The sequence below is a fragment of the Lactuca saligna genome, chromosome 3, assembly GCF_052625555.1.
Source record: "Lactuca saligna cultivar CGN05327 chromosome 3, ASM5262555v1, whole genome shotgun sequence".
NCBI lineage: Eukaryota > Viridiplantae > Streptophyta > Magnoliopsida > Asterales > Asteraceae > Lactuca > Lactuca saligna.
Genome location: NC_136419.1, coordinates 137,959,662 through 138,031,750, shown reverse-complemented (window position 1 = coordinate 138,031,750; position 72,089 = coordinate 137,959,662). Strand labels below are relative to the sequence as shown.

At 40.2% G+C, this 72,089-nt stretch overlaps 2 protein-coding genes across 2 annotated transcripts; both read left to right on the top strand.

Moving 5' to 3' along the window:
* Nucleotides 1-17,990: 17,990 nt before the first annotated feature.
* On the top strand, nucleotides 17,991-65,184 carry LOC145036011 (uncharacterized). Its single transcript, XM_078984501.1, has 6 exons — nucleotides 17,991-17,997; nucleotides 18,076-18,176; nucleotides 18,907-19,285; nucleotides 64,014-64,185; nucleotides 64,512-64,598; nucleotides 64,692-65,184. Exons 1-6 carry the CDS (start codon nucleotides 17,991-17,993, stop codon nucleotides 65,182-65,184), a joined length of 1,239 nt encoding a protein of 412 aa, XP_078840627.1.
* Nucleotides 65,185-65,353: 169 nt separating this feature from the next.
* Nucleotides 65,354-66,873, top strand: LOC145036009 (uncharacterized). The gene is made up of 5 exons (XM_078984500.1): nucleotides 65,354-65,391; nucleotides 65,470-65,512; nucleotides 65,727-65,880; nucleotides 65,954-66,116; nucleotides 66,225-66,873. Exons 1-5 carry the CDS (start codon nucleotides 65,354-65,356, stop codon nucleotides 66,871-66,873), a joined length of 1,047 nt encoding a protein of 348 aa, XP_078840626.1.
* The last annotated feature ends 5,216 nt before the right edge of the window (nucleotides 66,874-72,089 follow it).

Sequence of the window (72,089 nt, the reverse complement as noted above, 5' to 3'; positions counted from 1 at the left end):
TCATATTTACATTAAACAAAAACCTAGTGAATCTTTGAATTACTTTTTTTCACTATATCTCATAATTATCTCTGGTACTTTTCTATTTCTCATAGCACAAGCAAAATGACACATAACAGTGACAGTGAAATCGTCATTGATAAGTTGGCTGACATAGATGCCTCCAAAGAATCATGGAATATTCGTGTTCAAGTTGTTATGATTTGGAAACAAACATAAAAAAAAAAAACAACACAAACATGGTCAATAGCTTGGACATGATTTTGATGGACCAAGAGGTAAGATTAAAATAATATGAAAAAAAACTTATGTTTTATTTTTGTTTCATAGAATAATATTCTTTATCACCTACAGGGCACTAGAATACATGCAACAATAAAAAAAAAATTCATAAATGCATTTCAAGCCCCTCCTGGAAGAAGGAGTTGTAAGGAAAATCACTAACTTTGATATGACCAGAAACGAAGAAGATTACATGTTGGTTGCTCACAAGCATAAGATAAATTTATACAAAACAACCACAATTTATGTATCAACTCCTTTTGTTGATAGGATCGATCCTTTTAATTTTGTGAGTTTTCATGATCTGACAGCCAGAAATTTTAACACTCGTGTTGCATTTTGTGAGTTTTTTTCCCCTTTTTGCATTTATTTTATATATATATATATACATATACATATATATATATATATATATATAACAAATTTATATTATAATAATTGATTCAAATTTAGTTTTTGTATATTTTATTGGTCAAGTTGTATTTACTGAACCCATGAGAGTGATTAAGGAGAATGCAAGGGAAATAAGGCTAATGAGTATTGTTGCACAAGATCTGAGGTATTTTCTTTATTTTTCATTAATTTATCATGTTTAATATTTTATTCAAATAACCCAAACAATCAATTATAGTGGTAGGAGAATGTAAGCTGCTTTGTGGGATGGTTTTGCATTGAAGTTGAACAGCTACATATCTGAACATCAAAATGAAAATGCTCCTGTGATCATCCTCCTATATATGGCAAAGCTCAAGACTTAGGGTTGTATTATTTTTTGATGTCTATGCTCATTACATTAATATTTTATTTATAATATGAAATAATCTATTACTCCAATTGCTATTTATAGCCTTATGGGTCAGCCACAAGTCAGTAACTGTTTATTTGGGTTGAGATTGCATATTAATGATGATATGCATCATATTTCAGAATTTAAAAAGGCGTATGTATTTGATGACTATGATATAATTATTTATTGTTTTATTTTTACTTATTCTTAATCAATTATTATTATTATTATTATTATTATTATTATTATTATTATTATTGATCTTCTTCATTTTTCCTTCTTATATGTAGGATTGCTGATATCGATTTGAATGTTGAGTCTTCCATTAATACTACACAACTTAACATAGAAACAGTTGTGGCCAAGCCTTAATATTATTCATATTTACCAATCAGGAAATTGGTTTGTCTATCATTGATATTATAATCAGTTTCGATTTGGAAGAAGGATGATATTCTTTTTATTGTCGTGACTGTTCAATAAAGGTAACTAAAAATGGTGATGATAGTGATGGTGAACCATTTAATTGTAATGGTTGCGGATGAGTTTCTGATGTATTCGGTAAGTAAGTTCATAATTTTACATTTGTAAACTTCTTGTCTCATGAATCTTTATTACAATGTTTCAATTTTTATTTTATTGTCCATTAACGTGTCATACAATAATATTTAGGGCAAGGGTTTTAATAGTTGTTCAAGATGAAACTAGGTTTGCTTCTTTTGTTTTGTTTGACCATCATGTCAAAGATCTTATTCACCGCGGTAATCATTGGTTGATGGAAAATATATCAAAGGTAGCGTTATATTATACTATTCTATTAATTTGTACACACGACAAGTTAACTGTATATTGTTATTACATTTTATTTTAACCAGGATTTATTAACTACTCACATGTTTTATTATAATATTCTTTAGGATCAATGACGCCAAAAGATCCCCGATGAGTTCATGAATATGATGCTTAATAGGAAGTTTATTTTTAAAGTTCAAATTTAAAAGTTTAATCTCTAGAACAATTATCATGCCTACATTATTCATAAGATGACTAATGATGAACTTGTAGTTGGTGCAGTTTTCAAACATTCACCTGCATACGAAGAAAACAATATTCATTCTGATGGTACTCCTATCAACAAGTCTATTAAGGTAAAATTAAATTCATATAATTTAGCATTTTAACATTGTTAATTAACATTTATTCTTGATGCGGTGACAATATTAATGTTGTTAATTAACATTGCTTTATTAATTTGATACAAGAAAATAGTATTTTTGTTGAAGGCGGCAATATTAATGTTATTGATCTTGATACGGTGACACCAACAACTACTTAACTGAAACACCTTATTGAGATTGTTACCACCACTGAATCGTTTGAATGGTCTTCCGCAAAAGATGGTGTTTCTCTTTATACCTTTAAGATTCCAAAAATGGAAAAACACGAATAAATTTAGCGGTTATGATTATTTGACATTTATCATTGACGATTTTTCTTTGAGTTTTTATTATTTGCTTAAGGATTTCTTTGACAAGTACGTTGTTTTCATTTTGAAGATTATGTTTGTTTTCATTTAATTATAACACAATAGTAGTCGTGTTAATTGAGACAAGTTCATAATTATGTTGAATTCTTTTTATGAATTTGAACTTTTACATCTTTTGATAAATTTTCGACTCAACTTATGTTACAAACTATGTTGACCAAGTCTATTATTGTCAATTTGTTTTAAGTTTAAATAACAAACTATGTTGACAAATTCTATTATTGTCAATTTGTTTTAAGTTTAAAGGTAATCTCCTTAATCTTTGGCTTAAACCACTGAGTTTGTTATTCCATGAACAAGATTTTATAACAATAATTTTTTTTATTGTTCCTAACAAACTATGTTGACATGCAATTCTATAAAAAAACAAAAATAACTGTCACAACTAGAAATTTTATGTCTTGTAATCACTATACTCAAGTAAATGTTGAAATCAAAAACTCAAAAGCATGTATGATGCTTACTCAATGGAAAACTAAACCCCAATTCATTACATCAAGCAATTGGCAAACCCTAGAAGTTCTTGTTAAGTCCATTTTGGACTAGAACTTCCTTATTGGATCCAAATGGACCAATAAGCTTCCAATTGGACTATCATGGGTTTAGAACCCTAATTGGGCTCTAATTGGACCCACATTCATTTATTTCAATATTATGGGCCATATTGGGCCTAAAATGAAATAAATTGAAAGCTTTGATCCATGATTAACCCAATCTAGCTTATTAAAACATAAAAATCACAATTTTATTTTATAAGGCCAATAAATACCTAAGACTAACTCTAATATTGGGCTTAGGAGCAAAAAGCCCAAATTTTTCCTTCCTCCTTCCATGTTCTCGGCCCAAAGCAAGCCCAAGAGAAGGGTTTGACTTTCTCATGCCACATCACTTTTATCTTTTGGACTTCCATGCAAGAGACTCATGTCTCCATGCAAACCTCACCTCAAACATCATTTCTTCTTCCTCTCTCTCTCACTCTCGGCCGAGCAACACCCACACACACACACATCTCTCACAAACACTCTCTAGATCACTCAAGGCTTCTTTCTTCTTCTCCATCCAAAATCTCGAGATTTAGGGAGCATCCAAGGAAGTTCTTCCACAAAAATCATCATCTAAGGTAAGGTTTTGCTTGGATCTATGACTTGTATTCCTTGTTTTATCAAAATCCCTTCCTAATCCATGCAAAAATCATGATCTTACACTCTAGAAAACTCCATAAACTCGAAAACTTCATCAAGGAGTGCAAAGGCCAAAAATCACTTCATTTCTTCCATTATTTCTTCAAAAACCGAATCAACACCCAAGGTGAGTTTCATACCCCCTTATTTTCAGTTTTCATAAGTTTTTGTGGGGGAGAATACAAGCAAAGGTGTAGATCCATCATTATGTGTATGTTGTGGTTGATTTCTATGCTTATATGTATGTTTTGTATGATTTTGATGCTAGATCTAGTTATGAAATGCTAAAAACCGAGATATGTATTTTATTATAGCATAAAATATACTACTACATGCAAAGTATACTAAGAAAAATAGCCAAATGGCTTGCCAACACTTAATTTGGGCTAAAAACTCATTTTTTTGACATAAAATGTTGAAAATACAAAGTTGAAGGGCCTAAAATGAATTATTTCGAAATCTGATGGGTGAGATGAGTCAAAACAGTTTCCATAATGTATTTTCTGAAAATATACTATTTGGAGGGTTAAAAACATAAATTCCAAGCTTAATGGGCTAAAGAAGACATTTTCGGCCCAATGAGGCCCAATATGCGAAATTTTCTGTTTTAGAGGGCCAAAACTGCATTTTTCTGTAAAACAGTGGACTATAAGTGATCCAAGTCCTTTTCAAAGGTTTAGAATGCTTTTTAAAGTTAAAGGGGACTAAAGTTGCAAAAAAATTTCAATTTGGGCCAAAATTGTCAAACTTGCGAAAAGATGGGTTATAACCGAGAAAACTGAAATTTCAAGGACTTAAACTGTCTTCAATGAAAAATATGTTGAAAAATATTAATTTCAATAATTTTTGGTATTAAAATGTCAAGAAAATCGATTTAAGGACCAAACCGGAAAGTTTTAAATAAAGGATTGAAAAAGTAAATTTTTACAAATAATGAGGGGCTGAAAACAGAAAAATTCTCAAGACTAGTTCAATACATGCAATTTGATCAAATGATGGTACCACGACTATCGACGAAATACAATACATTACAACACCAAAAGTCGTTGTCAAACGAATTGGTTCGGTCTCGAACCAATAAAAATCCGAAACTACTAACACGACGACACTATGACATTACGACATTACGATTCATAACTAATAACGATTGGGAAGTCACTATACATGCGAGTGTGCACAGACGTCTACGCACCACCTTTGGGCCCCAAAAGTGTAAAATCTTGTTTGTTGAGCCTAGCTAGCCCAATGACCTGATCTTAAGGCCCAAAGACCTCTCTCTCTTACGAAGTGTTGGGTTTTACCGATCCGACATAACGTAAAAGGACTTTCAATGGCAAACATGCTGCTGGTCCCCAAGGGTCCTTCAGTACTGCTAGTAAAGTCGGGAACTCACGATTGCGGGATTGGGCTTCAGGCCCTTCGCAATTGCAATAGTCTTGAACGACGCGGGGAAATACCGAGGGTTTCGCACCTTCTCTCCTTCCCTCCGGTCGTGGGACTACACAAGTCCGGGAGGATTGAGTTGTGTGAATAATTATGAGTGACGCCTAAGGGATCGCTTGTAAGGTTGTCGATGGGACGTTTTCATTAACGCACGTCACAACACTTCACCACCCACTGTACTCGCAATGCCTCCGGAGCTCAACGATTACCTCTAACGCAACGAAACAACAGTATACAAACTAAGTAAAGCAAAGTGATAGGAAAATGTCGGGTTTTCCTAGGGTTTTCAACAAGTACAATTATGAATTACCGGTAGAATTTCACAACTCTTACGCTTACATCTATAGAATTCAAACAAGCATACTCATGGATCTTCGCATATTTTTACACTATTCTATTTTTAGAAAATATCAGATTTTCTGATGGTTTTCAAACAATACATTGGATTTCAAACACTACTTATGAACTCACCAACATTTCATATGTTGACGGTTTTCAAAATACTTGTATTATCAGGTAACAGATAAGGTGAAGGATGATTTGTACTCTATGACGTTTTGCTGTGGTTTAAGTAGTATCAAACAGTTTTTTTTTTTGAGAATGTAATGTTTTGAACAATGTAATGAATGTAAACGCTACCAGTTGTATCATTCCAAATGTTGGTGATGTATAATGTTATGTTTCATGTATATGCATTGTGATGGTATTCAATGAGTCACGATAGCCCTCGGACGTTTCCGCCGTCTGGTTCGGGGGTGTGACAGGTTGGTATCAGAGCTTTGTTTATAGTGAACTAGCATATCTAGCCACACATGGATATGCAACTATAAACCAAAAAGAGGGACTAACATAACTCTGAACAAAACAAGTAAATAAAACAACCTTGTTTGCACTAGGAATAGGAGCCTAACGCCGAACCAAACAAAAATAATACTAGTGTCTCGGTTAATTCAGGACTGTTCTTAGTGGTACCAAGGAGTGGATGTAGCCTGATCAACTACACTCTCTCCAAAGTATAACTAACGCACATTCTGATGAGATCGGGATTTCTAGGGAACCTAAAACTATACCCCTACCACCGAAAAGAGAACACCTGTTTAGCTTGTGCAATAGCGGTAGAGTCATAGGAAAGTGATAGCTTATTCGTATACTTTCTCCCAGTCTTCATGGAAGGAGAGCATCAGGGCATTCAGTTTCACCAAGCCTTAGGAGCACACGGGATACTCGAAGACGAACCAGAGGGGAATCAGGAGGGAGTCCACGGCGTTGAACCTGACGAATACATGGATACTGACTACGAGTTCGAGGAGACCGACGATGACATGGGGGAGGATCAGGCCCCGGATATAGATCACGTCGCATCTCCTGTAACGAAGTGCCACAGGATCACCACGTCCCACCAGTGAATCCCGCGAGGGAAAATCGCTCCCCAGAAGCCGAGATTGCCGACTTGCGGCAACAACTGTTCTCCATGGAAGCACGTGCCGTGCAAGCAGAGCTGGAGAGGGATGATGTCATTGTAGACATGACTGAGATGGCTCAGCTGTTGGCTCAGCACTTCGGCATATGATTTCACCGTTATAGTAGGACGCAGCTCATCGCGGTTAGGGATAGACTTATCATAGTAGGTCGTTAGGAAATATGCTATGTACTCCGACTCTATGTTTAAGTGACTACACTACTCATAGAGTCGTTATGCTGTCGAACTAGTATCACTCATGTATGCTCCTACGAGCAAATTTTCATGCATCAAATGCGGATAATATTAATAAATTTTTACGTGTTTTATTACGATATTGCAAATTGCTATGTGTTGAGAAATTATTATTGATTGGTAAATGGTAGTAGTATTTAAGTTCGTACCATGCACCTAGTCAGTAGGATCACGACCTCACCGAAACAACATACCCTCAACATCTTTCCGTATTGTGACAGAAAGATGCCTCCCCGACCTGCTCGCGGAAACCCAGGACCAACCCCACCTGAAGTTGACTCAGCCGCTTTCCAGGCAGCTATATCTGCAGCAGTCACTGCAGCGATTGCGCAAATTCAACAAAGGAACAATGGAGGAGTCAATGGGCAAGGAGCCGGAAATTCAAACAATGGAATGAATCAAGGACCCACCAAGACATGTACCTACAAGGACTTCACAAATGCCAAACCACGAACTTTTAATGGCACTGGAGGGGTGATCACTCTTAAGCGATGGATCGAAAAGGTGGAGTCAGCATTCGAGATATGCGACTGCCCTGAGCACATGAAGGTGAAGTTCGCAGCCTGCACTTTTGTGGATCAAGCACTCACCTGGTGGAACGGACATGTAGAATCCATGACACTCCCTGTAGCCAACTCTATGCCGTGGACAGAGATGAAAGAAATGTTAATGGCAGAGTACTGCCCACGAGGCGAAATACAGAAGATGGAACAAGAGCTATGGAACCTCACTGTGCAGAACGCGAATATCGATGCCTACATATCGAGATTTAGCGAACTATCTCTGCTGTGCCCGGGTATGATCGCCTCGGAAGGAAAGAAGATTGAGCGATTCATCTGGGGACTCACATCACCAGTTCAAGGGAATGTGATAGCTGCAAACCCCGAAACATTTGACAGTGCAAAGAGATTGGCAAAAAGGTTGTACGACCATAACAACAAAAAGGGAGAGAAGCCAGTGGAGGCTGAGAAGACGAAGGAAGGAGATGGCAAGAGGGGAAAGAACAATAAGAGGAAGGGGCGCCAGGGCCCCGACACCTCCAAGAAGCAGCAGACAGTGGCGGTTAATGCTGTTACCACATCGGTTCCAGCCGCACCACATGCTCCAACCTCAGCCACTTCAAATGCTTCCAAACCTTATTCCGGTAATCTTCCCAAATGCAACAAGTGCGGTTTCCATCACTATGGAGAATGCAAGGATTTTCAGTGCACCAGTTGAAACCGAAGGGGTCACACCGCAAAGTACTGCAAGGCTTACCCTCCCCATAACCAAAATCAGGGAATCAACAACAACAACCCTCACAACAACAACAACGCCCATGCCAGCGGCAATAGCGCAGGGCCTAGCTACACCTGCTTCGGATGCGGGAAGACTGGACACATCCGCCGAGACTGTCCCAACAACAACAATTTAAGAAATGGAGGAACAGGAAGGATGTTGACCATGGGTCAGAGTGAGGCTATTCAAGACCTCTCTGTTGTTACCGGTACGTTTCTCTTAAACCACGCATATGCATGCATCTTATTTGACACCGGAGCGGAGCGAAGTTTCGTAAGCAATAAGTTTAAGCACTTATTAAAACAACTTCCCCAAAAGCTAAATGAAGCCTATACGGTGGAAATGGCCAATGGGAAAAACCGAATCCACTGGGGAAATCTACACCGGATGTACCCTAACTCTTAATCAACACGTTTTTCGAATAGACCTAATGCCAGTGTCAATTAGGAGCTTCGATGTGATCATCGGCATGGCTGGTTAAGCCCCCACCATGCCGAAATTATGTGTCATGAGAAGGCCGTCCGTCTTCGCCTTCCAAATCACAAAACCCTAGTAATTTACGGAGACAAATCTAGCATGAACCTTCGCCTCGTTTCGTGTGTCAAGGCACAAAAATATCTACGAAGGAACAATCTGGCGTTCCTGGCTCACGTGGTGGACAAAACCAAGGAGGAGATTAACGTTCGAGACATTCCCGTAGTATGTGAATTTCCGAACGTGTTTCCTGAAGATCTCCTGGGAGTACCCCCAGAGAGACAGGTTGAATTTCGAATCGACCTTATTCCAGGAGCAATCCCTCTTGCTAAATCACCCTACCGGTTGGCTCCTGCCGAGATGCAGGAATTATCCAGCCAACTCAGCGAACTTTTGGATAAGGGATTTATTCGACCTAGTTACTCGCCATGGGGAGCTCCGGTGCTCTTTGTCAAAAAGAAAGACGGATCTTTTAGAATGTGTATCGATTACAGAGAGTTAAACAAACTCACAATCAAGAACCGCTACCCACTCCCACGAATCGATGACCTATTTGACCAGCTCCAAGGGGCTAGTTGTTTTTCTAAAATAGATTTACGGTCCAGATACCACCAACTCAAAGTCCGGGAAGAGGATATCCCAAAAACCGCTTTCCGAACTCGCTACGGACATTATGAATTTGTCGTAATGCCCTTCGGTCTAACGAATGCCCCTACCGCATTTATGGACCTAATGAATCGAATCTGCCGACCGTTCCTCGACAACTTTGTCATTGTTTTTATCGATGACATCCTCGTCTATTCTAGAAGCAAGGAAGAGCATGGCCAACATCTCCGACAAGTCTTAGAAACTCTACGATCAGAAAAAACTTTACGCCAAACTCTCCAAGTGTGAGTTCTGGCTGCGGAGCGTGAACTTCCTAGGTCATGTAGTCAGCCAAGATGGAATCCATGTGGATCCCTCTAAGGTCAAAGCTGTATAAGGATGGGCAATCCCGACAACGCCCACGGAAATTTGTCAATTCTTGGGATTAGCAGGCTACTATAGGAGGTTCATTCAAAACTTCTCTAAGATCGCCAAGCCACTTACCTCGCTTACGCAAAAGGGCGTACCATTCAAATGGACAGACAAACAAGAGATCGCGTTTCGAACCTTGAAACAAGCTCTCTGTAGCGCACCTGTACTATCTCTGCCTGAAGGAACGGAAGACTTTGTAGTCTACTGCGACGCGTCAAATCAGGGTTTAGGTTGCGTTCTCATGCAACGTGGGAGAGTGATAGCCTATGCATCCCGCCAGCTAAAGACGCATGAAGTAAACTACACGACCCATGACCTAGAGTTGGGAGCTGTAGTCTTTGCCCTAAAAATTTGGAGGCATTACCTTTACGGTACAAAGTGCACCATCTTCACGGATCACAAGAGTCTCCAACACATCTTAAACCAAAAGGAGTTAAACATGAGGCAACGAAGATGGGTTGAGTTGCTAAACGATTATGAGTGTGAGATTAAGTACCACCCAGGCAAGGCCAACGTGGTAGCTGATGCATTAAGTCGGAAGGAGTACTCTAATCGTTGTACGAAAACTCTCTCGATAACCATTCAATCACACCTGGCCACTCAAATTGCAGTAGCCCAGTCAGAGGCCATGAAGACGGAAAATAGAGCAAGCGAAGTATTGCGCGGAATGGAAAAGAACCTGGAGGCAAAGGAGAATGGAGTATACTATTTCATGAACCGTATTTGGGTCCCTAAATTTGGAGGGTTTAGAGATGTTGTCATGAAGGAAGCCCACAAGACGCGATACTCCATTCATCCCGGTTCTGATAAGATGTATTTGGATATTAAACAACACTATTGGTGGCCTAACATGAAGGCGGAAATCGCGACCTACGTCAGTAAGTGCCTTACGTGCGCCAAAGTAAAAGTGGAATACCAAAAACCCTCAGGATTATTACAGCAACCGGCAATCCCTGAGTGGAAATGGGAGGGGATTTTTATGGATTTCGTGACCAAGCTACCCAAAACTTCGGATGGATTAGACACCATATGGGTAATAATCGACCGACTAACAAAATCTGCCCATTTCCTGCCAATTAAAGAATCGTACAAGATGGAGAGATTGACGCGTTTATACATTCGAGAGATCGTGAGACTCCACGGAATACCAACATCTATCATCTCGGATAGGGACAGTAGGTTCACGTCCCGATTTTGGCAATCACTCCATAAGGCGATGGGAACAAACCTCGATATGAGCACCGCTTATCATCCACAAACGGATGGTCAAAGCGAGCGAACCATCCAAACGCTCGAAGATATGCTCCGCGCATGCGTGATAGACTTTGGAAAGTCTTGGGATACCCACCTACCCTTAATCGAGTTCTCATACAACAATAGTTACCATTCGAGCATCAAGGTGGCTCCTTTCGAAGCACTGTACGGGCGTAAATGTAGATCACCATTATGTTGGGCTGAAGTGGGTGACACCCAGCTGGCAAGAACGCATGCGTCGGACAAAACACTAACGGGACCGGAGATCATCCGTGAAACCACGGAAAAGATCGTTCAAATCAGAGCTCGATTGCAAGCATCGCGTGACCGACAAAAGAGCTACGCTGACAAACGGCGAAAGCCCTTAGAATTTCAGGTCGGTGACCGAGTACTGTTAAAAGTCTCGCCGTGGAAAGGGGTTATACGTTTCGGAAAACGGGGAAAGCTGAACCCGCGATACATTGGACCTTTCGAAATCGTCGCTCGGATTGGTCCAGTAGCATACAGACGGCAACTACCCGCAGAGCTAAACGGTGTACACCCCGTGTTTCACGTCTCTAATCTGAAGAACTGTCTCTCAGATGAAACACTCGTCATTCCCCTTGATGAAATCAAAATCAATGAGAATCTCCTGTTCGTTGAAGAACCAATCGAAATCATGGACAGGGAGGTGAAGCGTACTAAGCAGAGTCGCATCCCGATCGTGAAAGTACGGTGGAACGCAAAGCGTGGGCCAGAATTCACTTGGGAACGCGAAGACCAAATGAAGCAAAAGTACCCTCACCTATTCTAGCTTTCTCAAATCTAGCTTTCAAACAGAATTTCGGGACGAAATTCCCTCTAACGGGGGGATGATGTCACAACTAGAAATTTTATTTCTTGTAATCACTATACTCAAGTAAATGTTGAAATCAAAAACTCAAAAGCATGTATGATGCTTACTCAATGGAAAACTAAACCCCAATTCACTACATCAAGCAATTGGAAAACCCTAGAAGTTCTTGTTAAGTCCATTTTGGACTAGAACTTCCTTATTGGATCCAAATGGACCAATAAGCTTCCAATTGGACTATCATGGGTTTAGAACCCTAATTGGGCTCTAATTGGACCCACATTCATTTATTTCAATATTATGGGCCATATTGGGCCTAGAATGAAATAAATTGAAAGCTTTGATCCATGATTAACCCAATCTAGCTTATTAAAACATAAAAATCACAATTTTATTTTATAAGGCCAATAAATACCTAAGACTAACTCTAATATTGGGCTTAGGAGCAAAAAGCCCAAATTTTTCCTTCCTCTTTCCATGTTCTCGGCCCAAAGCAAGCCCAAGAGAAGGGTTTAACTTTCTCATGCCACATCACTTTTATCTTTTGGACTTCCATGCAAGAGACCCATGTCTCCATGCAAACCTCACCTCAAAAATCATTTCTTCTTCCTCTCTCTCTCTCACTCTCGGCCGAGCAACACCCACACACACACACATCTCTCACAAACACTCTCTAGATCACTCAAGGCTTCTTTCTTCTTCTCCATCCAAAATCTCGAGATTTAGGGAGAATCCAAGGAAGTTCTTCCACAAAAATCATCATCTAAGGTAAGGTTTTGCTTGGATCTATGACTTGTATTCCTTGTTTTATCAAAATCCCTTCCTAATCCATGCAAAAATCGTGATCTTGCACTCTAGAAAACTCCATAAACTCGAAAACTTCATCAAGGAGTGCAAAGGCCAAAAATCACTTCATTTCTTCCATTCTTTCTTCAAAAACCGAATCAACACCCAAGGTGAGTTTCATACCCCCTTATTTTCAGTTTTCATAAGTTTTTGTGGGGGAGAATACAAGCAAAGGTGTAGATCCATCATTATGTGTATGTTGTGGTTGATTTCTATGCTTATATGTATGTTTTGTATGATTTTGATGCTAGATCTAGTTATGAAATGCTAAAAACCGAGATATGTATTTTATTATAGCATAAAATATACTACTACATGCAAAGTATACTAAGAAAAATAGCCAAATGGCTTGATAACACTTAATTTGGGCTAAAAACTCATTTTTTTGACATAAAATGTTGAAAATACAAAGTTGAAGGGCCTAAAATGAATTATTTCGAAATCTGATGGGTGAGATGAGTCAAAACAGTTTCCATAATGTATTTTCTGAAAATATACTATTTGGAGGGTTAAAAACATAAATTCCAAGCTTAATGGGCTAAAGAAGACATTTTCGGCCCAATGAGGCCCAATATACGAAATTTTCTGTTTTGGAGGGCCAAAACTGCATTTTTCTGTAAAACAGTGGACTATAAGTGATCCAAGTCCTTTTCAAAGGTTTAGAATGCTTTTTAAAGTTAAAGGGGACTAAAGTTGCAAAAAAATTTCAATTTGGGCCAAAATTGTCAAACTTGCGAAAAGATGGGTTATAACCGAGAAAACTGAAATTTCAAGGACTTAAACTGTCTTCAATGAAAAATATGTTGAAAAATATTAATTTCAATAATTTTTGGTATTAAAATGTCAAGAAAATCGATTTAAGGACCAAACCGGAAAGTTTTAAATAAAGGATTGAAAAAGTAAATTTTTACAAATAATGAGGGGCTGAAAACAGAAAAATTCTCAAGACTAGTTCAATACATGCAATTTGATCAAATGATGGTACCACGACTATCGACGAAATATAATACATTACAACACCAAAAGTCGTTGTCAAACGAATTGGTTCGATCTCGAACCAATAAAAATCCGAAACTACTAACACGACGACACTATGACATTACGACATTACGATTCATAACTAATAACGATTGGGAAGTCACTATACATGCGAGTGTGCACAGACGTCTACGCACCACCTTTGGGCCCAAAAAGTGTAAAATCTTGTTTGTTGAGCCTAGCTAGCCCAATGACCTGATCTTAAGGCCCGAAGACCTCTCTCTCTTACGAAGTGTTGGGTTTTACCGATCCGACATAACATAAAAGGACTTTCAATGGCAAAATGCTGCTGGTCCCCAAGGGTCCTTCAGTGCTGCTAGTAAAGTCGGGAACTCACGATTGCGGGATTGGGCTTCAGGCCCTTCGCAATTGCAATAGTCTTGAACGACGCAGGGAAATACCGAGGGTTTCGCACCTTCTCTCCTTCCCTCCGGTCGTGGGACTACACAAGTCCGGGAGGATTGAGTTGTGTGAATAATTACGAGTGACGCCTAAGGGATCGCTTGTAAGGTTGTCGATGGGACGTTTTCATTAACGCACGTCACAACACTTCACCACCCACTGTACTCGCAATGCCTCCGGAGCTCAACGATTACCTCTAACGCAACGAAACAACAGTATACAAACTAAGTAAAGCAAAGTGATAGGAAAACGTCGGGTTTTCCTAGGGTTTTCAACAAGTACAATTATGAATTACCGGTCGAATTTCACAACTCTTACGCTTACATCTATAGAATTCAAACAAGCATACTCATGGATCTTCGCATATTTTTACACTATTCTATTTTTAGAAAATATCAGATTTTCTGATGGTTTTCAAACAATACATTGGATTTCAAACACTACTTATGAACTCACCAACATTTCATATGTTGACGGTTTTCAAAATACTTGTATTATCAGGTAACAGATAAGGTGAAGGATGATTTGTACTCTATGACGTTTTGCTGTGGTTTAAGTAGTATCAAACAGTTATTTTTTTTTTGAGAATGTAATGTTTTGAACAATGTAATGAATGTAAACGCTACCAGTTGTATCATTCCAAATGTTGTTGATGTATAATGTTACGTTTCATGTATATGCATTGTGATGGTATTCAATGAGTCACGATAGCCCTCGGACGTTTCCGCCGTCTGGTTCGGGGGTGTGACAATAACATACCTACAATCACAAACAAATAATTGAATAAAGTACATTACATTTCCCAATGAAATGTGTCTTTAATAAGAAAATGAAAATACAATGTCTTAATTTGTACACTTTTCAAAGTAAAATGCTTACATAATAAACAATATGAAGTAGGGGCTGTTTGGTATTAAATGTAAAGTCATGAAGCCGCTTTGGTAAATAATATATTCTTGGGCACAATATGTAGTAAAGGATGTTTGGTATTAAAATGTAAAGTGATGGAGCCGATTTTGTAAATAATATATTCTTGGGTTGTTATAAAAATTATTCATGGAGCCAATTTTTTAAATAATATATTCTTGGGTTGTTAAAATTATCTTTTTTTTTTCCAAACTAACCATCAATATTATCCTAATTTTAAATTTTAAAAAATAATCCTAAAATATTCTACATTATCTATCCTAACTACATTTTGAAATTCAACATTTAAGGGATAAGATAAAAATGATTTTTATCATATCTCTCAAAACCAACTTGGATTCAATACATATATATGAAATATTCCGCCGGAATTCATTTTTATTTTTCCTTCCACGCTCCTACAAAAAGTGGGTTTTTATTGTGTTTTATCTATGTTTTTACATCTTCGTTTATATTGATATTCACGATACTAAATCAATACTTCTTCCTTTCTACAACATTCTATAGCGGTAAACAATTGTTAGCTTGGTTAATCAAAGGCAAAAATGTAAGAATTTCATTGTTTATACTTATTTTTTGTGATTTATAGTTTTTAATTATGTTTATTTTATTTGCATTCAAAAGTGTAATTGTGTTCATTTAAATAAATTTTTGTCAACAAAACGCATATAAAAAACTAACAGAAAACAAATATATAAAAGTTAATTATAAACCAAAAATACAAAAATAATGCAAGTCCACATACTTAAACAAATTCCGTTATTCATACTTGAAATTTTTTTTGTAAACTATCTATATTTGTTAACCAATTTTAATTCGTTATTTTCTTCACCAATATCCTTTAATTCCATTCTTTGTATAATCATTTTTTATGGTATCTTATGATATCCATTATGCATTTAATATTCTCTCCAACTTTATGTACTTCATCTTATATTTTACAGTATACAACATATATGAATACCAACAATGGAAGAACAAAATCAAAAACATCGTCATACCCACCACTGTCGAACATCACAAACGGTAATATTTTAATTTAATAATATCATTAGATGTTCAATACATATAACTTATTGATTTTCTTTTTATGTAACATATATTCCCGTTAAATTTCATATTTAATGTCTAATATATTTTCATTTCATCCACCTTTATCATACTTATTTTTTTCTGACGAAAATAATTTCTACACCCCCACTAATTGTTGAGGTATTCGAAAATGCACGGAATTACATTCAAACTCATCATCCCATAAAGTCCTACAACTGAATTTGCAACCTACACCAATTTCATCAAGGTCGTCACTTTCACAAATAACCAATCAGGGTAAATTATTAATAATTACTTTTATATCATTCTCGCAGTCCCAGTCAAAACCATATAAAACTATTAATTTTTCCAAATTTAATAATTGTTATGATACTAATAAACCGTTATAAACGGTTCGTATACGTAACCAACTTCAAATGTCCAAACAAACAAAAATGCAACAACTTTCAAGGATGTAAGGATGCATCACAACTCTGGTAATAGTTATCATATTGTTATATTACTACTTATTATATTTTTTGTATTTAATTAATTATAAATATAATTTCGATATATGTATTTTAATATAATTTAAACATATTTATATTTTCATTGTCATTTACAATCTCAATTTTTTTTCCAGAAAATCATATATTCATAACGCCTTTTTCTCAAGTTACTCGGGAAGTTACTCTATCACCTTCAACATCATCCTCTCATAACCGTATACGGCAAAATGTGCAACATTTATTAATTACCTCAAGGTCGCCACTGTCACATATCACTGGTCCGGGTAAGTTTTTCATAATATTTTTTTTATTATGTTTACCTAAAAAATTTAGATAATATAAAAACTTTAATACATTCAATATTTACTAACATAAAAAACTACCAAGGAACAGTTGTAAACAGTTTAAGTACTTGCCAATTTCAAATCACCAAACAATTCAAAATGCAACAACTTTCAAGGCAGGCAAGACCTATCTGAACTAGGTCAAATATTTCAAATTATTTCATTATTAATTAATACATAGTATTTTTTATTTTATTATATAATTACATTCGCTATATTTCACTTTATTCTTTTTTTTTTCACGTTTAAAAGTTACTTCAAAATTTTTACCAACACAATCATTGATCTTATCTAATCATTATTTTTTCAAAAAGGTGTGTTACATTTCAAGAAAATAACACAACAAAAACAACAAGAGGGAAACGAAAATAGTTCAATACAAAAGATATTCCTTTTTTTTTATTTGAATGAAGATTTTGTGGAGAATTCAAGCAATACTACTATTCGTTCTCGACCTTCGTGCGGTTATACTGATAAGGTTGATTACCAATGTATGTTATCATCTATTTTGTTAATATGTCCACTTATACATTTTTGCACTTAATTTTATAAATATTCATCGTCTTATTAATAATTTAAATTATGTTTATTTTGCAGCACCAAGAAAAAAGAAACAAACATTTGTGTCTTATAATTCAGTTGGTCAAAATGATGTAAGGATTGACACCCAGACTAAATGTCTTGGCATAAGAAAAGGTACCGTTTCTTTATATTTAAAATTTAAAATTTTGGTTATCCAATGAAAATTATCATTTCAATATGTTATCACCCTTTTCATATTACACTTATAGTATATATTATTTGATTAGTTTTTTTGTTTCTTTATAGATTATTTGGATATGGTGATGCGCTATACGTTTGCTCTGTATGTAAAGTTAGGGTTTGGAAGGGAGAAGCAATAAGAGGAAATAAAAATTTAAGGAAAACCTCTTATTCCATATATTGTTACAATGGAAAAGTAGAATTACCAAACTTGATTCACCCACCTCAGTTATTGCTTGATTTATATAGCAGAGTTACTGAAAAAAGTCAGAACTTTATAAAAAATATTCGTAGATACAATATAATGTTTGCATTTACATCAATGGCTGGTAAGACTGACCATGTCATTAACTCTAGAGGTGGTCCTTATGTTTATCGAATGCATCGATAAAATTATCATATTGCAGGCAGCTTACTACCAAAGGAAGGCAAATTACCGAATTTTTGCCAATTGTATATATACGATACAGATCACGAGGTTGACAACAGATTCAATGTATACGCATATGTAAATACATTCTATCCTATAATAGCATTAAATACATATAAACACACACATACACACACACACACACACATATATATATATATATATATATATGTTTAGAATTTTTATTATGTCTCATAATATTTATATCCATGATTTTGTTTTCCTATTAATGTATTTCAAAAAAGAAAAGGTCAACATCTCATAATTTAATGGGAAATCCTTTTTCACTGGAGTTCTTGACTTTTCATGAGCTAATGAGTTTATTGGATTTTATAAATCCGTTAATTAAGAAACTTAGAATAACCGTGATCAATTTGGACCGAATCTAACAGAGCGTATTAGGCTTAAATTAATTGGGACAAGATAAAAGGACGGTAGACAGTATAATCTTCCTATCACAAGTGAGGTTGTTGCACTTATTGTAGGTGACATTGACGGTTCCGATTCATGAGATATTGTTTTGGAAACTCAAAGTCGTCAACTTCAACACATTAATGAGTTGTATCCGCAATATCTTTCACTTCAATATCCTTTATTGTTCCCTTATGCCGAAGATGGATTTCGATTGGATATATTACATCATGGTGTTGAAGAACCGAACTCCAAAGGACGAATAACACTGACAATGCGAGAATTTTTTGCCTATCGTATACAATAGAGAACTAATGAAATATCTTTGATATTATGTTCCAAAAAACTCTTCCAACAATTTTTGGTTAATTCGTATACAATGGTTGAAAATGACCAGCTAAATTATATTCGGTTTAACCAACCAACACTACGTGTCGCTCCTTATGAAGACTTGGCCGAGGCTGCTCAAGAAGGAACTGAAGATGCTTTTGCGATGGGAAACCGTATTATTATTTCATCTTCTTTTACAGGTGGCATCCATTACATGCAACATAATTATTTAAACGCAAGGACTTTGGTTAAGTGGTTTGGTTATCCTGATCTTTTTTTAACCGCTACATGTAATCCTAAATGGCCAGAGGTAATTAAATTCGTTGAATCTGAAAATCTTAAACCCGAAGACAGACCCGATATTTTGACAAGAATATTCAAAATAAAACTTGATTCACTAATCACTAGAGTCAAGGAAGAAATTTTTTTGGGTGAAGTCGATGGAGGTATAAATCTAAAATCTCATTATTCATTTTATTTTATTTATATTTTATAATATCATGCGTTAATTGTAACGCCCGGGTTCTCAGGTACATTAATTTATACTATATTTTGAGTTGTGTTGAGTGACTCGACGAGTTGGTGCATAGACTCAACAAGTCAGTTCGCAAATGGGTGACGTGGAAAATGATTAGACTCGACGAGTCAGGGGAGTGCACTCGTCGAGTCAGAGCTGACGAAAGAAACCCTAATTTCTCGGGTTTGGGACCTATTTAAGGACCCGTATAGCCACCATTTGCGGCTACCAGACCCTTGAGAGAAACCCTAAGAGTGCTTAAGTGTTTGTGAGAGGAAGGAAGCCATTATTTGATCTTTGTGGGTTGGTTTTGCAAGAAGAAGGTGGTTCCATCTTAGAGGAGACCAAGGAGGTTGCATATCTGTGGATCTCAAGCAAAGAACATCATCCGTGAGGTAGCATATCGATCCTTTTCTATTTTTTGAAGAATCCATGGATTTAGGTTTTTCTATACCCTTTTTGAGATGATTTGTTGGATATATGGTCCCTTATCATGTTTAGACTTCGGATTTGGACCCATAGTGGTCCAGAGAGCTTTATCCATCTTGCTTTATGATGAGTTATGGAAGAAATGGACTTAGGATGTTGCATTTGGGGCTAATTCATCAAATAGAGTTGTTTAGACATTGCATGCGTATCAAGATTGAACCTTTACGTATTTAATGAGCTTAGGAAGGTCAGATCTATGGATTAGAGGAACAGATCTGACCTCAGAAGGTCTTTTGAGTTTGAGCATTGAATGAAATCGCCGAGTCCATGAGCAGACTCGACGAGTCGGACCGGGTTGTCCCGTGACTCACACAGTTGATGGCTCGCCGAGTTGGGAGAGTGACTCAGTGAGTTAGAGGGGGATTTAGGGGACTTGAGTTCACGTCTAAACTCACCGAGTCAGCGCTTGACTCGACGAGTTGGGTCAAAGGGTTGCCATTGACCAACGTTGACCAGAGTTGACTTGTGTCACAACTAGAAATTTTTGTGCCTTGTAACTACAACACTTATGTCAAATTGTGAATCAAATACATAAGAGCATGTATGATGCATACTCTATGACAACAAAATTTCAACACAAACACCCCATGCAAGCATTTCAAGTAGTCAACAAGTAATTGGAAACCCTAGGAGTTCTTGTTTAAGTCCATTTTGGACTAGGACTTCCTTATTGGACCCAATGGACAAATAATCTTCCAATTTGACTATCTTGGGTTTAGAACTCTTAAATGGGCTCTAATTGGACCCACTTCCATGTATTTCAATATTTTAGGCCATATTGGGCCTAGAATGAAGTAAATTAATTATATGAACCATTTTGGGCCATGATTAACCTAATTTAGCCCTAATAGGTCATAAGATTCACATTTATGATTATTTGGACCAAATATCACTTAACATAACTATAATATAGGCTTAGGGGCAAAAAGCCCAAAAATCTTCTCTTTCCCTCTCCATTCTTGGCCCAAGCCCGCAAAGAGGAAGAGTTGACTTTGTGTGTTTGCCACCTCACAATTGCCTAAAGGATTTCCATGCATTTCCCATACTTCCATGCAAGCACTCTCTTCTTCTCCCTCTCTCTCTTGCTCTCGGCCGAATCCAAGCACACACACACACACATTTCACTCACAATTCTCTCAAGAATCTCTCTCATTTCTCCTCCATATTTTCGAGATCTAAGAAGTGTTCAAGGGACTTCTTCCATAAAAATCATCATCTAAGGTAAGATATTGCTTAGATCCATAAGCTAGCTACTTCATTTCATTCAAAAATCACCTCTTAATTCATTCAAACCTATGATCTAGCACCTAAGAAGCATCCAAGTTCGAGATCTTCCAAGAAAGGTTGCTAGGATCGAATTCTTCTCATCTTTTCCTTCCAAAAACCGAAACTACACCCAAGGTGAGCTTCATACCCCCTCTTTTTCGATTTTTATGAGTTTTTATAGGGGAGAATACAAGCAAATGTGTGGATCTATGAGTAAATGTATGCCTTGTGTGATTTTTATGCTTGTATGTATGATTTTATGTGTTTTGTGATGAATATGTTAGCCAAAAAGTACCTAAAAACCGAGATCTACAACATGAGGAATGAAATAAACATAACTTACACCATTTTTCACTAATCAAGTCAAGAAAAATAATTTATTTGGTTAGGATGAACATTTTTGGACATAAAACCCATTTTTGGACTCAAATTGTCAAAAATACAAAAACTAAGGGCCCAAAACGATAAATGAAAATTTCTGGAGGTTGAAAATGGTCCAAACAGTTCTAATATAATTTTTCTGAATATCAACACTTTTGAGGGGCTTAAAATGTAAATTTTGAACATAATGGGCTAAAAATGGGCTTTTCGGCCCAATAATCCCCAAATTGCGAGATTTTGAAATAGAGGAGCTGAAAATGCACGTTTCTGTAAAACAGGGGATTACAAGTGTATTAAAACTATTTTAAAGGTCAAAAATGCTTTTCAAATTCAAAAAGGATCAAAAATGCAAAAAATTTCCATTTTGGGCCCAAACTGTAAAGATTGCGAAAAATGGGGGTTCCAACCGAGAAAACTTCATTTTTGAAGGACTTAAGTTGTTTATTAAGTAATGCTGGGCTGAAAATGTTTTTTCAATAAGCTTTGATACTAAAGTGTCAAGAAAAATGGTTTAAGGACTACAGTGGAAATTCTTTTATATAAAAGATTAAAAGTGTAGATTTTATCCAAGAAGGGTCATAAAAAGGTAAACTCTTACTTATAAACAAATAAATCCCATAAGATAAAATACGAGCACTACGACTACCGGCGAAACGTAATAACAAATACACCTTCAACACCAATATCGTTACTAAACGATTTGATTCGGTCTCGGATCAATTACAAAACAAAAATCAATAAACGTTAGTACTTCAGTAAACACACGAAATTTACGAGAAGTCAATATTCAATCTTTGGGCTTGAAAGTTTCAAATCGTGCTTGTTGGGCCTAGCTAGCCCAATAACATGATCTTTAGGTCCGAAGGGAACGCGCTTACACGTTATTGGGCCTTCTATGACCTAATTCCATGTAAAAGGACTTTCAATAGCTTTATTGTGCTATTGGGCCCAAGGGTGCATTGGTACTGCTAGCAAACTCGAGAAGTCAAATGCGAGTCAGGCCAAGTGCCTTTCACATTCACGATAGCCTTGAACGAGTTATGGAAATAACGGGGGCTTCATACCCTCCTTTCTCCTCAGTTGTGGGGCTATGAGAAGTCAGGGTGGTTGGATTAAGTGAGTAGTACGGACGACGCCCAAGGGATCGTCTGTATTTGGTAGTTATAAACTAGTCATTTTCATTAATGCGTGATTATAACGACTCACAACCCATAATTAATCCAATGTCACCTGGGTAATCATAAACAATCGTCATATCGGTATAACAATAAATAAGACATGTAATTCTATGTATTGGGAAAACATTGGGTTTTCCCGGGAAGTCAACACTCTATCCTATGAAATGTATACAAGGTTTAACAATTATACATGATTACAAAAAAAATCAACAAGCATACTACGGATCTCCACACTTTTTCTTATATACTATACTTGTTTAAGAAAATATCGGATTTTCTGGGTTTTCAAACTTCACAAAAATCATTATTTTTCAAACATGACTTATGAACTCACCAACATTTCATATGTTGATGTTTTCCAAAATACTTGTATTCTCAGGTAACATGTAAATCGAAGAATATGTATCCAGTGATGTCATGGTGTTTTGTTTAAATTAGTATCGAACGATTTAAGTTATGGAAATGTAATGTTCAAAACAATGTACTGAATGTAAACAATATCGGTTGTAATATTTCAATGCATGGTGATGAATGATGTTTCTATTCATGTATAATCATTGTGATGGTATTCAACTGAGTCATAATAGCCCTCAAACGTTTCTGCTGTCTGGTTCGGGGGTGTGACAACTTGTGTTGACTCAAGGGCTTTAGTCAAACTAAGTTAGGAAAGTATTAATTAGATATGTATTTATGATATAGGAAGAAGCTAGGTTGGAGAATTGAGCGCGATTGATTATCCACACTTGAACACCACTTGTAGCCTTCCCAATGAGCTCTTCTTCTCCTTTGCTACCTTGAAATGGGACCACCAAGCTTAGAATACTCCCAAATGGCCTAAGAACGAATACACACTCTCTTTAGGGTTTCTTTCTGAGGGATGGTGGCTGAGGAGTCGAGCCACACATTCCTTTCATATCCATCTGAAATAATTAGGGTTTTTTGGTCTGGACCGGTTACGCCCAGCGTACCCGAGGGTGAATGCGTTCAACTGAAGCGCGCGAGTACGCGCAGCGTACTCCTTGTACGCCCAACGTACTCGCCTAACATGCAAACCCTAAATGGCAACAAATCAAAGATGAAGGGCTAAATAGAAGGGTACCTGGATTTCGCGCTGTTACAAAATGGCCAATGGGAAAACCGAATCCACTGGGGAAATCTACATCGGATGTACCCTAACTCTAAATCAACACTTCTTTTGAATAGACTTGATGCCTGTTTCCATTAGGAGTTTCGATGTGATTATTGGCATGGACTGGTTAAGCCCCCACCATGCTGAAATTATGTGTCACGAGAAGTCCGTTCGCCTTCACCATCCCAATCACGAAACCCTATTTATTTACGGAGACAAACCTAGAACGAACCTTCGCCTCATCTCGTGCGTCCAGGCACAGAAGCATCTACGAAAGAAAATTTTGACGTTCTTGGCTCACATAGTGGATAAAACCAAGGGAGAGGTTAACATTCAAGACATTCTAGTAGCACGTGAATTCCCAGACGTATTTCCTGAGGATCTCCCTGGAGTACCCCCAGAGAGACAAGTGGAGTTCTGAATTGACCTCGTTCCAGGAGCAACCTCTCTCGCTAAATCGCCTTACCGGCTAGCTACTATTGAAATGCAGGAATTGTCCAACCAACTCAGCGAACTCATGGGCAAGGGATTCATCTGACCCAGCTACTCACCATGGGGAGCACCGGTCCTCTTTGTCAAAAAGAAGGACGGATCTTTTAGAATGTTCATCGATTACTGAGAGTTAAATAAACTCACTGTCAAGAATCGCTATCCACTCCCTCGAATCGACGATCTGTTTGACCAGCTCCAAGGGGCTAGTTACTTCTCTAAGATAGATCTACGGTCCGGGTACCATCAGCTCAAGGTCCGGGAAAAGGATATTCCCAAAACCGCTTTCCGAACTCGTTACGGACCTTATGAATTTATCGTAATGCCCTTCGGTCTAACAAATTCCCCTGCCGCATTTATGAACCTGATGAACCGAATCTGTCGACCATTCCTCGACAACTTTGTTATCGTCTTCATTGACGACATTCTAGTCTATTCCCGAAGTGAAGAAGAGCATGGCCAACATCTCCGGAAAATCCTGGAAACCCTGCGAACGGAAAAGCTATACACAAAACTCTCGAAGTGTAAGTTCTGGATCCATAGCGTGAACTTCCTAGGTCATGTTGTTAGTCGGGAATGAATTCATGTGGATCCTTCTAAGGTCAAAGCCATCGAAGGATGGGCAGTCCCGACGATACCCATAGAAATTCGCCAATTCTTAGGCCTAGCAGGAAACTATAGGAGGTTCATTCAAAACTTCTCTAAGATCGCCAAGCCACTTACATCGCTTACAAAAAAGGGCGTACCATTCAAATGGACGGACAAACAAGAAATTGCATTCTGAACCCTGAAGCAAGCCCTCTGTAGTGCCCCGGTACTATCTCTACCAGAGGGAACGGAAGATTTCGTGGTCTACTGTGACGCGTTAAATCAGGGTTTAGGTTGCGTTCTCACGCAGCGTGGAAGAGTGATAGCTTACGCATCCCGCCAAATAAAGGCACACAAAGTGAATTATACAACCTACAATCTGGAATTGGGAGTAGTGGTCTTTGCTCTGAAGATTTGGAGGCATTACCTTTATGGTACGAAGTGCACCATCTTCACGGACCACAAAAGTCTCCAGCACATCTTGAATCAGAAAGAGCTGAATATGAGGTAACGAAGATGGGTTGAACTATTAAACAATTACGAGTGTGAAATCAAATACTACCCAGGCAAGGCCAATGTGGTAGCTGATGCCTTGAGTCGGAAGGATTAATCTAATCGTCGTGTGAAAACTCTCTCAATAACCATCAAATCTCACCTAACCACTCAGATCGGGGTAGCCCAGTCAGATGCCATGAAAACGGAAAACAGAGCAAGTGAAGCATTACGTGGAATGGAGAAGAATCTAGAGGTAAAGGAGAACAGAGTATACTATTTCATGAACCGTATTTGGGTCCCTAAACTCGGAGGATTTAGGGAGGTAGTCATGAATGAAGATCACATGACGCGATACTCCATCCATCCATGTTCGGACAAGATGTACTTAGATATTAAACAACAATATTGGTGGCCTAACATGAAGGCAGAAATTGCCACCTATGTCAGAAAATGTCTCACTTGCGCCAAAGTAAAGGTGGAGTACCAGAAGCCCTCGGGGTTATTACAACAACCGGTGATCCCCGAGTGGAAATGGGAAGGGATTTCCATGGACTTTCTGACCAAGCTACCCAAGACGTCGGATGGATTAGACACTATATGGGTAATAGTTGACCGACTGACGAAATCCGCCCATTTCCTGCCAATAAAAGAATCCTACAAGATGGAGAGACTGACACGATTATGCATTCGAGAAATCGTGAGACTTCACGGAGTACCGGTGTCTATCATCTCAGATAGAGATAGTAGATTCACTTCATGTTTTTGGCAATCACTTCAGAAAGCACTTGGAACCCATCTCGACATGAGCACCGCTTATCACCCACAAACGGATGGTCAAAGCGAGCGAACCATCCAGACACTCGAAGACATGCTTCGCGCATGTGTGATAGACTTTGGGAAGTCTTGGGATACCCACTTACCCTTAGTTGAATTCTCGTATAATAACAGTTATCATTCGAGCATCAAAGTCGCTCCTTTCGAAGCACTATATGGACGTAAGTGTAGATCACCGTTGTGTTGGGCTAAGGTGGGCGACACCCGGCTAGAAAAGAAACTGACATCGGACAAGGCGTTAACGGGGCTGGAGATCATTCGTGAAACCACAGAAAAGATAGTTCAAATCAGAGCTTGACTACAAGCATCACACGACCGACAAAAGAGCTACGTTGATAAACGGTGAAAGCCCTTAGATTTTCAGGTCGGGGATCGAGTACTGTTAAAAGTTTCTCCCTGGAAAGGGGACATCCGTTTCAGAAAATGGGGAAAACTAAACCCACGATACATTGGACCTTTCGAGATCGTTGCCCGAATAGGTCCAGTGGCGTACAAACTGCAACTACCCGCTGAGCTCAGCAGTGTACACCCCGTGTTCCATGTTTCCAATCTAAAGAAGTAACTGTCGGATGAAACTCTCGTCATTCCCCTTGACGAGATTGAAGTCAATGAGAATCTCCTGTTCGTTGAGGAACCAGTCGAAATCATGGACACGGAGGTGAAGCGTACTAAACAAAGTCGCATCCTGATCGTGAAAGTACGGTGGAACGCGAAGCATGGATCAAAATTCACGTGGAAGCACAAAGACCAAATGAAGCAAAAGTACCCTTACCTGTTCTAGCATTCTCAAATCTAGCTTTCAAAAGAATTTCGGGACGAAATTCCCTCTAACGAGGGGATGATGTCACAACTAGAAATTTTTATGCCTTGTAACTACAACACTTAAGTCAAATTGTGAATAAAAGACATAAGAGCATGTATGATGCATACTCTATGAAAACAAAATTTCAAACAAACACGCCATGCAAGCATTTCAAGTAGTCAACAAGCAATTGGAAACCCTAGGAGTTCTTGTTTAAGTCCATTTTGGACTAGGACTTCCTTATTGGGCCCAATAGACCAATAATCTTTCAATTTGACTATCTTGGGTTTAGAACTATTAAATGGGCTCTAATTGGACCCACTTCCATGTATTTCAATATTTTGGGCCATATTGGGCCTAGAATGAAATAAATTAATTATATGAACCATTTTGGGCCATGATTAACCTAATTTATCCCTAATAGGTCATAAGACTCACATTTATGATTATTTGGACCAAACATCACTTAACATAATTATAATATAGGCTTAGGGGCAAAAAGCCCAAAAATCTTCTCTTTCCCTCTCCATTCTTGGCCCAAGCCCACAAAGAGGAAGAGTTGACTTTGTGTGTGTGCCACCTCACAATTGCCTAAAGGATTTCCATGCATTTCCCATACTTCCATACAAGCACTCTCTTCTTCTCCCTCTCTCTCTTGCTCTCAGCCGAATCCAAGCACACATACACACATTTCACTCACAATTCTCTCAAGAAACTCTCTCATTTCTCCTCCATATTTTCGAGATCTAAGAAGTGTTCAAGGGACTTCTTCCATAAAAATCATCATCTAAGGTAAGATATTGCTTAGATCCATAAGCTAGCTATTTCATTTCATTCAAAAATCACCTCTTAATTCATTCAAACTTATGATCTAGCACCTAAGAAGCATCCAAGTTCGAGATCTTCCAAGAAAGGTTGCTAGGATCGAATTCTTCTCATCTTTCCTTCCAAAAACCGAAACCACACCCAAGGTGAGCTTTATACCCCCTCTTTTTTGGTTTTTATGAGTTTTTATAGGGGAAAATACAAGCAAATGTGTAGATCTATGAGTAAATGTATGCCTTGTGTGATTTTTATGCTTGTGTGTATGATTTTATGTGTTTTGTGATGAATATGTTAGCCAAAAAGTACCTAAAAACCAAGATCTACAACATGAGGAATGAAATAAACATAACTTATACCATTTTCACTAATCAAGTCAAGAAAAATAATTTATTTGGTTAGGATGAATATTTTTGGACATAAAACAAATTTTTGGGCTCAAATTGTCAAAAATACAAAAACTAAGGGCCCAAAACGACAAATGAAAATTTTTGGAGGTTGAAAATGGTCCAAACAGTTTCTAGTATAATTTTTCTGAATATCAACACTTTTAAGGGGCTTAAAATGTAATTTTTGAACATAATGGGCTAAAAATGGGCTTTTCGGCCCTATAAGCCCCAAATTGCGAGATTTTTGAAATAGAGGGGCTGAAAATGCAAGTTTCTGTAAATCAGGGGATTACAAGTGTATTAAAACTATTTTAAAGGTCAGAAATGCTTTTCAAATTCAAAGGGGATCAAAAATGCAAAAAATTTCCATTTTGGGCCAAAACTGTAAATATTGCGAAAAATGGGGGTTCCAACCAAGAAAACTTCTTTTTTGAAGGACTTAAGCTGTTTGTTAAGTAAATATGGGCTGAAAATGTCTTTTCAATAAGTTTTGATACTAAAGTGTCAAGAAAAATGGTTTAAGGACTAAAGTGGAAATTCTTTTATATAGGATTAAAAGTGTAAATTTTATCCAAGAAGGGTCATAAAAAGGTAAACTCTTACTTATAAACAAATAAATCCCATAAGATGAAATACGAGCACTACGACTACCGGCAAAACGTAATAACAAATACACCTTCAACACCAATATCGTTACCAAACGATTTGATTCGGTCTCGGATCAATTACAAAACAAAAATCAATAAACGTTAGTACTTCAATAAACACACGAAATTTACAAGAAGTCAATATTCAATCTTTGGGCTTGAAAGTTTCAAATCGTGCTTGTTGGGCCTAGCTAGCCCAATAACATGATCTTTAGGTCCGAAGGGAACGCGCTTACACGTTATTGGGCCTTCTATGACCTAATTCCATGTAAAAGGACTTTCAATAGCTTTATTGTGCTATTGGGCCCAAGGGTGCATTGGTACTGCTAGCAAACTCGAGAAGTCAAATGCGAGTCTGGCCAAGTGCCTTTCACATTCACGATAGCCTTGAACGAGTTATGGAAATAACGGGGGCTTCGTACCCTCCTTTCTCCTCAGTTGTAGGGCTATGAGAAGTCAGGGTGGTTGGATTAAGTGAGTAGTACGGACGACGCCCAAGGGATCGTCTGTATTTGGTAGTTATAAACTAGTCATTTTCATTAATGCGTGATTATAACGACTCACAACCCATATAATCCAATGTCACCTGGGTAATCATAAACAATCGTCGTATCGGTATAACAATAAATAAGACATGTAATTCTATGTATTGGGAAAACATCGAGTTTTCCCGGGAAGTCAACACTCTTACCTATGAAATGTATACAAGGTTTAACAATTATACACGATTAGAAAAAAAATCGACAAGCATACTACGGATCTCCACACTTTTTCTTATATACTATACTTGTTTAAGAAAATATCGGATTTTCTGGGTTTTCAAACTTCACAAAAATCATTATTGTTCAAACATGACTTATGAACTCACCAACATTTCATATGTTGACGTTTTCCAAAATACTTGTATTCTCAGGTAACATGTAAATCGAAGAATATGTATCCAGTGATGTCATGGTGTTTTGTTTATATTAGTATCGAACAATTTAAGTTATGGAAATGTAATGTTCATAACAATGTACTGAATGTACACAATATCTGTTGTAATATTTCAATGCATGGTGATGAATGATGTTATGATTCATGTATAATCATTGTGATGGTATTCAATTGAGTCACAATAGCCCTCGGACGTTTCCACCGTCTGGTTCGGGGGTGTGACAGGTTGGTATCAGAGCTCTGTTTATAGTGAACTAGCATATCTAACCACACATTGATATGCAACTATAAACCAAAAAGAGGGACTAACACAACTATGAACAAAACAAGTAAAACACAACAATAAAAACATCCTTTCTTGTATTAGGAAAAAGAACGTAATACCGAACCAAACAAGATAATGCTAGTATCTTGGTTAAGCCAGAACTGTTCTAGTCATATCAAGGGGTGGATGCAGCCTGATCAACTACATTCCCTCCAAGGTATAACTATCACATGTTCTGAGGAGATCGTGACAGCTAGGGAACCTAAGAACATACCTCTTTATCACCAAAAAGAGAACATCTGTTTAGTCTGTACAATAGTTGTAGCATCCTAGGGATAATGTTAGCATATTTACACACTCTCGCAGACAACATGGCTGGTTTCCATCACCCCGGAGATCCTTACTTCCTTAACCAAGGAAATAATGGATGGTTAGACGAAGAGCCTGAAGAAGAGCCTGAGGAAGATCCCAAGGATGAATCCGACGAGGAACCCGAGGCAGGAGTCGAGGGCGAGCCTGCCGAACCAGAAGAAGAACATGAGGAGGAAGAAGATGAAGGAAGCTTTGAGGAGTAACCCGACGACAGTGAAGGGGGTGATTCGGATGCAGAGTCCGAAGTCATCAACCCCTTTACCTGATTAGGGTGCTTGCTTACCGGGGTGGGCCCCACTGGTCCTACACCCCCTGGGGTATTGATCTTTGGAGGTGGAGCAGACAACAGGGATAGCGACCCCCGTACGGCATGTCACGCGAGTTCTTTGACCCGAGGGACGGAGGGCCGGCTGATCGAGCCCTTCCGGTTATGGTGAGACGGTTACGGAACACTGGAGACCTCGCTCAGAGAACCGCCGACCAGGTACGCCAGCTGTGGACTAGGGTCGAGCATGCAGAGCAGGAGACACGGGATGTTCTTCGAGAGTTCCATATGAGGCAGGTGAGGTGGGAGTCACGACTCCAGGACGCAGAACAACAGGTGGCTCATCTTCAGGGAGCATCCACTTCCTCAGCACCACCCCCGGGCACATCTCATCGCGACTAGAGATAGACTTATCTTACTAGGTCATTAGGATCTATGTTATGTACCCCGACTCTATGTTTAAGTTACTACACTACTCATAGAGCCGTTATGATGTCGAACTAGTACTGCTTATGTATGCTCTTTCGAGCAAAAATTTCATGTATCAAAGTGCGAATAATAGTAATGAAAGATTTTATATGTTTTATTATGACGTTATAATTTGCTATGTGTTATGTATCCATGATTGTATGCTAAATTGTAGAAGTACTTAAGTTGTGCCACACACTTAGTCTATAGGATCATAACCTCACAAAAACCACATACACTCAACATCTTTCCGTTCTATGACAGAAAGATGCCTCCACGACCCACTCGCGGAGACTCGGGACCAACCCCACCCGAAGTTGACTCAGCTGCATTCCATGCAGCTGTATCTGCTGCGGTCACCGCAACAATGGCACAAATTCACCAAGGGAACAATGGAAGAGTCAACGGACAAGGGGCTAGGAGTTCGAACAACGGGATGAATCAAGGACCCACCAAAACATGTTCTTACAAAGACTTCACCAACTCCAAACCACTAACCTTTAACGACACTGGAGGAGTAATCACCCTGAAATGATGGATCGAGAAGGTGGAATCGATGTTCGAGATATGCAACTGCCCTGAAGAGATGAAGGTGAAGTTTGCTGCATGCAATTTTGTTGACCAAGCACTCACTTGGTGGAACGAACACGTGGAAGCCATGACACTACCCATAGCCAATTCCATGCCATGGGCAGAAATGAAAGAAATGTTGATGGCCGAATACTATCCTCGTGGTGAAATTCAGAAAATGGAACAAGAGCTATGGAATCTCACTGTCCGGAACGCCGACATAGATGCCTACATATCAAGGTTTAGCGAACTGTCTCTATTATGTCCTGGCATGATCACCTCAGAAGGAAAGAAAATCGAACGATTCATCTGGGGACTAACCTCCCCGATCCAAGGAAATGTGATAGGTTCAAATCCTGAAACTTTCGACAGTGCCAAGAGATTGGCCAAGAAGCTATATGACCACAACAACAAGAAGGGTGAGAAGCCAGTGGAGATTGAAGTTAAGAAGGAAAATGATAGCAAGAAGGGGAGAACAACAAGAGAAAGGGCCGTCAAGGCTCTGAATCGTCCAAGAAGCAGCAAACAGTGGCAGTTAATGCTGCGACCACTCAAGTTCCATCCACACCACATGCTCCAGCCTCAGGTGCTCCAAGTGCTCCTAGACCTTATTCCGGTAATCTTCCCAAGTGCAACAACTGCAGTTTACATCACAATGGAGAATGCAAGGAAATGCAGTGCACCAGTTGCAATCAGAAGGGGCACACGACAAGGTATTGCAGGACTTACGCTCCTTAGAATAGACAACAGGGAAGCAACAACAACAACCGCAACAACAACAACACCAACATCGGCGGCAACAATGCAGGACCTAGCCACACTTGCTATGGATGTGGAAGGACTGGGAATTTCCGTTGAAACTGCTCAAACAACAACAATCCAGGAAATGGAGGAACCGGAAAAGTGCTGACCATGGGTCAGGGGGAGGCTATTCAGTATCCCGCTGTTGTTACCGGTACGTTTCCCCTAAACTACATTTATGCCTGCATCCTATTTGACACCGGAGCGGAGTGAAGTTTTGTGAGCAATAAGTTTAAACATTTGTTAAAACAACAGCCCCAGAAGCTCAATGAAACCTTTACGGTGGAAATGTGTAACAACGTAATTTTTAAAACAAAATTTTCATTTTTGCAAACGTCAAAACCATCGTTTAATATTCCAAATTCAAACATGAACAATGTTATCATAACAAAATACATCCCATGATCATAAAAACAGTTCCTCCGTCAGTGTGTACAATCACGCCGGCGCCTTCCCACGATCCTCGCTAGTACCTGAAACACATAACACAACAACTGTAAGCATAAATGCTTAGTGAGTTCCCCAAAATACTACTTACGCACATACGCCTTTCCAGGCCCTGACCTTCCGGTCCATGTGTCTCAGGGGACTTCCGTCCCGACTCGGTAAACCTTCCGGTCCTACCTACGTCAACCTTACGGTCCACATCACAACGCCTTCCAGCACATAACATAATGCCTTCCGGCCCATATCAAGCATATCATACATAACACATATAAACGATTAACTTATCATATACAATGCATATAACTCATAACATATCCGACCTTCCGGTCACACAATAAAAACCCTTCGGGGTACAGTATAGTGAGAAAACTCACATCGTGGAAAGTCTAGAATCTCGCGTACTCGCTATCTCCAAATCCCAACGATGACTCTACCTCGCCTAATCATAAAAATATCATTTTAATAATTATAGACTTCCACAACTAGACTTTACCCCTTATCACCATTCCTTCGAGGGTAAAAGACCATTTTACCCTTCCTTGACTCAAAGTCTTCATGTTGACCAAAACCCTAAAAGTCAACAAAAGTCAACCTTTTGAGTACGCGGGGCGTACCGCTTGATGTACGCGGGGCGTACATCGCCAACCCATGGATCGGGGCCTCCATCCAGTACGTTGCGCGTACTGGGAGTTACACCCAGCGTAACCATCAGACTTTAGCATACATCATTTCTGGTCTTAATCGGTTAAGCCATTACTCCAACTTCGAGATCCGGCTTTATTTATGCATCTATACCCATAAAGTCGAATCCTTTAAGCCTTGGCATGGCTGTAAAGGCTCCAACACTCCTTAACATCATTCTATTCCAACTCAAGGATCTAGATCTCATGCATGGTGCAACATTCACGTATAAGATTACATTTTTATGAGTCTACAAATCAAATAGACCAGAAGTATGATGGATATAAGCTTATGGAGACCATTTGCTCAAAAAGTCTCCCCTTTGGGACTAAAACCCTAGAAAATGGTACTTGAAGCATTTTACAAGAACTATATGTCAAGATCCGAACTTTTTACCTTATAATGAAGCTTTAACCTTTGGAAAGCTCAGATCCACACTTGAACACCACTTCTAGCCTTCCCAATGAGCTCTTCTTCTCCTTTGCTACCTTGAAATGGGACCACTAAGCTTAGAATACTCCCAAATGGCCTAAGAATGAATACACACTCTCTTTAAGGTTTCTTTCTGAGGGATGGTGGCTGAGGAGTCGAGCCACACATTTCTTTCATAGCCATCCGAAATAATTAGGGTTTTTAGGTCTGGACCGGTTACGCCCAGCGTACCCGAGGGTGAACGCGTCCAACTGAAGCGCGCGAGTACGCGCAGCGTACTCCTTGTACGCCCAGCGTACTCGCCTAACATGCAAACCCTAAATGGCAACAAATCAAAGATGAAGGGCTAAATAGAAGGGTACCTGGATTTCGGGCTGTTACAATTCTCCCCCACTAGAACCAGACTTCGTCCCCGAAGTCTCACACTGAAAAAAATTCCGGATACTGATCCCGCATCTCAGTCTTGGACTCCCATGTCATTTCGGACCCCTTCCGATGTTGCCACTGCACTTGTACCAAGGGTACTTCCTTGTTCCTCAGAACCTTAACCTTTCGATCCCTGATCGCCACTGGTCTCTCCACATAGTTCAGGCCTGCATCCACCTGAATATCATCTAATGGCACCATTGTCGACTCGTCGGCAATACATTTCCTCAAGTGTGAGACATGAAAGGTGTTGTGGATCTGTCCCAACTCAACAGGTAGATCCAACCGGTAGGCTACCCTGCCTACCCTACCAATTACCCTGAAAGGTCCAATATATCGAGGTCCTAACTTGCCCCTCTTCCTGAATCGTATCACTCCTTTCCAGGGAGAGACATTTAGGAGCACAAGGTCACCAACCTGAAACTCGAGCTTGGACCGATGCCTGTCCGCATAGCTCTTCTGGCGACTCTGCGCGGTCAACAATCTCTGTCTGACCTGATGTATCTGCTCGGTCGTCTGAAGTACAATCTCCGTGCTACCCATCATCTGTTGCCCCACCTCTCCCCAACTGATGGGGGTGCGACACCTCCTCCTATACAACAGCTCAAATGGTGGTATACCAATGCTCGAATGATGGCTGTTGTTGTACGAAAACTCTTCTAAGGGTAAATAGGTGTCCCAACTCCCTCCAAAATCCAAAACACATGCTCAGAGCATATCCTCAAGCGTCTGAATCGTCCGCTCGCTCTGTTCGTCTGTCTGTGGGTGGTATGCGGTACTGAAATGCAGCCTCGTACCTAACTCCTCATGAAACTTCTTCCAAAACCTGGAAGTAAATCGTACATCCCGATCTGAAACGATCGACATCGGAACCCCATGCTGCGATACCACCTCCCTGACATATAACTTTGCTAACTTCTCCGCAAAAGAGCTATCACTGATGGCTAGAAAATGAGCGCTCTTCGTCAATCTATCCATAATCACCCAAATTGCATCGACCCCCCTCGCAGTCCTTGGCAATTTGGTGATAAAATCCATGGTAATCTGTTCCCACTTCCATTTGGGAATCTCCAGCGGATGCAATTTACCTTGTGGATGCTGGTGCTCGGCCTTAACCTGACGACAAGTCAGGAACCTCTCGACGAACCACGCAACATCCCTCTTCATACAGGGCCACCAATACTCCTTCTTTAGGTCCAAATACATCTTAGTAGCCCTGGGATGAATCGAGAATTTCGATCGATGCGCTTCCTCCATCAAAATAGTATGCGTACCGCCCACAAATGGTACCCAAATCTGACCCTAAAATGTCATAAGTCCCCGACCATCCGTAACGAATTCCGATACCGACCGACAACCCGCTCCCTCTTCTGGTTTTTTGGTCTCGCAGCCTCAGCCTGAGATCCTCGGATGGTGTCCAAAATCGAAGTCATCACCATCAACCTCATACAAACATCTCGGATCGGGGCGCTTTCCGCCCTACGGCTCAACGCATCGGCCACTACATTAGCCTTGCCCGGGTGGTACAGGATCTCACGATCATAATCCTTCACCACATCCAAGCATATCCTCTGTCGCATGTTCAGATTTGGCTGATCCATCAAATACTTCAGACTCTTGTGATCCGTGTATATGGTACACCGAACCCCATAAAGATAGTGTCGCCAGATCTTGAGGGCAAACACCACAGCCCCCAATTCCAGGTCGTGGGTGGGATATCTCGACTCATAAGGCTTCAGCTGCCTTGAAGCATATGCTATAACGTGTCCCCTCTGCATAAGCATTGCCCCTAACCCAGATATAGATGCATCACAGTATACCACAAAATCCTCCATCCCTTCCGGGAGTGTAAGCACCGGGGCCTCGCATAATTTCTGACGAAGGGTCTCGAATGAGGACTGCTGCTCCGGTCCCCATGAAAATGCAACACCTTTCCGGGTTATCTTAGTAAGTGGCACGACGATCTTGGAGAAATCCTTGATAAACCTTCGATAATAGTCGGTGAATCCTAGAAAGCTCCTGATCTCAGTGGGCGATCTCGGAACTTCCCATCTCATCACCGCCTCGATCTTGGCAGGATCGACTAATATCCCTTTCTGGTTAACAAGGTGCCCTAGGAACTGGACCTCTCGTAACCAGAAATCACACTTGTTGAATTTGGCATACAGCCTCTCCGATCTCAATACTCCAAGAATTTCCCTCAAATGCTCCTCATACTGCTCCCTAGACCTCGAATATACCAAAATATCATCAATGAATACGATCACCGACCGATCCAGCATCGGCCTGCACACCCTGTTCATAAGATCCATGAATGCAGCCGGGGCATTGGTGAGCCCAAAAGGCATCACCACAAACTCGTAATGTCCATAACGAGTTCTGAATGCAGTCTTCTGAATATCTTCATCCCGAACCCTCATCTGATGATAACCCGACCTCAAGTCCATCTTAGAGAACCAAGATGCCCCCTGCAACTGATCGAACAGATCATCGATCCTAGGTAATGGATACCGGTTTTTAACCGTCAACTTGTTCAACTCCCGGTAATCGATACACATCCGGTGTGAACCATCCTTTTTCTTGACAAATAGAATCGGTGCTCCCCAAGGTGAGCTACTCGGTCGAATAAACCCCTTTCCTAACAGCTCCTGAAGCTGCGAGGATAACTCCTGTATTTCTGGTGGAGCGAGGTGATAAGGCGCCTTGGCGATGGGCGCCGCTCCCGGAACCAGATCGATACGGAACTCCACTTGCCTTTCCGGAGGCACACCTGGTAATTCTTCAGGGAACACATCCGAAAACTCGCATACTACTGGAACCTCGTCAATCGAAATTGGCCTCCCCACGGCCACTCGAGTGTCCATCACATAGGCTATGAATCCACTGCAGCCCTGCTGCAAACTCTGTCTCGCCCTGGCAGCCGAATAAAACGCTGACCCACATTGGGTCCCCTTGCTATACACAGTAAGCACTCCCCCACTAGGGTCTCGTATAGTCACCAGGTGTTTCTCACAGTCAATGACTGCCCCAAACTTACTCAACCAGTCCATGCCCACGATGACGCAGACATCCCCCATCGATATAGGAATCAAGTCTATAGTGAACTTGACACCAAAAATCTCGAGCACACATCCTCGAATCACGTCAGTGGCGTATACCACTTTCTCATCCGCTATAGAAACCCGCAGGGGTCGACTCATCACCTCCCGATCAATACTGATGTGTTGGCTAAAAGCCATAGATACAAAAGACCGACTCGCACCCGATTCAAATAATACCAAGGCAGGTACAGAATTCACAAGAAAAGTACCTAGGCATATCATACTATAAGCACAATATCTCAGCATATAAGTAAATACACGAAAGAATACATACCAGCTACAACATCAGGCGCCGCGCGGACCTCCTCTGTAGTCAACTGAAAAGCTCTCCCACGAGCCTTCGGAGCCTCGATGTTCACCGGCCGAGTCTCGGTAACCCTAGCAGTAGGCCCAGATAAATGGTGAAGCTGAGGGCACTCGGCCTTCCGATGGCCGGTCTGGTTGCAATGAAAGCAAACCATAAATCCCTTAGGGAAATCCCTAGCAGTGTGCCCCTCCTTGCCACACTTGTAGCAAGCACCTGATCGACATGCCCCCTCATGACCTTTGCCGCACTTTCCGCAAGTGCGGCCCTTCTGACCTCCCGTCCTCGAATCGGCGGACTTGGTACGCTTGGCTGCCGGCTGGGACTGAGCCGGCCGCCGATCCACCCGCTAAGACTCGACCTCCTCCCTGGCTTGAGTCTCCAACTAGATCTCTCTCTTCCTGGAATTTTCCTGGAGCTCAACAAAGGTCTTGTATGACGAGTTCGATACGAACTCCTGAATATCCCTCCTCAGTACTCCCAAATATCGGCTCATCCGTGCCTGCTCAGTGGACACCTGCTCAGGGCAAAACATCGCCCTCTCATGAAACTTCCGAGTGATCACAGTAACCGAATCATTACCCTGCTTGAGGGTCAAGAACTCCTGAACCAGCCGTTCCCTCTCCACCGGGGGAACATACTCGTCTCTGAACATAGAAGTAAATCTCTCCCAATTCACGGCTGAAATCTCTGCAAGAGTGAAGTTCGCCGTCACGAACTTCCACCAATCCTTTGCTCCCAGGCGGAGCTGGTTCAAAGCGAACCGTACCCTCAAATGCTCCGGAGATGAACAAGTGTAGAAGGATCCCTCAATATCAGCAATCCATCTCATCACATCGATCAGATCCTGCATCCCGTCAAACTCGGGTGGCTTCGTGTTGCTGAACTCCCGGAATAGCAATGAGTCACCTCCCTGTGGTCTGGCAGCGGCCACAGCTGCGGTAGCTGCAGCGGCTGCGACCTCAGTCACCACGGCATACCGCTCATCAAAAGTCTCCATTAGTGTGGTCTTGATAGACTCAAACATCTCCGGAATCTCGGCCCAGATCGCCGCAGCCACCTCCTCGTGAATCATCTGACGAAGCTCCTCGTCACTCACACCGCTCGTACCAGGTTTGTGGTGTGGTCCAACCATAATGCCTCTGAAATACAACATAAAAATATCAGAGACTCCATCGAGCGTAATCGCACTTGATAACACAACCCTACTCGGTCTCTGATACCCAAGGATTCTTACTTGGGTTCCCACTGACCCGATGTCTTCAGTAGTACGGGCCCAATACTACCGACTACACCGCATCAACATTCACCCCAAGTTCTCCTCCCCGAACCCAGGATCATGAGTACTCTATTCTTTCTATGCAGTGGCTACCCACTCGCTCTCAAAGCATCTCATAGCAGCAGGTTCCCCTAGACTAAGGCATCACAAATCATGCCACTCTAGTACTAATATGAATACCTAGTCTACTAGCATTCGTATCATATCATAACATATCTCATAACACATATTGTAAGGGTATTTTGGGGATTTTACCGTTCGGGCGCTGGCTGACCGTACACAGTGTTATCATTTTTGCAAACGTAACAACATAAATTTTAAAACAAAATTTTCATTTTTGCAAACGTCAAAACCATCGTTTAATATTCCAAATTCAAACGTGAACAATGTTATCATAACAAAATACATCCCATGATCATAAAAACAGTTCCTCCGTCAGTGTGTACAATCACGCTGGCGCCTTCCCACGATCCTCGCTAGTACCTGAAACACATAACACAACAACTGTAAGCATAAATGCTTAGTGAGTTCCCCAAAATACTACTTACGCACATACGCCTTTCCAGGCCCTGACCTTCCGGTCCATGTGTCTCAGGGGACTTCCGTCCCGACTCGGTAAACCTTCCGGTCCTACCTACGTCAACCTTACGGTCCACATCACAACGCCTTCCGGCCCATAACATATACGACTTCCGGCCCATAACATAATGCCTTCCGGCCCATATCAAGCATATCATACATAGCACATATAAACGATTAACTTATCATATACAATGCATATAACTCATAACATATCCGACCTTCCGGTCACACAATAAAAACCCTTCGGGGTACAGTATAGTAAGAAAACTCACTTCGTGGAAAGTCTAGAATCTCGCGTACTCGGTGTCTCCAAATCCCAACGACGACTCTACCTCACCTAATCATAAAAATATCATTTTAATAATTATAGACTTCCACAACTAGACTTTACCCCTTATCATCATTCCTCCGAGGGTAAGAGACCATTTTACCCTTCCTTGACTCAAAGTCTTCATGTTGACCAAAACCCTAAAAGTCAACAAAAGTCAACCTTTTGAGTACGCGGGGCGTACCGCTTGATGTACGCGGGGCGTACATCACCAACCCATGGATCAGGGTTTCCACCCAGTATGCTGCACGTACTCAACAACTGTAAGCATAAATGCTTAGTGAGTTCCCCAAAATACTACTTACGCACATACGCCTTTCCAGGCCCTGACCTTCCGGTCCATGTGTCTCAGGGGACTTCCGTCCCGACTCGGTAAACCTTCCGGTCCTACCTACGTCAACCTTACGGTCCACATCACAACGCCTTCCGGCCCATAACATATACGACTTCCGGCCCATAACATAATGCCTTCCGGCCCATATCAAGCATATCATACATAGCACATATAAACGATTAACTTATCATATACAATGCATATAACTCATAACATATCCGACCTTCCGGTCACACAATAAAAACCCTTCGGGGTACAGTATAGTAAGAAAACTCACTTCGTGGAAAGTCTAGAATCTCGCGTACTCGGTGTCTCCAAATCCCAACGACGACTCTACCTCACCTAATCATAAAAATATCATTTTAATAATTATAGACTTCCACAACTAGACTTTACCCCTTATCATCATTCCTCCGAGGGTAAGAGACCATTTTACCCTTCCTTGACTCAAAGTCTTCATGTTGACCAAAACCCTAAAAGTCAACAAAAGTCAACCTTTTGAGTACGCGGGGCGTACCGCTTGATGTACGCGGGGCGTACATCACCAACCCATGGATCAGGGTTTCCACCCAGTATGCTGCACGTACTCAACAACTGTAAGCATAAATGCTTAGTGAGTTCCCCAAAATACTACTTACGCACATACGCCTTTCCAGGCCCTGACCTTCCGGTCCATGTGTCTCAGGGGACTTCCGTCCCGACTCGGTAAACCTTCCGGTCCTACCTACGTCAACCTTACGGTCCACATCACAACGCCTTCCGGCCCATAACATATACGACTTCCGGCCCATAACATAATGCCTTCCGGCCCATATCAAGCATATCATACATAGCACATATAAACGATTAACTTATCATATACAATGCATATAACTCATAACATATCCGACCTTCCGGTCACACAATAAAAACCCTTCGGGGTACAGTATAGTAAGAAAACTCACTTCGTGGAAAGTCTAGAATCTCGCGTACTCGGTGTCTCCAAATCCCAACGACGACTCTACCTCACCTAATCATAAAAATATCATTTTAATAATTATAGACTTCCACAACTAGACTTTACCCCTTATCATCATTCCTCCGAGGGTAAGAGACCATTTTACCCTTCCTTGACTCAAAGTCTTCATGTTGACCAAAACCCTAAAAGTCAACAAAAGTCAACCTTTTGAGTACGCGGGGCGTACCGCTTGATGTACGCGGGGCGTACATCACCAACCCATGGATCAGGGTTTCCACCCAGTATGCTGCACGTACTGGGAGTTACGCCCAGCATAACCATCAGACTTTAGCATACATCATTTCTGGTCTTAATCGGTTAAGCCATTACTCCAACTTCTAGATCCGGCTTTATTTATGCATCTACACCCATAAAGTCGAAACCTTTAAGCCTTGGCATGGCTGTAAAGGCTCCAACACTCCTTAACATCATTCTATTCCAACTCAAGGATCTAGATCTCATGCATGGTGCAACATTCATGTACAAGATTACATTTTTATGAGTCTACAACTCAAATAGACCAGAAGTATGATGGATATAAGCTTATGGAGACCATTTGCTCAAAAAGTCTCCCCTTTGGGACTAAAACCCTAGAAAATGGTACTTGAAGCATTTTACAAGAACTATATGTCAAGATCCGAACTTTTTACCTTATAATGAAGCTTCAACCTTTGCAAAGCTCAGATCCACACTTGAACACCACTTCTAGCCTTCCCAATGAGCTCTTCTTCTCCTTTGCTACCTTGAAATGGGACCACCAAGCTTAGAATACTCCCAAATGGCCTAAGAACGAATACACACTCTCTTTAGGGTTTCTTTCTGAGAGATGGTGGATGAGGAGTCGAGCCACACATTCCTTTCATAGCCATCTAAAATAATTAGGGTTTTTAGGTCTGGACCGGTTACGCCCAACGTACCCGAGGGTGAACGCGTCCAACTGAAGCACGCGAGTTCACGCAGCGTACTGCTTGTACGCCCAGCGTACTCGCCTAACATGCAAACCCTAAATGGCAACAAATCAAATATGAAGGGCTAAATGGAAGGGTACCTGGATTTCGCGTTGTTACAAAATGGCCAATGGGAAAACCGAATCCACTGGGGAAATCTACATCGGATGTCCCCTAACTCTAAATCAACACGTCTTTCGAATAGACTTGATGCCTGTTTCCATTAGGAGTTTCGATGTGATTATTGGCATGGACTGGTTAAGCCCCCACCATGCTGAAATTATGTGTCATGAGAAGTCCGTTCGCCTTCACCATCCCAATCACGAAACCCTAGTTATTTACGGAGATAAACCTAGCACGAACCTTCGCCTCATCTCGTGCGTCCAGGCACAGAAGCATCTACGAAAGAAAATTTTGACGTTCTTGGCTCACATAGTGGATAAAACCAAGGGAGAGGTTAACATTCAAGACATTCTAGTAGCACGTGAATTCCTAGACGTATTTCCTGAGGATCTCCCTGGAGTACCCCCAGAGAGACAAGTGGAGTTCTGAATTGACCTCGTTCCAGGAGCAACCTCTCTCGCTAAATCGCCTTACCGGCTAGCTACTGCTAAAATGCAGGAATTGTCCAACCAACTCAGCGAACTCATGGGCAAGGGATTCATCTGACCCAGCTACTCACCATGGGGAGCTTCGGTCCTCTTTGTCAAAAAGAAGGACGGATCTTTTAGAATGTTCATCGATTACAGAGAGTTAAATAAACTCACTGTCAAGAATCGCTATCCACTCCCTCGAATCGACGATCTGTTTGACCAGCTCCAAGGGGCTAGTTACTTCTCTAAGATAGATCGACGGTCCGGGTACCATCAGCTCAAGGTCCGGGAAAAGGATATTCCCAAAACCGCTTTCCGAACTCGTTACGGACATTATGAATTTGTCTTAATGCCCTTCGGTCTAACAAATTCCCCTGGCGCATTTATGGACCTGATGAACCGAATCTGTCAACCATTCCTCGACAACTTTGTTATCGTCTTCATTGACGACATTCTAGTCTATTCCCGAAGCGAAGAAGAGCATGGCCAACATCTCCGGCAAATCCTGGAAACCCTGCGAACGGAAAAGCTATACGCAAAACTCTCCAAGTGTAACTTCTGGCTCCGTAGCGTGAACTTCCTAGGTCATGTTGTTAGTCGGGAATGAATTCATGTGGATCCTTCTAAGGTCAAAGCCATCGAAGGATGGGCAGTCCCGACGATACCCACAGAAATTCGCCAATTCTTAGGCCTAGCAGGAAACTATAGGAGGTTCATTCAAAACTTCTCTAAGATCGCCAAGCCACTTACATCGCTTACAAAAAAGGGCGTACCATTCAAATGGACAGACAAACAAGAAATTGCATTCTGAACCCTGAAGCAAGCCCTCTGCAATGCCCTGGTACTATCTCTACCAGAGGGAACGGAAGATTTCGTGGTCTACTGTGACACGTCAAATCAGGTTTTAAGTTGCGTTCTCACGCAGCGTGGAAGAGTGATAGCTTACGCATCCCGCCAAATAAAGGCACACGAAGTGAATTATACAACCCACAATCTGGAATTGGGAGTAGTGGTCTTTTCTCTGAAGATTTGGAGGCATTACCTTTATGGTACGAAGTGCACCATCTTCACGGACCACAAAAGTCTCCAGCACATCTTGAATCAGAAAGAGCTGAATATGAGGTAACGAAGATGGGTTGAACTATTAAACAATTACGAGTGTGAAATCAAATACTACCCAGGCAAGGCCAACGTGGTAGCTGATGCCTTGAGTCAGAAGTGTTACTCTAATCGTCGTGTGAAAACTCTCTCAATAACCATCAAATCTCACCTAACCACTCAGATCGGGGTAGCCCAGTCAGATGCCATGAAAACGGAAAACAGAGCAAGTGAAGCATTACGTAGAATGGAGAAGAATCTAGAGGTAAAGGAGAACGGAGTATACTGTTTCATGAACCGTATTTGGGTCCCTAACCTCGGAGGATTTAGGGAGGTAGTCATGAATGAAGCTCACAAGACGCGATACTCCATCCATCCAGGTTCGGACAAGATGTACTTGGATATTAAACAACATTATTGGTGGCCTAACATGAAGGCAGAAATTTCCACCTATGTCAGAAAATGTCTCACTTGCGCCAAAGTAAAGGTGGAGTACCAGAAGCCCTCGGGGTTATTACAACAACCGGTGATCCCCGAGTGGAAATGGGAAGGGATTTCCATGGACTTTCTGACCAAGCTACCCAAGACGTCGGACGGATTAGACACTATATAGGTAATAGTTGTCCGACTGACGAAATCCGCCCATTTCCTGCCAATAAAAGAATCCTACAAGATGGAGAGACTGACACGATTATGCATTCAAGAAATTGTGAGACTTCACGGAGTACCGGTGTCTATCATCTCAGATAGAGACAGTAGATTCACTTCATGTTTTTGGCAATCACTTCAGAAAGCACTTGGAACTCATCTCGACATGAGCACCGCTTATCACCCACAAACGGACGGTCAAAGCGAGCGAACCATCCAGAAACTCGAAGACATGCTTCGCGCATGTGTGATAGACTTTGGGAAGTCTTGGGATACCCACTTACCCTTAGTTGAATTCTCGTATAATAACAGTTATCATTCGAGCATCAAAGTCGCTCCTTTCGAAGCACTATATGGACGTAAGTGTAGATCACCGTTGTGTTGGGCTAAAGTGGGCGACACCCAGCTAGCAAAGAAACTGACATCGGACAAGGCGTTAACAGGGCTGGAGATCATCCGTGAAACCACGGAAAAGATAGTTCAAATCAGAGCTTGACTACAAGCATCACACGACCGAAAAAAGAGCTACGTTGATAAACGGTGAAAGCCCTTAGAGTTTCAGGTCGGGGATCGAGTACTGTTAAAAGTTTCACCATGGAAAGGGGACATCCGTTTCAGAAAACGGGGAAAACTAAACCCACGATACATTGGACCTTTCGAGATCGTTGCCCGAATAGGTCCAGTGGCGTACAAACTACAACTACCCGCTGATCTCAGCAGTGTACACCCCGTGTTCCATGTTTCCAATCTAAAGAAGTAACTGTCGGATGAAACTCTCGTCATTCCCCTTGACGAGATTGAAATCAATGAGAATCTCCTGTTCGTTGAGGAACCAGTCGAAATCATGGACACGGAGGTGAAGCGTACTAAACAAAGTCGCATCCCGATCGTGAAAGTACGGTGGAATGTGAAGCATGGATCAAAATTCGCGTGGGATCACGAAGACCAAATGAAGCAAAAGTACCCTCACCTGTTCTAGCATTCTCAAATCTAGCTTTCAAAAGAATTTCGGGACGAAATTCCCTCTAACGGGGGGATGATGTCACAACTAGAAATTTTTATGCCTTGTAACTACAACACTTAAGTCAAATTGTGAATCAAAGACATAAGAGCATCTATGATGCATACTCTATGACAACAAAATTTCAAACAAACACCCCATGCAAGCATTTCAAGTAGTCAACAAGCAATTGGAAACCCTAGGAGTTCTTGTTTAAGTCCATTTTGGACTAGGACTTCCTTATTGGGCCCAATAGACCAATAATCTTTCAATTTGACTATCTTGGGTTTAGAACTATTAAATGGGCTCTAATTGGACCCACTTCCATGTATTTCAATATTTTGGGCCATATTGGGCCTAGAATGAAATAAATTAATTATATGAACCATTTTGGGCCATGATTAACCTAATTTATCCCTAATAGGTCATAAGACTCACATTTATGATTATTTGGACCAAACATCACTTAACATAATTATAATATAGGCTTAGGGTCAAAAAGCCGAAAAATCTTCTCTTTCCCTCTCCATTCTCGGCCCAAGCCCACAAAGAGGAAGAGTTGACTTTGTGTGTGTGCCACCTCACAATTGCCTAAAGGATTTCCATGCATTTCCCATACTTCCATACAAGCACTCTCTTCTTCTCCCTCTCTCTCTTGCTCTCGGCCGAATCCAAGCACACACACACACATTTCACTCACAATTCTCTCAAGAAACTCTCTCATTTCTCCTCCATATTTTCGAGATCTAAGAAGTGTTCAAGGGACTTCTTCCATAAAAATCATCATCTAAGGTGAGATATTGCTTAGATCCATAAGCTAGCTATTTCATTTCATTCAAAAATCACCTCTTAATTCATTCAAACTTATGATCTAGCACCTAAGAAGCATCCAAGTTCGAGATCTTCCAAGAAAGGTTGCTAGGATCGAATTCTTCTCATCTTTTCCTTCCAAAAACTGAAACCACACCCAAAGTGAGCTTTATACCCCCTCTTTTTTGGTTTTTATGAGTTTTTATAGGGGAAAATACAAGCAAATGTGTAGATCTATGAGTAAATGTATGCCTTGTGTGATTTTTATGCTTGTGTGTATGATTTTATGTGTTTTGTGATGAATATGTTAGCCAAAAAGTACCTAAAAACCAAGATTTACAACATGAGGAATGAAATAAACATAACTTATACCATTTTTCACTAATCAAGTCAAGAAAAATAATTTATTTGGTTAGGATGAATATTTTTGGACATAAAACAAATTTTTGGGCTCAAATTGTCAAAAATACAAAAACTAAGGGCCCAAAACGACAAATGAAAATTTCTGGAGGTTGAAAATGGTCCAAACAGTTTCTAGTATAATTTTTCTGAATATCAACACTTTTAAGGGGCTTAAAATGTAAATTTTGAACATAATGGGCTAAAAATGGGCTTTTCGGCCCTATAAGCCCCAAATTGCGAGATTTTTGAAATAGAGGGGCTGAAAATGCAAGTTTCTGTAAATCAGGGGATTACAAGTGTATTAAAACTATTTTAAAGGTCAAAAATGCTTTTCAAATTCAAAAAGGATCAAAAATGCAAAAAATTTCCATTTTGGGCCCAAACTGTAAAGATTGCGAAAAATGGGGGTTCCAACCAAGAAAACTTCTTTTTTGAAGGACTTAAGCTATTTATTAAGTAAATATGGGCTGAAAATGTCTTTTCAATAAGTTTTGATACTAAAGTGTCAAGAAAAATGGTTTAAGGACTAAAGTGGAAATTCTTTTATATAGGATTAAAAGTGTAAATTTTATCCAAGAAGGGTCATAAAAAGGTAAACTCTTACTTATAAACAAATAAATCCCATAAGATGAAATACGAGCACTACGACTACCGACAAAATGTAATAACAAATACACCTTCAACACCAATATCGTTACCAAACGATTTGATTCGGTCTCGGATCAATTACAAAACAAAAATCAATAAACGTTAGTACTTTAATAAACACACGAAATTTACGAGAAGTCAATATTCAATCTTTGGGCTTGAAAGTTTCAAATCGTGCTTGTTGGGCCTAGCTAGCCCAATAACATGATCTTTAGGTCCGAAGGGAACGCGCTTACACGTTATTGGGCCTTCTATGACCTAATTCCATGTAAAAGGACTTTCAATAGCTTTATTGTGCTATTGGGCCCAAGGGTGCATTGGTACTGCTAGCAAACTCGAGAAGTCAAATGCGAGTCAGGCCAAGTGCCTTTCACATTCACGATAGCCTTGAACGAGTTATGGAAATAACGGGGGCTTCATACCCTCCTTTCTCCTCAGTTGTGGGGCTATGAGAAGTCAGGGTGGTTGGATTAAGTGAGTAGTACGGACGACGCCCAAGGGATCGTCTGTATTTGGTAGTTATAAACTAGTCATTTTCATTAATGCGTGATTATAACGACTCACAACCCATAATTAATCCAATGTCACCTGGGTAATCATAAACAATCGTCGTATCGGTATAACAATAAATAAGACATGTAATTCTATGTATTTGGAAAACATCGAGTTTTCCCGGGAAATCAACACTCTTACCTATGAAATGTATACAAGGTTTAACAATTATACACGATTACAAAAAAAAATCGACAAGCATACTACGGATCTCCACACTTTTTCTTATATACTGTACTTGTTTCAGAAAATATCGGATTTTCTGGGTTTTCAAACTTCACAAAAATCATTATTTTTCAAACATGACTTATGAACTCACCAACATTTCATATGTTGACGTTTTCCAAAATACTTGTATTCTCAGGTAACATGTAAATCGAAGAATATGTATCCAGTGATGTCATGGTGTTTTGTTTAAATTAGTATCGAACAATTTAAGTTATGGAAATGTAATGTTCAAAACAATGTACTGAATGTAAACAATATCGGTTGTAATATTTCAATGCATGGTGATGAATGATGTTTCTATTCATGTATAATCATTGTGATGGTATTCAATTGAGTCACAATAGCCCTCGGACGTTTCCGCTGTCTGGTTCGGGGGTGTGACAACTTGTGTTGACTCAAGTGCTTTAGTTAAACTAAGTCAGGAAAGTATTAATTAGATATGTATTTATGATATAGGAAGAAGCTAGGTTGGAGGATTGAGCGCGATTGATTATCCGACATCTTCGAGGTGAGTCTTCTCACTATACTTTACCTAGATTGGTAATCAGAGTTATGTGATAGTGTATCTTGTATGTTATTTATGTGGTGTGCTTTCTATATGATATGTGATATGCATGATTCAGAGTTTACAGAGTTAGGACCAGTGGGTCCACAGAGTTATGGGACCATGAGGGTCCCACAGAGATATTCGACCATAGGGTCATCAGAGTTACAACCTTGAGTGGATGATACGTGTCTACGTGGTATGTTTGGGGAACTCATTAAGCATTTATGCTTACAGTTATTTGTGTATGTGTTTTAGGTATCAGTGATAGTCGCGGGAAGGCGCCGGCATGATCAGTACACACTTGCAGTGAAGATGTTTTGGGATTCTAGGGATTGTGATTTGTACTTATGTTCAGTGAAAAACCTATGATACGCGTTTTTGAAAATATGTGATTGGAGTATTTTTATTAATTTGAAATGAAAAATGTTTTGAAATTTCACAGTGTTACAATTTGGTATCAGAGCCTTGGTTTGAGGGATTTAGATCCACCTTCGGGTGTATTCGAATTCAAACTGAGGATTTGAGAAAGTTTTCATAAAATAAATGATTTTTCCTAAGAGTAAAAGGATTGAGAATAAAACAGAGGAAAGCAGTGTGTCCGATCAGCCAGCGCCCGAACGGTGATTTCCCAAAAATACCCTCATATTATGTGTCATGAGATATGTTATGATTAATATGCATGCTAGAGTAGGCTAAGTATTCTTATTAGGACTAGAGGTGCCTGATTTGTGATGCCTTAGCCTGGGGAGATTACTGCTATGAGATGCTTGAGAGAGAGTAGCTAGCAGTGAGAGCAGCTTGTGTATGCAGCAAGAGATAGAGTACTTTTGATATGGGATTCATGGAGCGGAACTTCGAATGAATACTGATGCAGCGTGGAAGTTAGTATAGGGCCCGTACTACTAGAAACACCGGGTCAGTGAAAATTCCAAGTAGTAATCCTTAGGATGCAGGGGAGCAAGTAGGGTTGAGTTATCGAGTGCGAGTATGCTCGAGCGAGTCTCTGATAATTTTTATGTTGTATTTCAGAGACATCATGGTTGGGACACGCCATAGGCCAGGGACTAGCGAGGGGGTTGCGAGCGATGAGGAGCTCCGCCAGATGATTCATGATGAGGTGGTTGCTGCCATCCGAACTGAGATTCTAGAGATGTTCGGGTCTATCAAGACCACTCTGATTGAGACTTTTGATGAGCGGTACGCCGCTCTTACTGATGCTGTTGTTGCTGCAGCCACTGCAACCGTTGTTGCTGCCAAGCCTCTGGGAGGTGACGCGTTGCTGTACCGGGAGTTCAGCAACACGAAACCACCAGATTTCGATGGGACTCAGGATCCGATAGCCGCTATGAGGTGGATCTCTGATATTGAGGGGTGCTTCTACACATGTTCATGTCCACAGCATCTGAGGGTACGGTTCGCTTTGAACCAGCTTCGCTTGGGGGAGAAGGATTGGTGGACCGACAACACACTTCACTTCTGCAGAGCTTGTTGCGGTGACCAGGGAGAGGTTTACCGCTATGTTTCAAGATGAGTACGTTCCCCCGGTGGAAAGGGAACGGATGGCCTAGGAGTTCTTGACCCTCAATCAGGGTACTGAGTCTGTTACCACGATTACCAGGATGTTGTTGGATATAGTGTCTAAGTCCATAACTATATTTGGTAGGTACTTGACCCGACCCGGCGTGGTCCATTTAGGTTGCACTTCACCCGAACAATTTATGGATAATATTTGAGAATAGTACAAGTTATGATTTATTAATATATTATAAGTTCGAATATATTAATATAAGATCATATTATTTAATTAGTATTGATCTATAATTAATCTAGGATTAATTTAGAGATCAAAGATATTACTAATTAAATTTGGGCTTCTATATTTATATAGTGTGGGCTAATGCTTATTTGGAATGGGCTAGGCTTGCATGGAAAAGTCCATGGATACTCCATGGAGCTTTAACCCATGGATCTCATGGAAATGAAGAGACATGGGTACTAGGGTTTACATGGATGTGACCCTAATCCACCACACTATATAAAGGAGGCTTTGGTTCTTGAAATCACACTAGTTGACACTTGTTGAGGTGAGGGCCGATTTCAGGATAGTAGTGACTATTCTCTCAAAGCTCCAAGTTTGTGGTGATTTGTGATTTCCATTTGAGGCATTCACACTATATGTGCTAGGCTCTAAAACTCCAAGCAATCAACTACTACTACAAGGTAAGTATTTCTACTAGCTTTATTTGATTCATGTTCCCCATGCCATGCTAGTTAGGATATGAACCTTGGAAAAATAATTATTTGCATGTATCTTAGACAAACATAGATCCAAGGTTTATTAGGGTTGCATGTACACTTAGGAAGTGCTAGAATGATCACAACCCACCAGTGGTATCAGAGCCTAGGATTGTTTGTTTGATACTTGATGCAATATAGTTGAAAAAGTTGAAAAACTTGCTGTCTGCCAGTTGAACTCGCCGAGTCCATGGGGGGACTTGCCGAGTTCATGTGTATCTTCAACCTACTCGGCGAGTAGGTTTATGCACTCGACGAGTAGAAGCAACAGAGTGCAGATTTTCGACTTTAGTTGCTGGAAATGGACTAGAAACATTACCCTAAACTGTTTTGGTACTTGAAAACTCATTTTAAATGGTGTAATGTCTTTGCTAATCCATTTACAACAACTTGTTATCAAAATTACAAAGTTTTATGTGTAATTTTCTTATTCATGAAAGTTTTCATATTCATGTTCTTGATCTTATGATGTTTAGATGATCATAGGAATTATTTGTAACCTATGTGGTAGTTTAATTCTTGATCATAATGTGTTTAATGGAGTCCATAACTTGTCCTCTAGTTATGGAAAACCAAGAGTCACACTTGAATTAAAATCATTAAAAGAACACAAGAGTTAGAAAAATGAAGAGTCTTCATTTTTATTACTCTATTTAACTCATAAGTTACAAGAAATGAAAAGTTTTGAATGTTTACAAAACTTGTCCTCAAGTATTGGAACAAGTAAAGTCATATTAAACTTTAGTTCCAACCCTTAGAATTTTAAAAGTTAAAATTCAACCTTTATACTTATAATATTATAAGTTAATAATAATATATATGTATAAGATCAAAGTCGTCTTACCGCTAGTATGCCTCATTCACAAAGCTAGTCTATAAGGTGGGTATAAGGTTGTTGCCGATAAAATGGCAACTTAATGGGTGTCCACTCTCACCCACCGCTTGCTTGACTAGTGGAGGGTCGTTAGCCGAACGAGTAAGACAAGGACTTATAAATTCTCATTAAAACTATGATGAATATTATAAAGTAACTAAGTGTTTTATTAAATTCCCAATCTTAGTTACTTTAGGAAAAATGTGAATAAGGTGCTAATCCATAAAATTACACTTTACACTTTGTCTAAGTCGTTAGTGGAGCATGTGTGGTTAACCGGCACACTAACTTGGACTTAACAAGGTAGGTAAACGGTGACTTAATATTTATCATAGTATCGATGGAGCGTGTGTGGTTAACCGACACATCGATTGAGGGGTAATTTATTAAGGGTACCAAGTAATTTGCATGGTTACGTCACACCTCGTTTTGTGATCCTCAGCATCCCAGTCACAAAATTTGGAGGGCACACTCGAGATTGAAACATACATTTGAAAAGTTCATTGAATCTCAAAAGAATCTAGGAGTTTCTAAGAACCAAATTAAATATTTTAATATTTTGACTTTGGTGGAAATTAGTGAATCATCATTCACCTACCTTTCAAATATGTTATTACTTAGATTACGACATACCTCTTCTAAGTATAATATATTGTGATTGGGTCCTAGCCTTAATACTACATTTGGGTGTTTTATTAAGGACTATTCCTATTTCTAAACTAAACGTTTCTTCTTCTCAGATGTCTGCAAACACTGCTGCTTCTGGCTCTAATCCAAATGGCTCCTTTTCTCTTATGAACTTGTGTGGGAAAGTCACTTTTGATGGATCCAACTTTAATGAATGGATCAGAAACATCAGAATGATTACTCGCTACGAGGACAAGGAATATGTCCTTGATAAGGAGCTTAAGGAGATTGATGAGACAGTTGCAACTCCTCAAGAGATCACTGAGTTTAGGGCACATGAAAGGGATGCCACGAAAGTGGCATGCATCATGATGGCCACTATGACCGCTGATCTCCAAAAATCCTATGAAGATTTCTACCCCTATGAGATGCACCAAGACTTGATGGAAAGATATCATCAAAGTGCTCTTCAAGAGAGGTATGAAATCATCTCCTCCATGATAACAACTCGCATGAAGGATGGTGAACCCATCACGGGCCACATGCAGAAAATGCAAAGATTTGTGGACCGTTTGCTGAAGCTAAATGCAAAATTTCCTGAGGAGCTTGCAATAGATATAATTTTGCACTCCTTACCTTCATGTTATGATCAATTCCACATGACATACCACATGAACAAGGAAGAGGTCACACTCAGCAAACTTCAAGGACTCTTAAAGACCGTGGAAAGTGGTCTTAAGGGTAAGACGGTTGTTACTACTCCTACTCCTACCAATTCCGTCCCTGTCTTGGCAATCGGGAAAGGATGAGGGATGAAGAGAAAGAGTTCTTCGAAGGGTACCAAGGTTAGGACCCTTGATGGCTCTTCTTCAAGTGGAACCAATAAAGGTTTCGTCGCTCCTTCTTCTGACCCAAAAGAGGCTGAATGCTTCTATTGCCATGAAAAGGCACATTGGAAGCGAAACTGCCCAAAGTACCAGCAAGATGTGAGGGATGGAAAAGTTAAACCCAACCATGCAAGTATTTACACTATCATTTCTAATAACTCACCCCATTCTAAATCTTGGGTCCTTGATACCGGTTGTGGTATTCATATTTGTTGTGACTTGCAGGGACTAAGAAGAAGTGAGAATGTGGAGCAAGGAAGGATAAACTTAATCATGGGGAATAGGAAAGTTACACCTGTCACCAAGATTGGAGTTTATACTTTGTCGCTAAGTAGTGGGTTAAATTTAGATTTGAATAAATGTTGTTATTTGCCAAAAATGGCAAGAAATATTATTTCCTTTCATGCATTGTATAAACAAGGGTTTACCTTTTCATTTAATAATGAAGCTGGTTCTATTGATGCTTTCTTTAAAAATGTTCTTTATTTTAAAGCATTACCTTGTGATGGCGTATATGAAACAGTATATGTGGTTGATTACTTAGGAAATAATGTATTGTGTATTGATTCTGTTAATAATAATAACTTGGATAAAGCATCGTTATGGCATTGTCGTCTTGGACATATAAGCAAGAAATGCATAGGCCAACTCCAAAAGGATGGAGTCTTGGAGTCGTTTGACCTAAAGTCAGATGATAGTTGCGAATCATGTTTACTTGAAAAAAATGACAAAGTCACCCTTCACAGGATCTTGTGAGAGGGGTGAAGGTTTGTTGGACCTTGTACACATGGATGTGTGTGGACCATTCAAACATGCCACAAGGGATGCTAATCGTTATTATTTGACTTTTACTGATGATTACAGTAGATATGGATATGTCTACTTAATCAAGAATAAGTCAGAGACTTTCGAAAGGTTTAAGGAATTTAAACAGGAAGTCAAGAATCAATTGGGCAGGAACATTAGGATGCTTCGATCCGATCGAGGTGGTGAGTATCTTAGTTCAGAGTTCCTCGACTATCTTAGGGATTGTGGGATTGTCTCACAATTAACACCTCCTAGGACACCGCAGTTGAATGGTGTGGCTGAGAGGCATAATCGAACCTTGTTGGACATGGTTCGTTCCATGATGAGTCGAGCTTCGCTACCAATCTCATTTTGGGGGTATGCCTTAGAGATTGCCGCCCATATTCTTAATCTAGTCCCTACAAAGAAAGTTGCCAAAACTCCTCACGAGATGTGGACTGGTAAAGTACCTAAACTAGACCACATCAAGATTTGGGGTTGTGAGGCTTTTGTGAGACGCGAGACTCATGATAAGCTAGAACCCCGAAGCTAGAGGTGTATTTTCATCGGCTACCCACAAAGATCCTTTGGTTACCTCTTCTACATACCTAGTGATAATGTTGTCTTTGTAGCAAGAAGAGGAGTCTTGAGAGAGAGAGAGAGAGAGAGAGTTTATAAGCCAAGGAGACAGTGGGAGGCAAATTGATCTTGAAGAAATTCAAGAGTCAAGTGGTGAAGGAACTTCAAACACTAGCCCTCAACTTGAGGAGGAAACTCCTGTTGAGCCAATTGACAAATTTGTACCTCTGAGGCGTTCCACGAGAGTTAGGAATGCACCTGAGCATTACTATGGTTTCCATATTACTGCAGAAGGTGAGATACTTATTAGTGATGGGACACTAGTAGGTCTGGATGACCCTAAAAACTACAAGGAAGCCATGGCAGGCCCGAGTCTGCTAAATGGAAAGAGGCTATGGATAGCGAGATACAATCCATGTATGACAATCAAGTTTGGAACCTGGTTGAGAGTGTACCAGGTCGCAAGACTGTAGGGTGCAAATGGATCTTCAAGAAGAAGACCAGCATGGATGGTATTGTACACACTTATAAGGCTCGACTGGTTGCAAAGGGCTTCTCTCAAATTCCTGGAGTGGATTACGATGAGACCTTTTCTCCAGTAGCCAAGATTAAGTCTATTAGGGTTATGTTAGCCATAGCGGTATTTCATGACTATGAAATTTGGCAAATGGATGTCAAAACCATTTTCCTTAATGGAAAGTTGACTGAAGATGTTTACATGAGTTAGCCAGAAGGTTTTCTCAGCAACGAGTACCCTAATAGAGTGTGTAAGCTTGAGAAATCCATTTATGGATTAAAGCAAGCACCTCACAGATGGAATCTTTGCTTTGATGAAAAGATCAAGGAATTTGTCTTTTCTAGGAGTGAAGATGAATCTTGTGTTTATGTCAAGGCTAGTGGGAGTATAGTTAGCTTTTTGGTACTGTATGTGGATGACATACTACTCATAGGAAATGACATCCCAATCCTGCAGGAAGTAAAGTCCTGGCTTGGGATGTGTTTCACTATGAAGGACCTTGGTGAAGCTGCCTATATCCTAGGGATAAGGATTTTGAGAAACAGGAGTAAAAGACTAATTGGACTTAGTTAAAGCACCTATGTGGAGAAGGTGTTGAAAAGATTCAACATGCATAACTCCAAGAAAGGTGAGTTACCCATTCAAAGTAACGCCAGATTGAATAAGACACAAAGCCCTAGTACTGAGGCTGAGATAGCAGAAATGAGTCGAGTACCTTATGCTTCAGTTGTAGGATCGATCATGTATGCTATGACGTGTACTCGACCTGATGTAGCCTTTGCTTTGAGCATGGTTAGCAGGTATCAGGGGAACCCTGGCAAGGAACACTGGACTGCGGTAAAGAATATCCTCAAGTACCTGTGAAGAACTAAGGACTGGGTCCTTACCTTCGGTGGGAGTGATGACTTGAGAGTTGTAGGGTATAGTGTTGCTAGCTTCCAGACTGATAGGGATAATTTCCGCTCTCAGTCAGGCTGGGTCTTTACCTTAAATGGGGGAGCAATCACTTGGAAGAGTTCCAAGCAGGAGACAGTGGCTGATTCCACTTGTGAATCAGAGTATATAGCAGCAAGCGAGGCAGCAAAGGAGGCTATATGGCTAAAGAACTTCATCGGTGACCTTGGAGTTGTACCAGCTATAAAAGAGCCAATGGAGATTTTCTGTGACAACAATAGTGCGGTTGCCTTAGACAAGGAACCAAGAGATCATGGGAGATCCAGACACATTGATAGAAAATATCACTTCATCAGACATCGAATAGAAGAATGAATCCTCGTGGCAAAGAGGGTATCATCGGATGAGAACCCAGCAGATCCCTTCACGAAGGGACTAAGTAGGGTTAAGCATCTCCAGGATGCTCGGAGCATAGGGCTGAAGGATGATATAAGTTTTAGTAGTTAGATAAATTATGAAATTTGTAAAGTGTAATTGATATTAGATGATGAATAAAAGGTGTTTTATTTATGAGTAAAGTGTTGCTATCTCTTGTCGATCATTTACTATATTTCTTTTGCATGTTTTGACTTCCAGAATAATTATGTTTGGTATATCATATTATTCAAACCTCCACAGTCGGTCATATGTCGGAAGTAGGTATGAATCAAGACTGTCATGATTGGTTGTAGAGGTCCAAGGTGTTGGACATGGCTACAACAATCATGAGTGCTCATAAGTTCTGAGCATTGGACTCACCCCATGCTCACTGGAATCACTTCATGGAATTTTATCTCGAGTGATCGTGAGATGGTAATATCATATAAGTCTTCAAACCTAGAGATATGATTTGTTACTTACGAGTTGATTATGCATTGATTGTATGAAAACGCATTGGTAACTCGATGTCATAAAACGTGCCTTTGTGTATAATTCAATGAGTGGTAGAACAAACATATGAGTCGAAGTCTATCTATTCCTTCTTGGATTAGAAGTTGATATTTGGGCCCCTCGATGATTGTGTTTTGACCTATGTACCCAGCCCGGTCAGAAATAAATTCATGTGTTCAGTTAAGTTCTATGTCAAACAAATCGGAAATCGGGAAACAAATGTTGGACAATAAGTAAGACCATGTTCCATGTATTTGTCCAGCTGATATCTTGAGCAGAGGATTATATGATCACTTATCTAAAATGGCGCATTCTAGGTCAACAGAGTTTAAAGAGCTACGATTGCTGATCGGTTCCTGAAGTCATACTTGCAACTATAGTTATTAGACTTATCCAAGTGGGAGACTATTGGATATAGTGTCTAAGTGCATAACTATATTTGGTATGTACGTGACCCGACCCGGTATGGTCCATTTGGGTTGCACTTCACCTGAACAATTTATGGATAATATTTGAGAATAGTACAAGTTATGATTTATTAATATATTATAAGTTCTAATAAATTAATATAAGGTCATATTATTTAATTAGTATTGATCTATAATTAATCTAGGATTAATTTAGAGATCAAAGATATTACTAATTAAATATGGGCTTCTATATTTATATAGTGTGGGCTAATGCTTATTTAGAATGGGCTAGGCTTGCATGGAAAAGTCCATGGATACTCCATGGAGCTTTAACCCATGGATCTCATGGAAATGAAGAGACATGGGTATTAGGGTTTACATGGATGTAACCCTAATCCACCACACTATATAAAGGAGGCTTTGGTTCTTGAAATCACACTAGTTGACACTTGTTGAGGTGAGGGCCGATTTCAAGATAGTAGGGACTATTCTCTCAAAGTTCCAAGTTTGTGGTGATTTGTGATTTCCATTTGAGGCATTCACACTATTGGTGCTAGGCTCTAAAACTCCAAGCAATCAACTACTACTACAAGGTAAGTATTTCTACTAGATTTATTTGATTCATGTTCCCCATGCCATGATAGTTAGGATATGAACCTTGGAAAAATAATTATTTGCATGTATCTTAGACAAACATAGATCCAAGGTTTATTAGGGTTGCATGTACACTTAGGAAGTGTTAGAATGCTCAAAACCTATCAGATGTTTCACGAGAGGGCGATGTTTTGCCCTGAGTAGGTGTCCACAGTGCAGGCACGCATGAGTCGATATCTGAGTATTCTGAGGAGGGACATTCGCGAGTTCGTGGCGAACTCGACGTACCCGACATTTGCTGAGCTTCAAGAAAATGCTCGGAAAAGGGAGATTGTGCTCGAGAGATAGGCCAGGGAAGAGGTCGAGTCTCAGCTGGCAGCCAAGCGGGCAAAACCTGCTGATCCGAGGTTAGGGAGCCAGAAGGGCCGCACTTATGGTAAGTGAAACAAGGGTCATCAGGGGGTATGTAGGTTTGGATCTTGCTACAAGTGTGGCAAGGAGGGGAATATGGCGAAGGAATGCCCCAAGGGATTTGCAGTATGTTTCCACTGCAACCAGACTGGCCATCGGAAGGCCGAGTGCCCACAGTTGTGGGGGTCGGCGCAGGGAGCATCACAGGCATCTTCCCCTGTTGCGGTGCGAGCTGCACAGAGTCGGCCAGTGAAGGCTGAGGCGCCCAAGGCTCGCGGGAGAGCCTTTCAGTTGACCGCGGAGGAGGTCCGCGCAGCGCCTGATGTTGTGGCTGGTATGTATCCTTCCATTTATTTATGCTATGCGTGAGATATTGTGTTTATATCATGGTATGTGTAGGTACTTTTCTTTTGAATGTTGTACCTACTTTGGTGTTATTTGACTCGGGTGCGAGTCGCTCATTTGTGTCTTTAGCGTTCAGCCAGCACATCAGTATTCAGCGGGAGGCGATGAGTCGACCTCTGCTGGTTTCTATAGCCAACGAGCGAGCGGTGTATGCCATGGATGTGTGCTTGAGATCTTAGGTGTGGAGTTTCTGATAGATCTAGTTCCGATAGCGATGGGGGACGTGTGCATTATAGTGGGCATGGATTGGTTGAGCCGCTTTGGGGCTATTATTGACTGCGAGCGACATTTGGTGACGATACGAGACCCTAGTGGGGGAGTGTTGATGGTATATGGCGAGGGTACCCGAAGTGAGTCAGCGTTTTGTTCAGCTGCCGGAGCCAAACTGAGTCTTCAGCAGGGTTGCAAGGGGTTTGTAGCCTATGTGTTGGATACCCGAGCAGCCACGGGTAGGCTGAGTTCGGTTGATGATGTTCCCGTGGTGCACGAGTTTCTGGATGGTTTTCCTGAGGAATTGCTAGGTGTGCCTCCCGAAAGGCAGGTAGAGTTTCGCATTGATTTGGTTCCGGGAGCAGCGCCTATCGCAAAGGCGTCATATTGTCTTGCGCCGCCAGAGATGCAGGAGCTATCCTCACAGCTTCAGGAGCTGCTGGGGAAAGGGTTTATTTGGCCGAGTAGCTCACCTTGGGGAGCTCCGATCCTTTTTGTCAGGAAAAAGGATGGTTCGCACTGGATGTGCATTGATTATTAGGAGCTGAACAAACTGACGGTCAAGAACCGTTACCCGTTGTCGAGGATTGATGATCTGTTTGATCAGTTGCAGGGGGCATCTTGGTTTTCCAAGATAGACTTGAGGTCTGGATATCACCAGATGAGGGTACGTGATGAGGATATCCAGAAGACGACGTTCAGGACGCGTTATGGGCATTATGAGTTCGTGGTGATGCCCTTCGGGCTCACCAATGCACCAACAGCGTTCATGGATCTCATAAACAAGGTATGCAGGCCGATGTTGGATTAGTCGGTGATTGTGTTCATTGATGATATTCTAGTGTATTCTCGATCCCGAGAGTAGCATGAGGAGCATTTGAGGGAAGTCCTCGGGGTGTTGAGATCGGTGAGGCTTTATGCTAAATTCTCCAAGTGCGATTTCTGGCTACGAGTGGTCCAGTTCTTGGGCCAAGATTGAGGCGGTGATGAGTTGGAAGGTGCCAAAATCCGCTACCGAGATCACACGTTTTCTGGGATTGGCTGGTTATTATCGGAGATTCATCAATGATTTCTTCAAGATTGCAGTACCACTTACCCGGTTGACTCGGAAAGAAGTTGTTTTCTCATGGGTTCCGGAGCAGCAGACCTCGTTTGAGACTCTTTGCCGAAAGTTGTGCGAAGCCCCGGTGTTATCCCTTCCAGAGGGAGTTGAGGTTTTTGTGGTATACTACGATGCATCGGTATCAGGGTTGGGTGCAGTGCTTATGCAGAGATGGCAAGTGATAGCATATGCATCGAGGCAGCTGAAGCCTCATGAGGCAAGGTATCCCACTCACGATCTGGAGTTGGGAGCGGTAGTGTTCGCCCTCAAGATATGGCTCCACTATTTTTACGGGGTTCGGTGTACCATTTACACAGACCACAAGAGTTTGAAGTATTTGATGGATCAGCCCAACCTGAATATACGGCAGAGGAGATGGTTGGATGTGGTAAAGGATTATGATTGTGAGATCCTGTACCACCCGGGCAAGGCGAATGTGGTAGCCGATGCCCTAAGGTTGGAGGGCAAAGAGTGTTCCAATACAAAGTATGTGTAAGAGAATGACCATGATGACTCCAGTGTTAGATACCATTCCTGAGGCCCAGGCAGAGGCTGTGAGACCGGAGAACTGCAAGAAGGAGCGAGTGATTAGGCAGGTATCTAAGTTTGTGATTGATAGCCGAGGGCTTATGACTTTTCATGGTGGGATCTGGGTGTCGTTTATTGGCGAGGCACACAATGTTTTAATGGAGGAGGCGCGTAGATCGAGATTCTCGATCCATCCCGGGGCTACTAAGATGTATTTGGACCTGAAGAGAGACTATTGGTGGCCTTGTATGAAGAGAGATGTTGCGTGGATTGTAGAGAGGTGCTTGACCTGTCGTCAGGTTAAGGCCAAGCACCAGCGTCCGCATGGCAAGTTGCAGCCACTTGAGGTTCCCCAGTGGAAGTGGGAACAAATTTCTTTGGATTTCATCACCAAACTGCCAAGAACCCAAAGGGGTTTCGATGCAATTTGGGTGATTGTGGATCGATTGACGAAGAGTTCTCACTTCCTTGCTATCAGTGAGAGCTCTTCTATAGAGAAGTTGGCAGAGATATATGTGAGGGAGGTGGTGTCTCGGCATGGAGTGCCGTTCTCGATTGTGTCAGATCGAGATGTACGTTCTACTTCCAGGTTCTGGAAGAAATTTCATGAGGAGTTGGGTTCGAGATTGCATTTCACCATTGCTTATCACCCTCAGACCGATGGTCAGAGTGAACGGACTATCCAGACACTCGAGGACATGCTTCGGGCGTGTGTATTAGACTTCGGAGGAAGTTGGGACATGTATCTGCCTTTGGCTGAGTTTTCCTATAACAACAACCACCATTCGAGCATCGGTATGCCCCCCCTTAGAGCTGTTGTATGGAAGGAGGTGTCGGGCTCCCATTTGTTGGGGAGAGGTAGGACAACGTGTGATGGGTAGTACGAAGATAGTGCTCCAGATGACTGAGCAGATTCAGCAGGTCAGGCAGAGGTTGCTGACAGCTCAGAATCGCCAGAAGAGCTACGTTGATAGGCGTAGCTCAAAGCTTGAGTTTTAGGTTGGTGATTTTGTTCTCCTGAAGGTATCACCTTGGAAGGGTGTGATTCGGTTCAGAAAGAGAGGCAAGTTGGGACCTCGATATATCGGTCCATTCAGGGTGACAGCTAGGTAGGGCAGAGTGGCGTATCGTTTGGAGCTACCTGCCGAGCTGAGTCAAATTCATGATACCTTCCACGTGTCTCAGTTGAGGAAGTATATTATCGATGAGTCAGCAGTGGTTCCATTAGAGGACATTCAGGTGGATGCGAGCATGAACTATGTTGAGAGCCGATCGTGATTCGAGATAGGAGAATCAAGGTTCTGAAGAACAAGGAGGTGTCCCTAGTTCAGGTACAGTGGTATCATCGGAAGGGGTCTAAGCTGACTTGGGAGCCGGAGTTAGAAATGCGGGAGCAGTATCCAGAGTTATTTGCAGAGCAAGACTTCGAGGGTGAAGTTTGATTCTAGTGGGGGAGAATTGTAACACCCGGGTTCCCATGTACATTAATTTATACTATATTTTGAGTTGTGTTGAGTGACTCGACGAGTTGGTGCATAGACTCGATGATTCAAGTCACGAATGGGTGACGTGGAAAATGATTAGAATCGACGAGTTGGGGGAGTGCAATCGCTGATCCAGAGCTGACGAAAGAAACCCTAATTTCTCGGGTTTGGGACCTATTTAAGGACCCTTATAGCCACCATTCCGGCTACCAGATCCTTGAGAGAAACCCTAAGAGTGCTTGAGTGTTTGTGAGAGGAAGGAAGCCATTATTTGATCTTTGTGGGTTGGTTTTGCAAGAAGAAGGTGGTTCCAGCTTTGAGGAGACCAAGGAGGTTGCATATCTGTGGATCTCAAGCAAAGAACATCATCCGTGAGGTAGCATATCGATCCTTTTCTGTTTTGTTGAAGAATCCATGGACTTAGGGTTTTCTATACCCTTTTTGGGATGATTTGTTGGATATATGGTCCCTTATCATGTTTAGACTTCGGATCTGGATCCATAGTGGTCCACATAGCTTTATCCATCTTGCTTTATGATGAGTTATGGAAGAAATGGACTTAGGATGTTGCTCTTGGGGCTAATTCATCAAATAGAGTTGTTTGGATGTTGGATGAGTATCAAGATTGAACCTTTACGTGTTTAATAAGCTTAGGAAGGTCAGATATATGGATTAGAGGAACAGATCTGACCTCAGAAGTTCTTTTGAGTTTGAGCATGGAATGAACTCGTCGAGTCCATGAGTAGACTCGACGAGTCGGACCAGGTTGTCCCGTGACTCACACAGTTGATGGCTTGCTGAGTTGGGAGAGTGACTAAGTGAGTCAGAGGGGGATTTAGGGGACTTGAGTTCATGTCTGAACTCGACGAGTCAGCATCTGACTCGACGAGTTGGGCCAAAGGGTGGCCATTGACCAACGTTGACCATATTTGACTTGTGTTGAATCAAGGACATTAGTCAAACTAAGTAAGGAAAGTATTAATTAGAGATCTATTTATGCTATAGGAAGAAGCTAGGTCGGAAGATTGAGCACGAGTGATTATCTGACATCTTCGAGGTGAGTCTTCTCACTATACTTTACCTAGATTGGTAATCAGAGTTATGTGACAGTGTATATTGTATGCTATTTATGTGTTGTGATTTCTATATGATATGTGATATGCATGATTCAGAGTTTACAGAGTTAGGACCAGTGGGTCCACAAAGTTATGGGACCATGAGGGTCCCACAGAGATATTCGACCAGAGGGTCATCAGAGTTACAGCCTTGAGTGGCTGATACGTGTCTACGTGGTATTTTTGGGGAACTCACTAAGCATTTATGCTTACAGTTATTTATGTATATGTTTCAGGTATCAGTGATGATCGCGGGAAGGCGTCGGCATGATCAGTACACACTTGTAGTGAAGATGTTTTGGGATTCTGGGGATTGTGATTTGTACTTATGTTCAGTGAAAAACCTATGATACGCGTTTTTGAAAATATGTGATTGGAGTATTTTTATTAATTTGAAATGAAATTTTTTTTTGAAATTTCACGGTGTTACATTAACCAGGGTACATATTTGCACTATACATTTATATATACGACCGAGTTTCAAAAAAGGGGTCTTCCACATTGTCACATATGCCTATATTTAGAAAAAAAAAGTCTAAACTTCCAAATCCCGAAGACATAGATCGCGTTATATGTGCTGAATTGCCAGACAAGAAACTTGAACCAGATCTGTATCAAATTGTTTCTGACAACATGATACATGGACCTTGCGGCAATGATTTTCCATTTATGCCATGTATGAAAAATGGTAAATGTCCTAAAGTATTTCCAAAATACTTTACAAATGACACATATATTGATAATGATGGTTATCCAGTTTAACGAAGACGCGACAACTGAAACAATGTCGTGAAAAATGGAGTTTCTTTCGACAATAGGTATAAAAATTAATTTTTTATTTATATAAACATTTATTTCTTTATACATGTTATCTTTTATAGGAAAGATATGTTAAATGATCTTAATTTTCTTTAGGACATTTTGTTTCTTTTTTCAGATATATTGTTCCATATAATAAGACACTTTTGAAGCAATACCAAGCCCATATGAATCTTGAGTGGTGTAATCAGCTTGGATCGATAAAGTACCTTTTTAAGTATATTAACAAAGGTCCAGACAAGATCACCACGTCTTTTTACGACGCCAAAAATAACAAAAAATAACATAAACAAAATAGCAATCATGATGAAAGTGATGAAATTGTTGAGTATTACAATTGTCGTTATATTTCTGCTTGTGAGTCACGTTGGAGACTTTTTAGGTATGACATTTATTATAGAACACAACCTGTTGAAAGGTTATCGTGTCACCTACAAGACAAACAACTTGTGTTTAAACCATCCCAACGTGTTACTAATGTTGTTTCTAAACCAACTATTGTTGCTTCTCAATTTTTGGCCTGGATGGAATGTAATAGCTACGAAGAAAAGGCAAGGGAGTTATCCTATGTTGAATTCCCAACTCAATATGCTTGGAATAAATCAGATAAAGTATGGACAAGAAGAAAAACAAAGACAAAGTCATTTGGCAGAGTTAATCATGTGTCTCCCAAGTCTGGTGATGTTTGTTACCTGCACATTTTGCTCAACAAAGTAAAGGGTCCTACTTGCTATGAAGATATTAGAATGGTTAACGAGCCCGTTTATGACTCTTACAAAGATGCTTGCTAGGATCTTGTTCTATTAGACGATGATAGAGAGTACATATCTTCTATACAAGAAACACATCATTGGGCCGCTACTTCTTTCTGCAGGTCTCTATTCGTTATGTTGATTACATCAGATAGTCTATCCCGACCTCATCATGTTTTTAAAGACACATATAATTGTCTTTCTGATGATGTCGTTCATGTTCGTAATAAGAAATAGGCGTGAAAGGTACATTCACACAAAAAAACGTTCCCACTTTAATTGATATTATAAATAAATTATTTCATTGCTTTTTAATGTTTTCAGGCTTGAAGCTAAAACCAGAAGCAATTTACGACCTAACGTTGTTGTACATTGAGAAATCTTTGTTGAGCTGCGGACTGAGTCTTAAGCAAATACCCAATATGTCATTAGCTGATCACAAATATATTCAAGATTCTTGCAATATGTTAATTCAAGATGAGCTTAATTATGATCTGTCCAGTCTTGAATCTGAACATCAACAACTGCATTCAAATTAAATGTCGAGCAAAAAATTGTTTATGATATAATTATGAATGCAGTTAACAACAAAAATGTGGTGTCTTTTCCTCTATGGTTATGGAGGAACAAGAAAAACATTTGTTTGGAAGACACTATCTGCTGCTATTAGATCTAAAGGTGAAGTAGCTATTAATGTTGCTTCAAGCAGAATTGCAGCACTCTTGCTTTACGGTGGTAGGACAGCGCATTCAAGATTTCATATACCAATTAACTTGAATGAGAATTTGTTTTTGATCTATTACACTAGGTAACGATGTAGCTGCTCCGTTGAACAAAGCGAGCCTTATAATTTGGGACGAAGCCCCAATGTTGATAGGACGCTTAGAGATATTATCCTTCCTAAGAACAATGATAAACCATTTGGATGCAAGACCATTGTATTTGGAGGTGTCTTTCGACAAATTCTTCCAGTAATACAAAGAGGAAATCGTTTAGATATTGTGCAGGCATCATTGCATTCATCAAGATTATGGCATGAATGTACAGTTTTAAGTTTGACTGTAAACATGAGGCTTTAGTTCGGTTGTCCAAACAATGATTTCGAAGAGACAAAATCATTTTCTGATTAGATTCTTAAAAATTGGTGAAGGTACTATCGGTGGTCCTAATGATGGTGAAGTTAAAGTTGAATTTCCAGAAGATGTGATCGTTCCCTCTACGGCTGACCATATTCACTCAATTGTATCCTGCATTTATTCATCTTTTCATAACCATCTTGATGATCCATCGTATTTTGAAGATAAAGCTATTTTGGTCCCTCCTAATGAAGAAGTTGATGTTATCAACGACTACATATTAGAATTGATGAAAAATGAAGGGAAAACATATATGAGTTCAGATTCCTTATGTGAGACCGAGACAGAAGATTCTTTTGAGGAATCAGTATACTCTCTGGATGTGTTGAACGCTTTTAAGGCCTCCGAAATTCCCAACCATAAACTTATACTAAAAAAAGGTGTTCTGGTCATGTTGCTTTGTAATATCGACCAAACGAGAGGACTATGCAATGGTACTAGATTGCAAATCGTAAGCCTTGGAAGACACATCATTGAAGCACAAATCGTATCTAGTAGATTTTTCAACGAGACTACTTATATACCTCGCATGAAGTTGACCCCATCCGATAAAAAATTTCCATTCCGTTTTCAACGTAGGCATTTCCAATAGCAGTTTGTTTTGCTATGACCATTAACAAAAGTCAATGACAATCATTATCAAATGTTGGATTATACTTGTGTAGACCTGTCTTCACCCATGATCACTTATATGTAGTTGTTTCTCGTGTAACAAACAAAAAAGTTTTGAAGGTACTCATATGTGACGAGGGTCGTTCAACTAATAAAACAAAAAATGTTGTCTACAAATAGGTCCTGCAACATTTATAGTTATTTATCGATTTCAGTGTTTCTTCTTCACCTTTCATTAATAACAATAGCTATAAAATTTCTTTTATAATTATTATGCAATATATATATAAATGTTTTGGTAATTTTTTTAATATGTTCACCCGCGTTTAACGCGGGTTATAATCGGGTTATAATCTAATTAGTTTAAAACTAAGTGTCAATTTAGAAAAACTAGTTTCGAATTGCTTTAGTGGCATCCAAAATGCCAGCGTTAGGTATGTGGAGGTAAATCTAGCAGGTATAGAAGTTTTAAGTTAGTTGGTGATTTAGAAAAAAACCTTCCTTTGCCCCATTTGAATATATATATATATATATATATATAGCCTGTTATTCATCTTTGTTGTTGTTTTGGTTATTCTCGTTTGACTGATATTGGAATATGGTCCCAAGAGATGATTCTTTTCAGTCCATTACTGTCCAACTCGATGGCAAGAACTATGCCTATTGGAGTTATGTTATGAAGAATTTCTTACGAGACAACACTATGTGGGGGATTGTTACAGGTGACAGGAAGAAACCAACATACGAGAATGCCACTAATTATGCAACCTTATTGGATTCATGGGAGACTGATAATGTGACATCCCCATTTTCACGGCCAGAAAAGACCGATTTGTTTATGCTTTGTTTTATAAAATCAGAGTAATCTTTTAAAGAAAACGGTTGCGGAATTTGTTCCCAAAACAAGATATGATAATAACTTATCAAAACATTTCCCGAAGACAATGTATTTTCATTTAATAATAAAAACTCGGGATGTCATGTTCCGATACAGACATATAAGCATAAACAGAACTTACATTCAATTACACTAATGATTTATAACTCCTTTAATTCTCTTTGTGAAATATGTCTTCGTATTGATACCTGTGATACAAAGAAAACTGACTGGGTCAGGCTTGGGAGCCTGGTGAGCATATAGGGTTTTCATCCCACAATGTTATATCATATATTTATAAATATAGAACATTCAAACGTGTACAATTTTACCATATAAAGGCAACTCTTATCCCACCCCATAGATCCTCACAACGACACGATCTAAACTCTCGTATCTAAAATTTTCCTCTTTACCTGATCCCTACTCACGAATCTAAAACTATCCTCTTCACCTATCCATACTCACGGATCTAAAACTAACCTTTTTCACCTGATCCATACTCACAGATCTAAAACTACCTGATCCATACTCACGGATCTAAAACTAACCTCCTGATCTGATCCATACTCCCGGATCAATAATTGTACCCAATCCATACTCCCGGAATAAGGACAATTAACTATACCCTAATCCTGATCTGATTCATACTCCCGGATCAATAACTGTACCCAATCCATACTCCCGGACTAGGGACAATTAACTTAGTCTTAATCCATACTCCCGAACTAATAACAAGTTTTATCTCATTACCTAATCCATACTCCCAGATCTAAAACTAACTTCTTGGTCTAATCCATACTCGTTGAATAACTAGATCAACAACAACAACATCGGGGCCTCTCAACAGTTTATCACACATCAACTATCTACCGATGTTCTACCCAACATATTAGTAGATAAAAATATATATTTGTATACATAGTTTAAAACCTGTATAACATTCTTATTCAATACCTATTCCACATAACAGATGAGGCATACCCACATAACACGTATTTCATAGAGAATAAATTAGATCTATGAGATAGAAGAAAGTGAATATACATTCACACACATAACAACAAAATTATACACATAACACGTATTTCGTATAAAATGAGCAAAGAAGTCGGTTGCCCTCGACACCCTTTTATAGGGGGTTGGAACACGAATTACGCTGGGCGTAATTCTAAATTACGCTGGGTGTGATGGAGATAAGAACGCTGACACCCTCCCTTCCGGATAATATCGAATATATATATTTAAATTAAATATCGAAAATATTTAATAAACTTCAAAAATTCATATATTCCTCATACGAACTCCGTTTTCGACGTTCTTTATATCCCCGCATAGGTGAGATTACGCTCTACAACTTTCATTTAGACTCCGTCGGCTAACTTTGAATTTATTTTTATTATTTATTTTTACTAAGCCGGGACAGGAAAACTCCGTTATAAAATCATAACTTCTTTATCCGACGTCCCTTTTCACCTATCTTTTTATCGTTTTAATCCTATTAACGAGACCTTCGATTCTTATTTAGATTGTTTCGGCTAAAAACCGCTCGGTCTCAAATCAAGCATTCAGGCTGTATACCGCTAAGTCGAAACTTCGAAAAATCATAACTTCCTCATACGAAGTCAGATTTGGACGTTCTTTTTATGCACGCTCATGGTTTAACAAAATCTACGACTTTCGTTTAGATTGCTAAGGCTAAATATCGCTCTAACGTAAATTCACTATTTACGTCGCGTTGTGTCGTGCCGGTTCTGTCGCGAAACTTCGACAGGTCATAAACTTCTTCGTTATAACTCGGATTTCGGCGTTCTTTATATGCACGGAAACCTTGTAACATATACTATAACTTAGTTAAGACTATTCCTTCAAAATAATCTTCCATCAAAAAGTCATTTTTGACGCTTAACGTCTCTAATTGACTAGCCCGGATCTACGGGCGTTACAATTATCTCCCCCTTAGGATGATTACGTCCCGGAATCATCAACGAAAATAGGAGTTGCATAATGATTTCACACGTTATTTATTCATCCTAGGTAATAACCGTAACTTCTATGTTTCCTCGAAAGAGTATTTAACTCTATGGCTTTCTTAACCGCAGAAGATGCCCAATCTTGCATCTGCTTATCGTACTATGTTGTACATTCAATCGTAACCTTCAAGTTACCAAATAAGTCCTTATTGTGGACTCCTTCTTCTCAGGATAATTACTTTCATTTATCTATTGTAACAAACCGATGGGTCATGCTCTATTGACCTCTCATCGCACGATGCGACGCTTAGACTCGGTCTTTAATGAAGTTAAATTCCAGGATGGAATATACCTTTCTTCATATTCTAATGTGATATAATCGCATTTCAGCATGTAGCATTTCTACCTACAAACTTCTTTTAACAACGAGCGCGACACTATCAATCGCATTAACTTCAACCTTCTAACTTAAGTCAGATGTTACATCTAACTTGGTCCTCTAGACCACGTAACATACTCCTCGTAGTCGAAATCAAATTTAAATATGACCACTAGGGTCGGAACAAGAACCATATTACTAGTCATTACTGAAACAATGGTAATGACATACCAGAATAAAGTGGAATCAATTACTAGCTTCTTGGTAACCTTGTGACTTTCCCTGATCCAAGTGCGAGTCTTGTGCTTCCGGTAGTATATGCATCTACTACCTTCCACACCTACTCATACTTGTCCCAAGTATTGTCCCGCAGTCGACCAAGTCACCATACAAGAAAATTAGACAATCATTCAACACATCAGTTATCAAAACTAGGGTTTATATTAATTCCTTGAAACGATTACACAAAAGTTCAAGTTCACCCTATACTACGCCTCTAGTAGGCTACACTTCCTGATACAGACTTTATATATTGACATGAAGTCTTCATCCTTGAATCCTCGCATTGTTTTGTGCTTCATCGAGGATCATGTGGAATGCTCTTGGCTTTGGTTGTACATTTGGCTTTATAGCCTCTTCTCTTCTTGGGCAGTTTTGCTTGAAGTGTCCTTCACTACACTTAAAGCAGGCTTCTCTTTTGTTTGGGCATTTGCTGGCATAATGACCAGTCTTCACGCATTTGAAGCAGGTCATTTCTTTAGAGCATTCCCCAATGTGCTTCCTTTTGCACTTGTCACACCATTGTGCTCCTTCTTCGAGCTGCTTTGAAACAGACTTCAAAAATTTTCTCTTCTCATCGGACCTTGAAGATCCTTCAATCTTTCTTTTCTTGCCCACCTCGATTTTCTCCAGACCCCTTTCCTTTAACTGGGTCTCCACATGTAACGCCCGTAGATCCGGGCTAGTCAATTAGAGACGTTAAGCGTCAAATATGACTTTTTGATGGAAGATTATTTTGAAGGAATAATCTTAATTAAGTTATAGTATATGTTACAAGGTTTCCGTGCATACAAAGAACGCCGAAATCCGAGTTATAACGAAGAAGTTATGACCTGTCGAAGTTTCGCGACAGAACCGACATGACACAACGCGATGTAAAAAGTGAATTTACGTGAGCGATATTTAGCCTTAGCAATCTAAACGAAAGTCGTAGAATACGTTAAACCATGAGCGTGCATAAAAAGAACGCCAAATCTGACTTCGTATGACGAAGTTATGATTTTTCGAAGTTTCGACTTAGCGGTATGCAGCCCGAATGCTCGATTTGAGACCGAGCGGTTTTTAGCCGAACCAAGATAAATGAGAATCTAAGGTCTGGTTAATAGGAGTAAAACGATAAAAAGATAGGCGAAGACGGACGTCGGATAAAGAAGTTGTGATTTTATAACGGAGTTTTCCTGTCCCGACCTACTAAAAATAAATAATAAAAATAAAATCAAAATTAGCCAACGGAGTCTAAATGAAAGTTGTAGATCATAGTCTCACCTACTCGGGGATATAAAGAACGTCGAAAATGGAGTTCGTATGAGGAAGATATGAATTTTTGAAGTTTATTAAATATTTTTGATATTTTATTTATATATAAATTCCGATATTATCCAAAGGGGGGGGGGGGGGGGGGGGGGGGGGAGTCAGCGATCTTATCTGAAAGACCCCAACTTTCGTATTTTTCAAAGACCCAAACTTTCATATTTCACATTATCATTACTCCAAAACATGCTATTTGCATATTCATAAAAGCAATATTTTACATTGATATAAAGGATTAACAAACTATTGGATACAAACCTTCTATTTCAAAGTGTTATATATATTACATAACTACCCAGGATATTGTAATTTATACAAACATAAAAAGTAGTACAAAATTACTATTACAAAATATTCTACATCTTTCATTAGTATGT

Excerpts from the sequence above, each read along its gene's own strand:
- LOC145036011 (XM_078984501.1), top strand. Across the intron at positions 19,286-64,013 it reads TTTGGGTGAAGTCGATGGAG|GGTACATATTTGCACTATAC; the intron begins GTATAAATCTAA and ends TACATTAACCAG. Across the intron at positions 64,599-64,691 it reads AATCAGCTTGGATCGATAAA|CAATCATGATGAAAGTGATG; the intron begins GTACCTTTTTAA and ends TAAACAAAATAG.
- LOC145036009 (XM_078984500.1), top strand. The coding sequence starts at position 65,354 with ATGTCGTTCATGTTCGTAATAAGAAATAGGCGTGAAAG. Across the intron at positions 65,881-65,953 it reads AGCACTCTTGCTTTACGGTG|GTAACGATGTAGCTGCTCCG; the intron begins GTAGGACAGCGC and ends CTATTACACTAG. Across the intron at positions 66,117-66,224 it reads TCTTTCGACAAATTCTTCCA|TTCGGTTGTCCAAACAATGA; the intron begins GTAATACAAAGA and ends ATGAGGCTTTAG.